The sequence below is a fragment of the Balearica regulorum genome, chromosome 2 (assembly GCF_011004875.1).
Source record: "Balearica regulorum gibbericeps isolate bBalReg1 chromosome 2, bBalReg1.pri, whole genome shotgun sequence".
NCBI lineage: Eukaryota > Metazoa > Chordata > Aves > Gruiformes > Gruidae > Balearica > Balearica regulorum.
Genome location: NC_046185.1, coordinates 148,075,421 through 148,147,509, shown reverse-complemented (window position 1 = coordinate 148,147,509; position 72,089 = coordinate 148,075,421). Strand labels below are relative to the sequence as shown.

At 43.3% G+C, this 72,089-nt stretch overlaps 2 protein-coding genes across 4 annotated transcripts in view; both read right to left on the bottom strand.

Annotated features, from left to right (window-relative positions):
* Positions 1 to 17,006: 17,006 nt before the first annotated feature.
* On the bottom strand, positions 17,007 to 56,397 carry SPAG6 (sperm associated antigen 6). Its single transcript, XM_075746353.1, has 11 exons — positions 56,288 to 56,397; positions 56,091 to 56,186; positions 45,151 to 45,317; positions 41,435 to 41,618; positions 34,575 to 34,780; positions 33,521 to 33,694; positions 30,957 to 31,109; positions 28,422 to 28,613; positions 27,125 to 27,241; positions 24,212 to 24,357; positions 17,007 to 22,025 (listed from the first exon to the last, which is right to left on the bottom strand). Exons 1-11 carry the CDS (start codon positions 56,310 to 56,312, stop codon positions 21,959 to 21,961), a joined length of 1,527 nt encoding a protein of 508 aa, XP_075602468.1. The 5' UTR covers positions 56,313 to 56,397; the 3' UTR covers positions 17,007 to 21,958.
* A 10,371-nt stretch (positions 56,398 to 66,768) lies between these two features.
* BMI1 (BMI1 proto-oncogene, polycomb ring finger) overlaps positions 66,769 to 72,089 on the bottom strand; it is a 10,514-nt gene continuing 5,193 nt past the window's right edge. For 2 of the 3 annotated variants that reach the window (XM_075746348.1, XM_075746349.1), the window contains exons 2-10: positions 71,933 to 72,066; positions 71,422 to 71,518; positions 70,627 to 70,682; positions 70,439 to 70,489; positions 70,066 to 70,174; positions 69,930 to 69,975; positions 69,305 to 69,403; positions 68,820 to 68,900; positions 68,237 to 68,717 (exon numbers count right to left, since the gene is read on the bottom strand). In XM_075746348.1, coding sequence (XP_075602463.1) covers positions 68,388 to 68,717; positions 68,820 to 68,900; positions 69,305 to 69,403; positions 69,930 to 69,975; positions 70,066 to 70,174; positions 70,439 to 70,489; positions 70,627 to 70,682; positions 71,422 to 71,518; positions 71,933 to 72,044 — 981 coding nt within the window. In that variant the 5' untranslated portion in view covers positions 72,045 to 72,066 and the 3' untranslated portion in view covers positions 68,237 to 68,387. Of the gene's footprint in view, positions 68,718 to 68,819; positions 68,901 to 69,304; positions 69,404 to 69,929; positions 69,976 to 70,065; positions 70,175 to 70,438; positions 70,490 to 70,626; positions 70,683 to 71,421; positions 71,519 to 71,932; positions 72,067 to 72,089 lie in introns of all 3 variants that reach the window. The other variant, XM_075746350.1, reaches the window with a different exon arrangement.

Sequence of the window (72,089 nt, the reverse complement as noted above, 5' to 3'; positions counted from 1 at the left end):
GAAATCAGACACCACTAGGAGGGGGGCCAGAACAAAGCCTGGAGAGATTAATAAGAGCATTATTTGCAATGTGGCACAGGGCCATGAGTCACCGTGCAGCCAGGCTGCTTCACCTTCTGGCAACAGGAACAGCCCAAGTTCTGCATCAGGCTCTTTATGCTTTTAAAAAAAAAAAAATAATAATTATAATCTTCACTTCTGCTCTTCTTTTATACAAAATCCTGATCAAATGAATGAGTGGGAGAAGGAGGAAAAACCCCCACTCAACTGGAGTGGAAGCAAAATATAAACATAAAGTTAATGTATGACTTTCATTCAGAAGAGTCTATTCTTTGCACAATTGTTTGAGGCTTTGGGGGATTAACCAATAAAGAAAAAAATTCTGCTTGTTCAGCCTGATGTTAATGTTGGTGTGGTGCTTTCATTACTGCAAAGGTTTGCTCACATCCCCCTCTAATACCTTCCATTTTCACAGCCGCAGCATGCTAGGCTGCAAACGCAGCTCTCTATGGCAAATACAACTCCATCTTCTGATGTCATGATGTGCAAATGCCTTGACTTGGAGAACACTAAATTCCATGCAGGTCAGGTTCAAAGAGCTTGAGGATAAAGAAATAGATGTAATTATTATTATTACAGTTCTATACTAAGCCCAGATAATAAGAAGATTAATTAGATTTCTTAGCTTCGACTGCATTTGACTGTAAAGTTAGAGATCAGCGACATTTTGATTAGGAAACAAGGATGATATGAATCAAGAGATTCAGAATGACTAAAGATGACATGAATCATAGTGAATCAAACGTGAACGATACGAGTTGGGCTCTGTGTTAAGGAGCTCCCTGACCACACCAAGCTCCAGCAGGAAAGCTGAGACTGGGACATCTCTGGGTGAGGAGCAGAGGGGACAGTCCTGCTGGAGATGGGGCAGCCTCTCACAGCACGCCCGACCAGGAGGAGCTCGTGAGCGGAGCTTTCTACAGACAACTGGCAGGAGTGTTCTTCTCACCAGCCCTGACCCTTACAGAGGATTTCAACCATCCAGGCATCTGCTGGAAGAGCAACACAGCATTGAGCAGGCAATCTAGGAACTTCTTACACTGTGCTAGTGATAATGCTAGTGTGCATGTGAACACTGGAGGGGCCACTCGGGGGTTACACTCTACCTGCCTTGCCAGTGGTGAATGTAGTCACAGTATCAGCTTGGACTTATCTTACATGACCATAAGTGAATTCAGGATATAGAAGAAGGCTGGGAAGGTAAGCTACAGAGTTATAACTCTGGATTTCAGAAGAAGAAACTTCAGGTGTTTTCAGGGATTTGATAAATAAAAATCCCCTGAGATGCAACCGTGCAGTGGAAACGTGCACAGAAGATCTGAATGATTTTTAAAGAGATCTTGCTGAGAGCTCAGCAAAAAACGATCCTGTCATGCAGGAAGATGGAATTTCAGCAGAAGACCTGATTGGCTGAGGGAGCATCTTCTTTATGAAACCAAATGCCAAAAGGGAGCATACAAGTGATGGACATGAGGGATGGCACCCATTTCCTGAAAGAACTGGCCAATGTGATTGTGAGACTGCTGTCTACTGTCTGTGACAACTGCAGTGACTGGGGAAGTCCCCAATGGCTGGAAAAAGTCTAATACTTCATCTATATTTAAAAAAGCAAGAAAGGAAACTGGGGAACTATCTGCTGATCAGCAGCATCTTGGTCACTAGATCAGGGAGTGTGTCCCTTGTGGGATCCACTTCCAAGGCCATAAAGGACAAGAAAGTATTTGGGAACAGTTAGTATGGATTTACTGATGATAAACTGAACTTCACCAACCAGCCTGCTTTCTAAGATGAAATCACTGAATGTGTGAAGAAGATGAAATCACTTGGTGTAATCTACCCTGACATCAGTAAGGCTTTGACACCATCTCACACTACACCATCATTTGGAAGCTCAGAGGCTAGAAAGGCAGGCTGTAAGAGGGGTTGTAAAGTGGCAGGTCATATCTGGCAGGTCACCAGCAACCAGAGGAGCACCCAAGAGGTGAGTACTGAGATCCACATTGTTCAGTATCTTCATCAGCAACCTGGATGGTGACACAGTCAGATTTGTTGATGACTTAAACTGTCTAGACTGACAAACAGCAAAGCTTCAATGCAGAGGCTCCTTGATAAACTTGAGATCTGGGCCAACAGGCACCTCCTGAGGCTCAACAAGGAAACATGGTCCGTTACAGGCTGGGAAGCAACTCACTGAAGAGTCATCCTAGTGAAAGGGAGCTGGGGATTACAGAGGGCACCAGGCTGAATGTGAGTCACCAGCATGCTCTCGTCTGAACAGGGCATGTCACGTCCTGGGCTACATTAGCAGTGCAGTGGTCAGAAAACTGTGGGAAGTTACTATCTCCCTCTACACAGCTTTGCACTCAGGTTTTGGGTCCAGCAGTACAAGACCGGTGTGCAGAAACTGGAAACGGTCCAGTGGAAGGTCACTGAGATGATCAGAGGCCTGGAGCAATGTGAGAGGGGCTGAGGAAACTGTGCTTGTTTAGTCGGATCAAGGGAAGGCTAGGGGCTGCTGGAACAGTGGTTATGCAGACAAGAGCCAAACTTGTCTTCTTAGTGCTAGAGGCTGTACGAGGGGCCAGTGGCCACAAGCTGAGGTCTGGTCATGAGAAGACACGTTCACCAGGAGGGCAATATAACCCTGAAACAGGTTGCCCAGAGAGGTTGTGAGATTTCTGCTCCTGGAGATGTTTCAAGATTTAACTGGACCATGCTGACCTCGTCCGCTGTTGATGATGGCCCCACTTCAAGCAGGGTGTTGGACTAGATGAACTCCAGAGGCCTCTTGATTCTATAATTAACTCATTGAAAAAAATAACAAAATACAATTATAAATATGATTAAGTGGATTTGTTTCCGATTTACAAGAAGGTAGCTGAATATGCACTATTTCTTATTTTTGCACTGCCCTAGAAGAAACTCTACAGTGATTCCTGAGTAATATTTCTAAAAACTCCAAGATCAGGGGAACAGTAAATAACAGGGAGGAAAGATTGTAACCCAAAGAGTCAACTTGATCATTTGCATGGGCACAGTGAAGCCATAAGCTTTCCAGCACAGCCGAAAGCAAGCTCAGACACAGGGATGAGATTTACAAGGATGAGATTTACAGCAGAAGAGATGCCATGGTGATCAGCAGAGGTTGGGGGAAGACTTGAGAGCACAGTAATTGAATCTGAATTTGCAGAGCATATTGCTGCCACAAAAGGAGCTACTATACAAAGATCGGTGCACACCAATGTCGATAAAAGGAAACGCCATGTGCGATACAGTAGGTTACGTTACCTCTGACATTGGCCTTCGTGGGCTGTTCTGCTGGCCACCTTCTGCACAGAATACGAATGAACAGGAGAGAGCCCCAGAAGGTACAAAATGTCTTATGGCGAGAGACCGAAACATTTCAATATGGTAGCTTTTCAAAGGTGAATATAATAGCGATTTCTGCACTGGTTTGAAGAGAGACGATTCCACATTTCCCAGCGGCATAGAGGCAAAACTGAGTTTTGCAGCTTCCTAGGTGAAAATAAATGAGTTTTTACAGTCATTTCGGTGTGCCTTCCTCACCTCCTGCACGCAGGCAGAGCCAGCAAGCCCTGCAAGACCATGCTGAGCCCTGCAAGCCCCTACCCCAGCGCTGGGGAAGCAAGTTCAAAGCGGGGCTGTGGGCATGGGCTGCAGGGTCGGGGTTTTCCCTCCACCGATCTGTTTTGCTGCTTCCAGCAATTTGCTGCCTGGGGCATCTGCCTGTTCTTCCCACACCCAACGCAGGCTTTGGGCTCTGCATATTTAGACGAGGAACAGCATCTCTGAAAGCTTTCCCAAAGGTTGGAAGTTGAAGCTAGATTAGTTTAAACAGGAAACAAGCCACAGTTATGTACACAACATATATATGAACTAAATAAAGGTCGTTAACTATCGAAATAAATTACTAGTGACTGGCAAGCAAATGCTATTAAATTGAGTGTATGTTTGTCCCAAAAGCTGGTGTTTTCTGCAGCTATGAGGCTTGAAACATGACTTATCCCTGGGTTGGCTAGGTGGGAGGTCAGCTAGATGATCACGCTGGGTCTTTCCGGCCTTAAATTCTGTGGCTCTGTGGAAATTATGTGTCAGAGGGTTTTTCTCGTCATAGCCAGACTGAGAGCTTGAAATCCACATGGTTACTGACAACTCCCAACTGTCAGTAAAGCTGTTTCACAGAAAGTGTTACATGACTGATGTCTCTACAACTGCACTTTTCCAAACAGATGGGGGGAAAAAAATGGCACTGGTCTCAAATCAGTCTTGATGGATTACGCAAAGGAAATTTAACACATGCTCCACATTTTGAGAAACTTCTAAATATAACATCTCCATTGAAAACAAAGTATATGACAGTGCTAAAAATACGTAAATACACAGCTATAAAACTATCTTCACATTACAGAATGAGGACCATTATTAGGAGCTGGAAAAACTACATTTTCTTGATGCAGTTTTCTTGATGCAGGAGACCCTTGTCAGGGTTGCCACACCTTGTTTAACCTCAGAGATAAGCTCTTTTTTGAAAGCTCACCGTTTTACTTCTAGAGGTTTGTTTCTGCAGAACACACGGCAAAGATAAAAATGTTCCCATTGTAACTGATGTCGTCATTGCATTTAGAAATAATAAATCCATGACATTATGGAAAAAATTAAAATAACCCAAAAGGGAAAATATGATATTTAAATTATGTTGCAGCTGGTAACATACTGTAATAAAGAATTAACCAGTGAATCTTGGTCTACACCCTGGTTTTATTTCATTATAATTAGGCAGGGGTATAATTTTATTTTACTAAAGTAGTTATACTAGTAAAACATTTACTGCATTTGCAATTTTATTCATAAAAAGGCTTGATGCATTAGTAATTTTGATGCCATCGCCAGTTCAGGAAGGAGATACAGCAATGTAGCAATAGCCCACTAGTATACCTGCATATCTACCAAGCAATTGTACTGGGTTAAATGGAGCCATGTGGTTAAAGGAACACGCTGTATAGGTGCAGATAGCTTCTTGGAAAGTTGTGATATTCTGAAGATATAAGCCTTTTACAATTACTTGTAGGAATTAATAATAGCAGAAAAAAACCTGTCTCAGAGACAGTATTAAAGGTAGAACTGAGATTTGCATGAAGAAAAAAGGCAGGGTTTTTTTTCTGAATAATTTCAAATTACACAGGTAAAACAGGCCCTGAGAAGTATAGCAAATAGGGTCTGTATAACAGAGGAATTATTTTCTCAAGAAAATTACATTTGTATTCATTTATAGCCATTTTTGTGCTCTAAATGACAAAAAGCAAATCATGTTTGTAGGTTCTTTCTTCTGCATAGAACCTGCTTGGCAGCTTCCTAATTATTATTTTTAAGGTAATTGTTAAAATAAGAAAAAGAATTGCCCATGCAATTGTCAAAAAGAATTAATATCCTTTCAGGAACAGCAGCAAAAAAATTGGACTGTAGCCTCCTACCTGGTACGGGGCCAGAGAGTTTTCTTTGGTAAGACTGTGGCGGGCAGAAGAGTCATAAAAACTATCGTAGCAGCAGACATTAGGAACTGTAGCACGGGGGGACAATTCTGTTCCACTTGTCAGTGAAGATGTACAAGATCAGCTCAGTAAAGACCAGCGTGGCTCTGTGTGAGTGGCAGAACATCCATCTCTCCACGAGAAACAGACAGAGTACCACTGTAGGGAAAGGCACTTGCAGTTCTTGCAGCAGTAGTTAGAATTATAACTGAGGGTACTGAAAAAATACTAACTAGTGCCTAAGCAGTGCTTTTTATCTTCGGTGTGTTTTGCAAACATTAATTCTGATTCAGCCCTGGCTTACACCAGCTTACGGCAGCAGCCAGATGGGGCTCAGTGCCCCACCGGGCACCTGCACCGCTGTGTGGGGACATGTATGTGGTGGGAGGTGCTGCCTGGGAAAGGAGCTTGCTCGGGCATGTGCTGAGTCAATGTATTTCTCTGGCAGCTTGTACTGGCAGAACAATTCTAGTGGCCAAAGAGTTAGTTATAACTGTCCTCCCACAACAGGATTCTTGAGGGAGGATGTTGGTACGAACACTGCTGTTCCCCGTACACACATGGCAGCTGCATCTCTAATGAATGCAGAATACTGTTCTGACTTAAGTCTTCGGTTTGTTTTTTTTTTCCCCAAGGAGGTCACTTGTATGGGGGGCAAAAGAATGCAGCTCCAACCACAGCCCGTCCACACCTCATCCAAAAGCCTGGAGGCCTCTCCACAAATTGCCATAACTTCTTCATGAACTCATCCGAACTGACAGCATGGGTAAGCCTCTGACCATACAAACAAACCCGAATACTAATGTGGCTTCACTCACTTTGGCTTGCCTTAGACTCACCTCCTCTCAGAATGGAGCCACCATACAGCTTCTGAAGGCCGTGTGAGAGTGGGGAAAATTTGCCTCTGAGAAACTCGGGGCTCCAAACTCGTCTCCTCACAGGAAAGCCACCCCTGTCAGCCAGCCAAGCCCCCTCCCGGCAGCCCCTTCGCTAGCTCGTGGGGAACGAGTTACAAAATCAGATCATCACTTAACCAATTTAACCAGTAGCCTACCCCAGGTGAAGAATGACCTTCATACGCTTCTTTCTTTCTTGTATTCTAGAACATGGATGAACCAGGCAGAAAAATGAAACAAACTGAAAATGCAATGGCAAATGCCTAATCTGCAAAATACTGTGGTACGTATGTGGCCTCCGCGCAGCAGCGCGCCTTCGTTATTGTACTGGCTGCAAGCAGGTTGGTGTGGAACAGAAACAGTCCTCAGGCACTCAAGAATGTGTGACTGCTAGTTTATTTTCTTTGTTTTGCAGTTTCAAATGCGAGCGTTCAGCCTGCCTGTCTGCTGCAAGAAGGCTCTGCAGCAGAGGAGACGCTGCTTCCCGCGCTGAGGTTTTGTACATTTTCCCTGCCTGGCATTTTCCTGTGCAGAGGGAAAACTGTGCATTTTGCTCTTTGTGTACAGAAAATACAAAGAAACTGGGAAACAGGATGGGGTTGTTTACTAACCCTCTCCACAAGCCAACATAACGGTAAAGGAAGACCGAATGCAAAATCTCCACGAGAGAGAAAACAAAGCCTGTCTCTCTTCCATCTTGAATCTCAGGGTCCTGCCAGGCAGACACGATGCTTCGCACATTTAAAGGTGCAAAGCACATAATAGGAGCTATATCATAGGGGAAGGAAATATGTCTGCATGCATTTCAGAGAAGGTAGGACTGGAAGCACAAAAAATCACAAGCACAATCCTTTCTCCACCATTTTTCTTCCATACACAGATCTGTATGTTACGAACTACCACAATGGTAGAAGGAGGTGTTGCAAAAGGGAATCAGGCGACTGATTCCAAAATTGGGATTCAAAACCACTTGCACACAGTGTAGAAGTTAGACGAGAGAAGTAATCTTTTGTACTGATGGGGCTGAATTACGAAGCTTTCATTCATGGTCATTCTGTATTTATTTCAGCTACACAAACCCTGGTTTGCTCTGGGGGGTCAGAGGAGCTGGAAAGATTTCATAATGCCACTGTGTCAGAGTTTGATGGCTGGTTTTCGTTCCAGACAACATAAAGGATGTACAGCAGCTATCAAAGTGCCAGTATCAAAGAAACAGCAGCGATGTTGCCCTTCACAATTATTTTTATTCTCAAACTTATGTGCTTTGTTACATTTTCTTAAAAAAAAAAAAAAAACAAAGAAAAAATCCCTCTCCTTCGTGGTGCTAAAATTAGCGATGCCAAGAATAGATACCAAAATCATCATCTTCCCCATTTACTTTGCTCAGATGTGAATGACGCTGCGTCAAGCGCAGAAAAGGAGTATATTAGTCTCATGGCATTGGAAAAACAAGTGTATCGCATTGCTGAAATGTCGAGTTTCCACCATGTGTTCGACAGTAGATTGTGTGCTCAGTTCCTTGCATCCATTGTAGCAGCTTACTAGAGATATGCTCTGCACTCGCCAAGAAACCGGCCTGCCCTTTGGACTGAACCATTCCAGCCCACGGTGGCTTTATCATTACCCCATTTAGGTGTGGCCTGCCCTGTCAGATGGTTGTGTACTTAAAAAATAGTTAATATTTTCTTAACAACAGAATCCTTCACCCGATTGATCTTTTTATTTTATTATCCCATAATCTTCCATCATGCACTCTTCCCGCAAAGATCTTTTTGGCTACCGTAACAGGTGAAAGGTCACACCTGGACATCATCCATCACAGCAGCATGTTCTCTGCACGGCGATTGCATGGGTGGTTGTTTGTTTTGCAGGCTGCGGTAAGCAGGTAGGAACAACTCCGGCGAGAAGGGTTGCATGCTGTCAGTGCAGGTCCCCAGATGACTTCTATCACAATTTTAAGGCTCTGCATGTCATGAAACGCCCTGACACTAAGCTTTAGTCTGTTTCACATTATACCAAATGCCCACACATAAATCTCATTCAGAGCAGTCCTCCTCAGACACAGGCTGTAACAAGTTCAGGATGCAAAGAGCTACATAACTAGGTATGATTGCTTTACATCCTAGTTATCATTTTTAAAAAAAAAAAAAAAAAAAAAAAAGGACCTTTCTTCAACTCACCAAAAACTGAGACTGGGAAGCATCGGTGATCATAAACATCTCCAAAAACTCTGGAGAGGAACAAGCTTCTAGAAATTCCTTCCCTGCAGCTGCAGCCTTGTGAAACCTGCCTGTCTCCAAAATCTTACAGCAGTAGTTGAACAACAACTGCCTGGTTTTAGACACGCTGCTGCTGCAGGCTAGACAGTGAACATGGGGTCAGTACCCAAGGGATGGGTGCAGAGAGGGAGCCAGAGGAGGAGAGGAAGGAGCCTGTGTCTATGAGTGACCCACCTAAAGAACCCCAGGTCGCTGCCTGGTTTTCTCCCTCTGCCTCGTCACCGTCTCGCGCAGTGCGGGATGCAGCATTGTGTGGGCAAGACAAGCTGAAAAGCAGTGCAGGAGGAAGGCACTAATATACCATCAAGCACTGGAAAGTAGTCAACATCCCCAGGAACAGGGAAGGCTGAAAGTAGCGGTGAGTACGGAGAAGACGCTACCAGCTTGATGAAGGTAAGAAGCGCTGTAAGAAAATGAGGAAGGAAAGTGGACAAATTAGCTGAATAAATTTTGTGGTGAAAACAGCTGGATGAACATCTCTGGAGACTGAGAAAAACCAGAAACAGAATGGAGAGATCATCATCATCTGTCCATGCTTATAATGATGACAGATATGACAGCCTGCCCAAGCCAAGCGTTCCTGTCCTGCTGCGGCACTTTCTCTTCCCAGAACAAAGCTCCTCAGCAGTCGCTTCGAGCCCAACAAAAAATTGACATCTTTTACTGCTGCCTCCTGTGCTTTTGTTTATTGTTCACTATTTCCTTTTTGCTTTTGTATTTCCTTTCTCCCCACCTTGGTGATGATCAGTAAAGAGCATTACCTGCAAAGCTGCCTTGCCTGCAGGCACAAGAAAAGGCTTCGCTGCCTTCCATCCTCTTTCCTGAGCCGGATCCTCTCAGAGTCTCCTTAGCAGCATTTGTCCCTCATCAGACGTCTTGTAAGAAATATCTGCGTTTAATAATTGGGTTAAAAACTTTTCGTTGTGGTGTTTCCCTAGCCCAAAGGGTCTGTATTTAGCTATGTTCTTCAGTTTTGCGCTCCTTTCTTCTGTTAAATCCTAATCTATATAATTTCACTGTAGAGTTACGGTCTCTCTCTCTCTCCCCCTTTACTCCAATAAACTGCCAATGCAGATACTCCTGTCACACTGTAGGGAACATCCCACCAATTACCAATTATATATCAACAGCAGGTATGAGACCTATGACAGAAATTGTATTATCCCCTAATCTCCATACATCTTTTGCAGACCATTGTATGGGAAGCCATTGGAAATGCCTTGTCCCTACGGAGAGAAGAGCGGGAAAGAATAACTGGCACCTAAGTACTCACTTCAGAAGTTGAGTAAATGTGTTTTGAAGTTAAAAAAAGAGAGTTACTAACATTTCTCTGGATGGTGGTTTCCACTCCTGAGTAAAGCTCCACTCTGCCCCTGACCACCATTCATCCTCATCCCTCAGCCTCAGGCTGTGCGGGACAGGGAGGGTACCCCAGCATGGTAAGCATCAGGCTGCCAGAGGGCTGGCAAGATGCCTTTGCAACTCCCAACCGCAAAAAGGACCTTAGAAGGGATCCTGGGAACTGCAGACCAGGAAGTTTGCCATCCATCCTCGGTAATGGCAGTAGGGTTGAAAAAAAATAAAGTCATTGTAGACAGGGATAAACATGGTCTGTTGGGATCAAGGCAGCGTGGCTTCTGCAGAGAGAAACCCTGCCTCACCAACCCACCGCAGTCCTCAGAGTGCATCAGTAAAGATGGAGAGTGGGTCCAGCAGACACAGAAGAGTCCAATTTTGAAAAATCTTTTGATCAGGTTCAACATCAAAGGTTATAAGAGAAACTAACTTGCCACAGGATGGGAGGAAAGACTCTTAGAGATAGAAAATTGGAGCAGGACATGAAGCAAAAGATAAGACTTAATAGTTACTTTTCAGGGTGGAGAACAGGCATCAGCAAGGTCTCCCCACTGTAGGATTGATGGTGGGACTGGCTTTACTCAACATTTTCCTTGAGCACCTGAAGAGGTGAGCATACAATGAAGTCTTCAGGTTTGTATGTGACACTAAGCTCTTTCAGGCAAGTAACTCTAGAAGGACTTAATAAAATTGAATGAGTGGCAATGGGTTCATAAGTAGATACTAGAAGGATCAGGCAGTCATGAACCTCTAACATTTAAAGCCAACAGTTGGGGATGCTGGGCAGCACAGAGAGGACGGGCCACATGATGTGACCAGGCTCACCTGCTCTCTGTAGGTAGCACTGCCTCCTGCCACTGTTGGAGACAGGCTCAGGGCTGGATGGACCATTGGTCTGATGCAGCAGTTAACGTCTTACATTCTTAAACATGCTTCTGCATGTTGTCCCAAGACACTTGCTAGTTTCAGTGCACACTCTGATGGGGTGAATGCCCGGCCTGGCACTAAGTCAGGGATGTAAAAACCCATGGAGTCCAATTGCTTCAGTCCCCAAGCCAGTACTGCCTGCCTCCCTCCATGTCTTCCTAGTAGCTGACCTGCTGGCAGGCAGACCTGCTAGGCACACTAAATATAAAACCCTTCAAGAACAGTTAAAGAGAGAAGGAAACAGACTGCAGATGCACTTTCTCACACGTGCACCGTCTCACTTCCTCCTTTTCCATTAGCAGCCCTTGAAGAGTAAAGGTCTGTGCAAAACCAACAAACATTTGACTGGAAATCCCTGCTTTCACCTCCTCACCTTTCCTTGGACTTCTCTGGGGTTTGGACAGCATCCTTCCAAGGTCCAGGATCACTCAGCTTCCCATTCTTCCTCTTCAGTCTGGTGGTGCAGGCATGTCCATGCCTGTGCTGCAGGAAGGCCTGTCCCGTTTAAAGGCAAGGTCTGCCGATGCTCATTCCTGCCTCTCCTCTACTCACGTCCTCAATAGACCCAGCCTCGGAGAAGGCGACTGGTAGAAGTCAGTGGCTCAGCTTGCCAGCTCCACAGCCATGCTTTTGGCAGCCAAAAATGGCCCGATTCAGTTCCAAGGCACAGTCTGCCCTCAGCCACGACAAGGATATCTTAATCCATAATCCACGCAGAAAGTCACTGTCAGAAACTCCATTAATGCAATGAAGCTGAGCCCCTGCGGGGCAGATGCCCTTCAGCTGCCGCAGCCTGGTGCGATAAGGCTCTGCCTCGCAGTGCTGGCACTGCCCTGCACAGAATCGAGGGCTGGGGGGGGAAATCGAAATCAAGAAATCATGATTTAGCAGTTTATGTAGTCTGTCAGCCCTCCGTGCTGTGTGGTTTCTGCAGTGAGAGGTAAAGGGTAAATGCTCTGTCTCTCCCAGCTCCTCCTGCTGTGGGTTACATCCCAAAGCCTTTCTGGCATACGTCCCCTTTCCCAATGCCCAGATGCACAATCTTGGAGGTTCCTGAGCTGACTTTACTCAGAGGGAGGACTGACAAGCCCAGCCTGAGGAGACACCTCTGCTACCACTTAGAGGAGCTGCATCCCGGCTCCCCCTCCCCCAGCCCCTTCACCACCACCCACACAGCAATCCATCAGCATCACCCATGGAGCATCTGGGGGCAACATGTAATTAGGAGTGATGCTGTCTGCCATTTATAGACATACCACTACAAGGAAAAGCTGGTGAAAGTAATACCCACCGACAGACATACCTTATAGCGTGCATCGAACGCTAATGGGGAAAAGCAATGGAAAGAGAAAGATGAAGGCAGTAGCTTACTCCACACAGCTTTAAAACAAAGCAGTCATTCAAATACATGCTCAGAATGATTGTGATGAGGTTTTTTGATAAAACAGTTTACTTGAATCAATAAATGAATTCTGTAAAATAAGAACACCCTGCCTTGCTGGCTAAGTGGAGCTGCATTTGCTCTGCGATCCCTTTACTGGGATACAAACCAGCAGAAATTGTGCAGACAAACACACGCAACATTTCCTACACACAGAACATCATGGGGCCAACGGTGTTTTCCTCTCCTCTTGAAGTCTTTCACTGCAAGAGATCTTCTTTGAGATTTTCCACACATCTGATACTGTGTGGCTCATCTTGAGCATGTCTACTCCTAAGTTTGGGAATGTTTCTTTTCAATAATTTTTTATTTTTAATCCCCACATTTTTTTTTAAGAATTAAAAAAAAATATTGATTGTGCTTCTCACGACACTGTAAGCATTTCATATAGAGGTCTGTGTGTTCGCTTTCAAGGCACACATCAGCCTGTTGTCACAGCAAAAACCAGCTGTTTGGGTGATGCTATAACAATTCTGCCAAGACTCAGTAACTAGCCTTGGAGAAAGGCAAAGTCAAACAAAAGGAGTGTGAACTATGACAAGCAATGTTTGGAGTGGTAATTTAGAAGGACTAAAGAAGATGTGAAAAGCAATTAGCCAAATAAACAAAACCACAGGACAAATTATTTAAATGCATCACAATCTGGAAGGAAGAACAGAGGTAGTACCTGAGGTCTGGGAAAGCATTGAGAAGGCACGAAAGCAGAGATTTTGCATCTCTCTCACAGATCTAGTCATGTAGGAGATATGTGCATCAATGAATTTGAGTTAAAGCAAATGAACTAATTAAAAAAAAAAAGAGAGAGAAACAAGATGCATGAAATCCAGAAGAAAGTGACTGAACTGCTATTTCATTCAGCAGGAGAAAGGGAAGGGAGCAAATGGACCAGCTGCCCACTCAAAGCGCAAGGACATGGCAACAGAAGACAGCAAAGACTCTTTGCTTTTGGGGCTATGGAAAATGCTCTTCTAATTAGAAAGTTTTCAAATGCATTATGAAGCAAGATCAAATCTCTCCGTTGCTTTGTTCTTTCACTTGGTTTGCTAATCCGCAGCAGTAGAACTGAAGGCAGTCAAACAGGATGGAATTTATATCGGGCTTAGAAATTGTACTCGCTGCCTACAGTTTCCCTGCAGAACGGCTTCAAATTACATCGCACTTGTGTGAAGTTGCAGAGTTTTGTCATCTAACCATTCCACCAGTGCAGAGCACATCACGGGAGCTGCGCCGCTGTCATCTGACTGCCATATGCCCGGGAACCTTCCTTCAGTGTACAGTCACCCTCAAATCAAAAGCTTTGCCTGGCTGAGGGTTTGCAGGACCAGCTCCCCAGACAAGCAGGACGGCCTGTCTGCAGCACCACTTAACTCACATCCATCTTTTATCTATTCTTCACATGTCTATCACCCCGGGATTCCAACGCACTAGCACCACATTTCATTCATCTGCAACAGATTGGAATGAACATTCAGCTGAAGTTTTATCGGCTTACTAGTGTATTTTTCCAAATTACCTTTTAGTTTTGTGGATTTTTTTCAGTTCCTTCAATAGTGTGAAAACCCCTAGCCATACCTATGATCCTGACTGGCAACGTAGCTGTGTGTAAAAGCATCTCCAGCTCTAGTCCTTTGGACTACTCAGGTTGAGGGGAAGGGGGAGGTATATCCCTCCTTCAAGTAATTTTCATTAAGATTACAGAAAATTACTTGCGGTCTCTGAGGAGTAGAAAAAAATCCAGATTTCAGATTGCTTTTGTAGTTCCGTGTCCTTCCTTTAGGTGTGCGATGATGTAGCTCTGTCTATTTTCACACAGAAGGAATCCAGCTGAGAGCACATTTTATTATAACTCCAGATGATGTTCAAGAGGATGAAAAACTCATTTTTCTCAGGTGGTCAGAGAAAAGCCCCAGTAAACTGGCATTCTTTTTTCTCTCATCTATATTATGCAGAGGAACTCACATTGTTTATAAAGCAGTTTCAAAGATGTTTTAAAAAAGAAACACATAAAATGCAAAAAAAGAGAGGATAGTCCTGGACTTTTTCACCTTTTCAATTAGTTTTTAATCTCTTAAGAACAGCCATTTAGGTCAGAGTAGTTAAACTGCTATAAAACAGCTGCTAAACCATTCTTCTATTGTAAATTAAACAGAAATTTTACCAAACATTCCCATTGCACAACTACACTAGCATAAACACAAAACCAGGATTTTAAAAAACACTTGGAGGGGGAAAGGGTAGGCCTAAAATAATGATTTATGACCTCACGGTAATTGCAGTCAATGGCAAAAATTTTAACGGATTTTGTAACTAGTAGGTCATGTCTGATATAAAAAAAATCTTACAGATAGGACATGGTCTGAAGTGCAGCTCCACACCTCAGAGAGAAAGCCAAGTTTTACACCCTTGCTGTCAGATAGGACGATGTAGCGCAGGCATAGCTATAGCTTCTGAAATGGCAGCTTCTTGAACCACTCTCATCCAAATGGTTCGTTTGCTTCTCTTTAACCAATGGAATTACCACAAGAAAATGAATTAACGTCAGCTACACATTGATCACATCAGTAAACAGTAACAACACTTAGCACTCGTAGCAGTTTTCAACTCCAAAGCACTAATGAACCCCACCCCTGGGCACCCTGAAGAGGTGCAGGCCCTCCCTGTGCCAGACCCAACTGAATGGACATGGGATGGAGGAGGGGAGAGGCACCTATAATTCTTCTCAGCCCTATGGATCTATGCTGTACTCTGCTTTTTTCCAGGGCAAGGTGGGCTCTTAACCCATGCAATTAAGGACTGACTGATTTCAGCTCCATCTCTCTGGCTGCAGTGGCACACAGCAGCACAGCCACAGGGCCTCCTCGAACCCTGCCCAGCCTCCCACTGCCAAATTTCCCTGTCTCTGTGTGCTCCAAGCCCTTGCAGGTCTTCACAGAGAAGCTGGCGTAGGGTTTGCTTTGCAGTGCCTGAAAGCAAGAAAGTTTCATATTGTTGAACAGCTTACAGAATCGCTGGAGTTATCCTCCTTTCTGTTCCCATAAACCAAGAATGCCTGCAGGAATCGTGACCCAGCGCTAGGATCAGCAGCACTGCCACTCTGTCACCGACTGACGCAACTGCCTGGCCCCAAGCCAGGAGGCAGAGACGACAAGCCCCACAACCAAACTTAGAGATGACTACAGTAAGGAGGTATTACTCATGAAAGGAGACAGGAAACTTGAAGCTTCCTTACATATTCATTTCCCAAAGCAGGTAACAACTGCAACACCAGTATCTTACTGACTCTTCTAATTCCCCCCTTGCATCTCATGCCCTGCACAGCTGGGAATTCCGCCTCCAACACAGAGCATGAGCCATTCCCCAAAAGCTCTGGAAAGATTTTCTTACCATTCCCTCATTTGAAGCACTGGTGGGGAAGAAAAAAAGAAAGTCATTTTATCACTTCTGCTTTGTTTTCAGCAAGAAGCAGAACTGTTCAGAGCACAAAGGAGTGCAGGTGATGCAGACCCAGTGCCTGATTCTCACTGCAATGGAAATTAGGTGGGTGCTGCTAACCTGAATGGAAAATAGTCCATAAAGCTGGCATTAGTGAGCAGAGGACCTGCCAATGACCTGCTCTCCTCCAGCCACCAAAGGTGCTTTACAGAGGCAAGTCTTGTGAAAGCAAAGACAGACATCATTACAATTACATTTTGGTTGACCACGCTTGCAAGTGTGTATGTATACGCATACAGGGAGGGTTGTATAAAGATCAGTGCAGACTAAAAATGGGAGCTGTTCTTTCCAAATTTTATATGTTGCTTGAGTCACAAAAAATTAACTTTGCCCAACTCAGTAAACTCCCTTCCCTCTTTGTTCATATTCACTCTTGTATATCCATCATTTTTGATCCTCTACTGATTTCCATTGTTGGGGCTTATTTTCTGTGACTTGAGAACCTGAAATTATGCTATATATCTTTGTAGCTCATTGAACTAACCAGCATTTATTTTAATTTAGTAAGGAAACATTTGGCTGAGAGTTACCAAATAAATACTGTGTCTACACCAACACAAATATACTTTGCACAAGGCTATAAACCTGTCTCAGAGGTCTAATGATATTGCAAGTCAATGAAGCTTCAGTGTTCTCATTAACATGATTCTATCAGACCTCCGTGTTGCATATTATTCATTTTTAACAATAGATTGTAATATAATTTATGGCACTGTGGGGCACCAAAGGCTGAATCTTGGTAGTAACCCAACCTTTTAGGTTGATAATGGCTTGAACACTGACCTAATATTGAAAGGTGAACATGTACAGAGGCCCTCAGACCTAATTATAAACAGGACAACGGGGATAAAACACATCACTAGTCTGTATCAGTGAAGACAAAACTTTACTTGAGAGCAAAGGGCACAGATCTTGTCACAAGATTATGAAGAGTTTTGTTGCTGGTTTTGACACAAAAAGTAATCAAGAAAGATTTTTAGTCTTTTAAAGAAAGACACTAACATACTTTCCTCCCTCAAAATTTAATTTTTGGTATAAAAGGAACAAAATATAGAATAGTTAAAGTTAATCTGGGTACCTATTCTTTAACTCAGTTTGGAGGTAAGAACTAGTAGGAACAAGTGTGTTTTTACAGAGAAAAAACAAGCCTTCAAAATCTCTGTGGAATTCTGTTAAGGCGAGGACATTAGTACACTCGCAACGTTCCCTTCCATAGGTTGCTGATGCACAATAGTGAGCACAACTGGTTTCTGCTACAGACAGCAGGTCATGGTCCTCAGCACTTCGCTGAGCACTCGGCAAGGCTCGTGATCGGACCTCTGGCTGGGGAGGGAACACAAACAACTACAAAACGTGTTTAACCCAAGTAAGAGTAACTTCTTGTGAAAGGCAGCACAATACCATTTCCTGGCTTAAAAGGCATTCTCATCATCAAAATATGCTTTAGTATTGCTTATATGTATTTTCTAATTCAATCTTTTGTACAGTATCTAGAAATACAGTACAGCGGGAATAACATAATTAGTATTTTCGCTAGCTAAATTATAGAGCTGACTGCAGAATACAGCACAGTAGCATCAATATTAATAGTTAGGTATTATACAAAAATGACATCAATAGTTTTAGTATAGTCATGAGAGACATTGTAATTTCCTCTTTCTCCAAGATCCCTTCAAATTGTGTCAGATGAGGAAACTCACAAAATCCACCAGCTTTTAGTTTAACTCAAATTGTAAAAATCAGTATCTCGAAGATGTCTTAGGTAAATTTTTGTAGGTTCTTGTACAATATTCCTTTCTGAATATGGTATTACTTATAAAGAACTTAACTTCTGCTGCATCGACCTCTCATCTGAATTTAATTTTCCCAGCACTTCTGCAAGTTAACAAAGGAGTATAACAGATACTTCACAGCTGAAGATGATGATACATAGGGATTTGTAATAATTATCCAAGACCATAAAAGCAATCCTGTGTCAGTGCAGGAAGTGGAACCACCGGCTTTGCAATCTAGTGCTACTCCATATTTCCCTTCTACCCTGGTCACATAGTGAGATCTAAAACTCTAACAACCAAGATACTGGACACCAAGCAGCCATTAGGAAAGATACTGAGGCAAGCATGCTTTCACAGATTCCTCACCTGAAGGGACAACAGCCAGCCACCCCTACATTCCCAGAAATGAGAGGACTCCAAGTTACACCAGAAGCTAAAGGCTATCCCACGGCATCCTCCATGTCTAAAACTCCCTTTTGGCCAAGCTAATTCACAACCCCCTAGACCAAATCAAGAACACTGAGGATCTACCCACGCTCCATCCACTTCCTAATTACAGTAACTTTGTGCTCTACTTCACAAAATGAGATTCGTTTCTTCCTTCACCAGTTCCATTCAGCTCCTTCAACATTTTGTTCATTTGTTAAGATGCAGATCTCCAGCAGATTGATCACTTCAGATGAGACAAAGCAATCCCTTGGTAAATCCCTCTGGAAATGCAGAACATATTACATGCACAAGAGTTGAACTCCTTCAATTTCCCCTTTTCAGATCCTCTTGGTTTCTAGTCATTCAGATAAAGAATGGGGCTTTTGTAGGCCAGTTAATCCATCCACTGAATGAAATATGGTAAAGTTTTACACATCCACATGTTCTTTCAAGGCCCCGGTTTACATCTGTAGATGTAATAATAGCTGTAGTAATGTAGACAAAAATCATGGCTCGGGCCCCCAGAGAAGATCTTTAAAGACTTGGGTTGAAAAGTCCCAATGCTGCAGTCAAAGGAACTGGCAAAATGATTTAGGGGCTGTCTCTGCGTACATTTATTTCTGCCAAAGCACTGGCTTCATTTTCTTTGTGTGTCTTAATAAGCCACCTCTGTGAGAGGGACTCTTACTTGAAATGTTTGTGTGTCCTAAGCTCAGAAGTAGGCACTGTTGAGTGGTAAGCAGAGACAAACATCCAAAGGTGGTGTCAGGCCCAAGCTGCAAAATGAGCCTGTTCTTCATCTTCTCTAGCATCACAGTCACAAACTAGCACGAAAACAGCATTTACAGAATGAATTAAAATGCAAATCTACATTTTATTCTACGAAATTGAGACAAATGGTACACGCTTGAAGCCTCCCAGAGTAGCAATTACAAACATTAATATACTTTTAGATGATGACTTAAGCCAAAGGAGAGGATGGAACAGAAAGGCTGTACATCAGAGCTTGTGAAAAAAGCAACTCTTGCCCTAGTAACATAAGCCTAAAATACAAATCAGTGATAATTCTGCTGTAAAGGGCTAGATGTGCCTTGTGCAGACGTGTACCTCCAAGGAAGCCTCCAGCCACAAGGTGCACATACAATGCAAGGAAGCAGCCTGCCCAGCAAAGGAGAGCTGAGGGGGTCTCAAAGTATGAGGGAGAGCTCTGACTTTGCACGGCCACGGCCTAACGGCATGTGGCATCGTCCAGAAAAGTCCTGTGACTAGAGGCCAAACAGCCGCTGCCCTAGGACAGAACTGCCTAGCTGGTGTAAAGATATATTTATGCTAGGTCTGATTTAGATTGTGCTCTGCACAATCAGATCGCTTTGAAGGTTTGCCTTGTGCAATCATTTCCTTTGTCAGGAATCAGAAAAAGACTGTGAAAAGACTGTGAACAAATTGTTTAGGCATTGAAATTTAACCCTGTGGAATCCTTACAGTGTAGCACAGTGTGACACAGCAGGAGCACATTTGTCAGGGGACTGAAGCCTCTTTGCTCTCGCGGCACAAAACATATACATTAGCATTGTGTGGTGTGGGTGTGCTCCCAAGCACCTGATGCAGCTATGGGCACGCAGGTATACGTCTACCCTGCCTCCTGTCTGCACTGCAACCGCATTCAGCCCTCTGCACCATTTCTGTTCCCTTAGGGAAAAGAAAAGCTTCAGATCCTTCAAGACTGTCCGGAAGCCCGTCCATTACATTTTGTTTTAGAGGTTGTACAAGATTTGATTTTTAAATATCCATAATGCATATGATAGAATTATTGAGTATTACAACAATCTTTTTAATAGACCTAATGTTTTTCCACTAGTGTCCTAGTATTAATAATGTCAGAATATAAACACCAAAAACGAAAAGGCATTTGGTAGAAGCTAATCAGTTCCAAGACTTTTCACTCTGATGTGGGCTAAGGAAAGAACCCAGCTGGTGTGGTTTCTATACCAGCATTCATGACACGAACAGTTTCCATCTCAGTTAGGCTCCGTACAAGAAGGTACTGTGCATCCCCTGCTCCTCCTGAAGAGCAGAGCCTGAGAGCACCAAGTACCTCACAGCAAGAGCACAGCCCTCTGTAGAATTAAACCTTAACACAAGATAGCCCATCAATGTTCTTGTGAACTGTTGAAAAATATGCTGACAAGAATAAAAGAAAATAGTCATTTGGAATTTGGCAGAGAAAAGCCACTCTAAATCATTTCCAACTGCAATAAGTCTTTGCTCCTGTTTTACAAGTAATAGAAGAGGCTATCCCTGTTTTATAAACTCATTCAGTTAATATGTTTAAGAAAGTAGACAAGTTTCTCTCCTGCGGGGGTTTTCAAATATTGTCTTTCCTTGTGGCTGCCAGTATTTCAACATCCTGTTCCAGAAACACTGTTTATTACTCTTTGGGAAAGAAAAAAAAAACCAACACAAAAAAACCAACACAAAAAACCCCACCATAACACAAAAAACTGCTGCATACAAGGAAAAGAAAAATGGTTTGTAGAACAAAAAATAGTAAATGGCAATTACATATTAGGGAATACTATAGGGTTGTATGCTGCTCCCTGCTGCTACAGTACACCAGAGGAGTAAGCAGAATGTAATTTCACTCCACGCAAGAAGGCAAAAATATTTCCAGGATGCTCTACAGTCAGGCAAGAGCTCACACCTCCAATAACCTCCATGTTGATGTGATCTGCAACTTCAAGACTAAGTTCCAAGTGTGTTTCAACTCAATTCTACAGCAATTTCAGCTCTTGAAGAGTAAGTACTGAGCAGCCTTAGTCCCATGTCTCCAATGGGACTCAAGTATCTTCAGGTTTCCTCTGAATGTGCTCAGAACTTTGCTAACAGTGTTCCTGCAACCACGCAATTCTCCTCTCTTCTGAGCCACACAAATATGCTGCTGAACCAAATGGAGCCGAACCTCCCAGGCTGCCTTCCATGGGCACTCCTTCCGTGTGCCCACGGAAGTTCTCAGTTCACTCTGTCCTTTCCAGGAGGAACAATGATGCATACACCAAACGGTGTATTCCTCCTTCCCCTCCACAGTGAATCCTGCCTTAATTAGGAGGACTTTTGCAGAAGATGTGTTATTTACCATGTCAGAACCACCACACTATCATATCATGCAAAATTCAGCCCTTTTATCACCATGAGATCTGATTGTTTCTTTATTTAGCAGCTACTAACATGTTTGGAGCTGCAAAATCACATCACTTTACTTTATGAGAGGTAGAACTAGGAGATATCTCAGTGCAGAATGGATTCCATAATTAGAAAAAGCACAGGGGCCAGCTTTTTCCCCCTCATCAAGCTTGGGAAGCTCTAAACAATATGCAAAGGCAAGAGGGGAAAATGGTTACAGTATTGAGAAGGCTAAAATTTGAATGAGATAATAACAAACCTTTCTTGTGGAAGGAAAAGGAAATGACTGATTCTAAAAAAGCTTCTGTGATAAATCATCACCCCTGCATGAAATTCCATGTATATATGCTGCAATATCTGGTAGTAATGTTAGAGAAAAACAAAAGGGAACAAAAACTTAGCAACAAACAAGTTTATAAAGAACACAATATAGTTTGCTGGAATTGCTGAGCACTTTCAGTAGTTCAAACAGTAGAAGGAGATTTCAGAGCTAAACAAGAGTTTCAACAGCTGTATTTGTATTACAGTCATAAAGGCATAAATGTGAAATACAGCTCTAATAAAAATTTGAAGTTTATAAAACTGGATGGTAATTTTCCAGCCTTTCCAGAAGCATCTCAGAATATCCAGGGGAATAATACCTGAAAGAGAAACATTTTGTTTGTGCATTAGACTACAAGGTATGTTCTGTGCTAAGTAATGAAGCACTATTCATATTTCTATTGATCACGAAAAAATCCTAGCATTAAACACTGGTCAAGGAATTCTACAGTTATTCCCCTACAATGTTTTAAAAGCCTGCTTTTCAACTTACATTATACTTGGAAGTCAGGTTTTCAAAAACATGTTTAGCTTCTTTTAGGGCATGTAGGTAAGTGGCTAGTTTTGAGATAAGTTCAGCAGCCATAAGCATTGTCTTTACTGAGAAATGTAGATGTTAACTTCTTTTGAAATTACGGCCTGAGTTTACACAGAACCATAGGCTGCCAGACGACAATAGCATACTGCTGTTCGTCAAACACAAGCACGCACCCCAAAGCTAACGTGAAGTCTCCATCAGTGCGAGAGACATTGATTCTGGAACAAAAAAATTATCACAATGACCTTCTGTCTCTAGTGCCAACTCAAGGACGGAGATTATCCAAAAGGTTTTCATTAGAGTAGGACTCTCTGGTGCCATTATTGTCCTGCTGTCATTCAGTTAGTTTTCCACAACAGACAAACTACATGCTTCCAACATGCAAGCATCACCAAAGCCGTATTTAGTTCTTGTTTTCCAGGTTAAGAATATTACTGTGTTACTCTAAAAACATACATCTCAGTACATTTCTGGGTTTGCAGGCATGTAAATTGTCTCTGAGCCCTGGAAGCTTTAACTATAAAGAGAGAAGAACACACTTCCATGGAATGCATGCCTAAAATGTATTCAATTAGAAATCCCCAATGTTTTCACACTGATGGAAGAGCCATTTACCTTGTTGATTTTCATTTTCTGGATGATTTCTGCATAATGTAACTCTTTTTAAAACTCCTATTTGTTCTCTGATTATAAAGCTAACTTTTCAATGCATTATTATACTCAGTCTGCAAACAGCCTAAAATAATAGGTCTCCAGGACAAACCCAGAACTGGAGTCTATCACAGCAGCTGTGCCTCGGGCAGCAGAACCAACATCAGGCAGTAGCACAAAGAGGCAAGCAGGAGATGCTCAAAGGGGCCCTTTTCTTTATTACATCCTAGCCTACATGACTAACCTTGTTTCATTTACAGGGAAAACAATAGCTGTAACAAAGAAACATTAATTATATCCAGAAAAGCGTAAGAAAATGTCCTCTTTCCCTCTGAAGTATTAGTATTTGTAGCTGCAGAATGAAGTTTCTTTATGATTTTGCTTTACTCATTTGACAGCCACTGGCTTTTCCTTGTGGAGACAAACAGGGCTTCATTTTGCGTGACTTAGTTTGTAGCTACTATTAGCTGAAGAACTCTGTTGCTATAATTAAAATTGATGATGCAGATTTTCAGAGCCTGTAGAGGGAGTGCACGAGTACTAGATCCTTTTGATGTGTTGATGGAGTGAAGGACTGGTAAATGGATATCTAGAATCTAGGAGGGCATTTCTCTCATTATTACAATTTAGGATGGTGACATTTTGACTGTAAGCTATTTAATAGTGTTTCTGTATTCATTAAGGGCAAAGTTCAACTTGGTGCAGACAGCTGGTGTATGGTCCTTTTATATAACACTTAAGCCTCATGATGAGGCTGGGGGAGGAAGGGCAGCTGTGGGCAGAGCAACTGTGCAGGAGAGCCTCTGGACCCGCTGTACATCAGAGGAAGTTTCAAAGGAGCCTCTGAATACACTAGTTCAGACAGACTCTTAGGGAAGTCAAGGATGCATGCAAAGATTCACCAGTACCTGTAGTTTGGAGCCTGAGTAATCCATAAATAAGTTACCGAGAAAAACTAAACTTCCCACAGACATTCATTAATATGACAGCAGTTGTGCTGAAGCCTCAGAGTTTGCCTGGGTAGTGCAGGACTGACTTTTCTTCCCCACTTTCCTGCAAGAGCCTGATTATTTGCCCTTTGTTTACAGACAAAGAAATTTGATCCCCAAAACAATCAGAAAAGAGAAAGTGTTCAAAAGTATGTGTCCAACAGTCGCATTACCACTGGGGCAGTTAACCAAATGTTATGCTGTTCTATTAAAAAAAAAATTCATGTAGAAGTTAAATTAATATTTTAAATCCTTGCTTTGTGTTGTTCCTGTGAAAAACATCTAACAATGTTATAAGTATGAATTTTTTAATTTTCATTTTCCTTACCTTACTATTTCCTCTGGATAGCAATTGTTAATAGTGTTGATATATTCCTGAAGAAGTGACCCAGATTCTGCTTTTATTTCTTGAACCTTTTTAAGTCCACCAGTTGTTACAAAGAGACGGCGTGCTTTACTGTCATGTGGTAACACCTACACACAGAAAAGTACATTAAAAAAAAAGAACATTTTCTTTTATGTTACTAGGCTCAAATACCGCTTACCTGTTTTTAATTCAGAGAACAGATAAAATGGAACACATCAGAGGTACAACATCTGTAATGACTACTGTATTTTAACACCCAGTTGTACAGGAGAAAAATCATAAACCAGCCCTTTATGGTTATAACATAATTTAACATGTACTTTAATACATAACACATATAAAAATATTGAATTGAATATTTATCTTTCTGTAAATAATATTTCTTGAATTATTCCTACAGAGACAATATGATTGTGGAGATTAAATAGATAATAAAACCAGAACACTAACATGGAATAACAACAGCATCTGTTCCACTTAAACCAAGTTATTCAGGTCTTTAATGTCAATTCCCACAGTTTAATTGTAAAGCAGAATTTTATATCATTATAATGATCTAGTATAGATTAGTGCATGAAAACAATACTGAGAATTGTTGCAAGTGAACAATGCAGCCTTGAAGCATTACATGCTAATATTAAATTCCTAGATATTAAAATCCTACAACGCACTGTGTAGCCATGGAAGCCTTTTACAAACACACACACACGCACAAAGCAAAAATGTGAAGTTTCTGCAGCCAAAGGGGATGAGAAGCAGAAATGATCAGACAATACATTCTGCGCTCCCTGAGTGATGCCAATATGCAGCTCTGTCCAGAGGACGGGAGGGAGGGAGGGAGGGAGGTGGGGGCTGGGCCAGGCGAGGGAGAATGACAGCATGTAGTCCATAGGCCCACGGGGCTGCAATAATATTAAAAAAAATAAATAAAAAAGGGCCGGGGGGGGGGGGGGAGAGAGAGAGAGAGATAATGCAAGACATCAGCTGCATCTACAACAAAACCAGATGGGTTTAAAACCAACTCTAAGAGTTACACACTATGGGGGCAAAAGCATTTTGTAAGCCTTCACACTGGTCAGACAAATCAAGCCACAAATCTGACAGTATCTCAGTGTAAATCAAAAGCCTTGAAGGAGGAAGGGATTGCCTAAAAGGAAGAAGGAAAAGAAGGATGACATGTCTGCCATGCATATAGGCAAAGAGCCTTCATTTCTCAGGTCCTTCTAGGATGTACAAAATCAACAGACAGGTAAAAAAAAAAACGGGAGCACAGAGACTTCTCCCTGTTATATGCTCCATGGAAGTGTCAGGAACAACTGTGATTGTTTCATTGTGGGAACAGAAAAGACGTCTGTTTCCACATATCTCCCACACCAAGAACTGCCAAGGAGGAACTAGCAAGGAGACAGGATGTGGCCCTTTCCCTGCCTTCCTCCTCCCCTCTGTGACTCCCAGGCTGGATAAGACAGCAGAAAACACTCTTGGAGGAGGCCCTGAAGACAGACAGCACCTCTGAGACACAGTCCCTTCCCCCAGTCCAAACTGAGACAGCACAGAATTGCACAGACCCTGAAAACAATAAAGCTAAAATGACACAGTCCAGCACCAAGAACGGATAGCATCCCACTCTGAAGCACAGCTCGGAAATAAGGCTTTTACTGTGCTATAAATAAGCCCACAGAAGTAAGACACCGCAGCTCTAAGAATAGGAAATTCCCAAGCTATGGTATGGAGAGAAAAATGCTTTTACTGCAAAGAACTTAATTTTAAATGTATACTTCAGAAGAGCAAATGCCAGACAAGTATAGTTTGTTTAATACAATGTAGAAGAAGAAGAAAAATGAAACAAAACATCAGCCGATACAAAGGGTACAAACCCACTCAACAGCAAACAACACTCAAATCTATACACTGGGCAACCAATTACTATGCACCCAGCTCTCTAATAGCTCCAGTCAGCAGATAGAAGCAAAAGGCACTGGATTCTGTGCAAATCTCTAATCTCTGTACAGACTTAACAAGAAAGGACAAACCTAAGTGTGGCAATGTAATCAGGAATCTGCACCACAAACAGTAGTGTGTCCAGATCTGTCATAATCAGAACTGAATATCAAGAGTCTTTTACGCAGGCATTTCCAGAAAGAACATCTCATCAAGAGAGCCTGGTCCCCCCTGCTAACCGATTACACCACAGAGTGTTGCACAACATAAAGTCTCTAGTTGAGCAGGATTCCCAACAGCTGGTGAATATTGCAGACACCAGAAATCTCCTGATTAGTTAGCAATTACTTAAATAATTTGAAATATTTTGATTAAAGTGGATCACTTTTTACATGCCGTGCTCAAATCAACAATGTAATTAACAACAGTTTCAAATTTTGAGAGGGATGAGAAAAGATTTGGGATTTTTACACTTTCTTAATCAAGACTGAAAATTAATGAGGATAAAAGTGGTGAAGCCTTTATACTCTAGATTATTGTAAAATACCTGACTTAAGTCACTCCTGTACAGACAGCTTGTACTTTATCTAAAACAGATGTGACTGGGATTTATGTGATACATTAGCTCAGTAAAAATATTTGCACATGAGTTAATATTCCACTTAATCTCAAGAGGCAAGAAAGAAAAAAACACCTTGCTTATAAGCAACTGTTTTCCCAGTCTTAGGATGAATTATGGGAGGTTACAGATGAAACAGTATCCAGCTTTATCAGACAAAAGAACGGGATGCTCCAAACTGCTTCTGCAGGGGATGCTTGAGGATCCTGAGAAAACAACTGAGACCTTTCGAGACTTCATCTTTGGAAAGACAGCCTCCTTGCTAAATGGAAAATAATTAACATACTACTCATCAAGCAGACCCCTTTTCTTACCTTACTAAACTGCCCAACGATATGTTTCACAATATTGGGAGGGGCATCATGCAGCAATGGTTCAAGTGCTGGAAGATATGTGCATTTCTGAAGGATGTTCTTTAAGGCTTTTTTAGTCTATTGAAATGCAAAATAAAATTTCTTTAGTAAGACATCAATGAAAACAACAAAACTTCATGTTATATATCACTGAAGTCTGATCAAAAAAGCAAATTGATCAGAATTCTGAAAGAGCATTTTCTGAGTAAAAACTATGGTATCTATCAGGTCACTTAATGAGGAATCAATTTTCTACTTAGATTTATTAAACCTCAAAAGCTACGGTGCATCATATTCTTATTATGTTATCTACAGTCAAAGTAATGGCAATTTTCCTTTGACTACAATGGAAGCAGGAATAGACCCTTTAAGTAAATTGAAGTACTGCAATATAATAAGAAAGCTAAATCAAAACACATTTTAAAAGATTGTATTTTAGAAGTGGCTTACTAGGAGAGTCTGCTGGTCTGGGATAGCAAAGTGCACAACCGTCCAGGCAAGGAGGGAAAGAGAAACAGTTGTACATCAGTGCTTGGTTTCTGAAAAGAGACTCCATGCTGACTGCCATAGGCAGTAATGACCTTCTTGGGTAGGATTATAGGTAATTGACCTTGATAGTTTGGTGACCACAGCAAATGACTATACAAAAGTTATTTTACAGATCCAGAACGTTATACATTCAGTGGAATGTACAGAAGTGTAGTACAACATGGGAGCCCGTATCCTGCCATATTATACTCTTCAGTTGGTTTGCTTACTGTCGCTCAAAAATACCCCCTACCAAACTGCAACTCTACTAGCTCCTACACAAGGAAGGCCCTAAACATGAACAGCTGCATGTTTTCAAGAGCAGAGCTTTGGGTATTTGTTACACTTTTATTATAATAATAAAATTTTTAAGCAAATCTACTACAAGGACTATAATATTTTGTTCAAGAGCTTATTAAAAAAAGTAGACAATTAGAAATTAGTTACAAGAAATTATAGCATTTATGGGTGTATGCAACTCTGATCTAAACTGGGAAGAAAATGAGGAACTACACTGCTATGGCTGTACCATACGATTTGGTATGCACCCTATGCACACTCATTACGACCACCAGCCAGTCCTAACAAATGACACACAGCCTTCGGGTGCCCTACACCCAGGAGATCTGTGACTCGATGAACATCAACAAAAGCACATACCATTTAGTAGGTTTTATACCTGTTGATTACAATAAATATCTCATACTGCAGATACAACAAATATACTTGCTTTCATTTGAAGATCCTCTGAACTGCGTGTGTCCATATACATAGCAAGCAGTGTGGGTAGCACGTTTGCTACTGCCACAGCACGTGCATGCTCAGGAGTATGTCTTCCAACCTGTCCCAAGGCCCAAGCAGCTGCTGCCTTAATATGATCTTCATGTTCTTCTATCAAGCAGGCACATAGTGGTGGTATTCCCTGCAGCATTAATCAAAAGGGAAGGACAACTTGAAACTGATACAGATTGTTAGAAAATGTTTCTTTATTTACACTCTTCTTCTAAAATAAGCTGTAAGAGAATGCATGCTAGTGGTGTCATATTTTTACAACATCATGACTAGCAAGAATTTTGAATAAATCTTAATAAATCTAGTTAAAGAAAGAGAGAAAAAAACAGATTCAATGTTCTAAGTCAGAAGGCAGTTTGAGCTAACACACAAATTTAAGGGATAAAAGGAATACATGACACAATTCAGAGCCGTACTAAGAGTAAAGGCTTCAGTTTTATCAGACTGAAAATAAAAGAATTTGAGTGTTTATGAATCTATGAAAGCAGTTTAAGACCAGAAAGGCTCAATCATTGAGTCTTTTCTTTTTTATTCACAGCACTAAATTTCAATTTATCAACCTCTTCTTGAGTCCAGTAGTTCCTGTTTGATTCATCCAATCACTTCCAGAAAGGTTTCAACTCTTGATTTGAAGACTGCAAGAGATGGAGAATACCTCACTCACATCCAGCTGTTAATGAAGTTCTTCTGGTTCAGGGTCACAGTCTTTACCCTTTCTCCACAGGATTATGGAACTACTTAGTAGCTGGTATTTTATGCCAAGATACTTCAATAGGAATCATTTCATGCTACTTTAGGTAAGGCAAGACTACTAGACCTCTAACTGGAAAACCTTTTTCTCCATCCCATGGATCATTTTTTAGTCTTTTCTCCACACTCTTAGGGTTTTTTTTCAAGATCCTTTTCAAATGCAGACAACAGAACTGTATGCACAAGTACTACAGATAGATTAACTTCTCTTTTCCAATAATGCTTCATCTTCCACTCTTTAATACTGCAGGGAACTGAATTGTCTTTTTTCTTTTTTTTTTTTGCCCCTGCACTGCAGCAGAAGACCACAATGAAGTGTTTGTCCAGTATGACGCCAAAAATCATTTTTCAAAATTCATCCTTTCCAGGATATAGTGCATGGAACAGAGTTATCACTTTACATCATAACATTGTAGATGTGTAACTTCATGTAGTTATGCCACAGTGCATTTCTTTCAAATGGTTCCGGTTTACCAAGCCATATTCTCAGCACTATGTACCATTCCACAAGCCTAGTTTCCCCTGAAGTGGTTTTTTTTTTTTTTGTAATGGGTTTTGGGTTTATTTGTGTTTCTTTTGTAGATCATTCATTAAACATGTAATTTCATGAGAGTTTGCACAGATCCCTACAAAATCTCCCACTGTGCTCCCATTCAGTTATGGTAGTAACCATTATTACTCCGAAAAAATTCATCACTTAGGTGATTCCTCATGAATTTAATCCTGGATTCATCCCACTTAAAGTCAAGCACTCAACAGCAGGAGCATCCTGCCACTCTAAGCATCCCTGAAAATGGAGAGACAGCGACACATCCAGAGAAGAAGGGCCTCCAGAGAAGGCAAGGGAAAAGTGTGTCTTTAGTTTTCAAATGCAGAAGAGCATTTTTTTTGATCACTCCTACCTTCCCTGCATACTTATTGCTGTGATGGTGTAGCACTTCCCATTTTTTAACTTGCATTCCTACTAGAAGACATTTCTGTTCGTCTCTTTTAATTGTTTCATTGTTTCCACTCATATAGTATATTTTAAATGACTGTCATAGTGTGAAAATGGGCCAACAATGCTCAGTGAAATTACTTCCTTTCTCCTGTCATTAGTTAGCATGCACAGCAGAATATTATGTCAGGCACTAATTTCACCTATTGTGAATATTGCAAATTCTCTCCCTTCTATATTATTGCCCAGTATAACTTATTTAAACCTGAAAATGCATAGCTTATCTCATTTGAAACGTCACTTGCACAACTGAATCGAACCATGCTACATTAGAAACTGAGGTCTTTTCAAGTCTGAAGATTTCTGTTGCAAGACTACTCTAGCAGTCCTAGCAGAGTCATGCCAGTGCAATGAAGAACGTGCCATTGAATTGTTTCAGAAAGGGTTTTGATGTAGCCACAAATATTCATTTTAAGAGGAAACAGACCATAGAAATTCACTGACTTATTTTCTGTACCCATGCAATTGCAACACAGAAAAATCATGTACTGTAATACAAATGGATGTTCACAAACTAATGCAGGATATTTTATAAAAGGTTCAACTTCATAAAGACACACTTTGATCAGGTTACCACATCACTTCAGCCACAGCAAGCAGCAATATCAGGAGAAAGTGCAAGTATATAATTTTGTCACAAAATACATTCTCTGCCTACATTAATTTGTATCTCTTTCTCAGAATACCACTGAAGAATTATAGGAATACAACAAAGTGATAGCTAACCTTGGAGACAATCACTGCCATTGACAGGTTCTCCGAGTGAGCTGCTACGTAACCAAGCACCATGATGCCAGGCAGCCTGACAGTCCCTCTGCAGCTGCCAATACAATCAATCACAGCAGCGACTCCACCTGCATTTACTATAAGCTGCGAAAGCTGAAAAGATAAACGGAAGAGATTAGATACTGTGAAGTATCAACAGGCATAAAGCACTACATTAGAAAACCCTTTAAATGTATTGCTCCTGATTTACAAAACAAAGCTGGCATGAGAGCAATGTATCACAGACTGTTGGGCACTAAGTGCAGCATGAAGTTCTCAGGAATTAAGGTGTTTTGCTACTCTGTTTTTGATTGAATTTACTGCAAGGAAATCAGGACTCTGATTTCTTGATGCTGTATAGCATTGAATGACATATTCTCAACTCCATTAGTATACACCACAGAATCATGCAAATGACAGCCCAATACATGAATGCCCTTGAAGATGCACCTGCTGAGCCAGATATTCTTTCCTACTGATGCCCACTCATTCTCAAGCCAACATCGTATGTTTTTTGCAGGGACAGAGGGAAAGGCCCACTCCTCCTCTCACCTGCATTCCAGATAACCTCTGAGGCATAAAAGCCTTTGTGGATCCCCCTACCGAGGCATGAAGCCGAAGTCAAAACCGACTTGGACTACACCATTCTGCCATGTTAGCGGATTCTGAGGGAGGTGTCCAGAGAACACACTGGATGGGCAATGGAATTTGCCCCAGAATGCCAAATGATATAGCCTTGCTTATAAATGATAATCATGTCCACAGTCTATGATGCTTGCTGTGCATATCAACTAAGCAACATTTCTTTCCAAAAGGTATCACTTCTCACATCACTTGCGGGACAGCAGTAGTGTATGTATGATATCAGCAATGGACAGAATTTAAAATAACTTCATATTATGGTTATTTTCTTCCATCTTGTTAGGTATATCACATTTTTCCCAAAGATGCCAAAGCAAAAGAAACACATTCTTAAAAGTCAAAATCAAATGAACAAAAATGAGGCATGTGGATTTCCAATCCAGTTGATTTATATAAACATAAAATCCACTGTTGCCTTAGAGCCTTTAAAAGGGGATTATTTTTTTCATGGAGCAGCTAGATGAAATTTAAACTTATTACTTAGGAAAAGCTGTTCACATTATTATGAACTGCAGCCAGTGACGGCCAAGCCTTATGTCTGGGCACAGCCACGTACAGAGCTCCTGCGCAGACATGCTCCCTGGTGCTGTGACCCTCAGGCCCTGCTGCAAGTCCCCCACATCCTGAATTTTCTTGCATATGCAGATAGAGAGCTGAGATCCAAAAGCCACAATGCTCATGTGACTGCCTCAGCCATTTCCTTTAGAAATATCATTTGCCAGTCTGTCTCAGCTGCAATGTGTGTTGCTTGAACAGAGTTGCTCAGAGATGGACAGAGATGACAGTCACTCTAAAGTCAAACGTGGACTGTGACTTCCCACTGGGAGTCACCCAGATACTTCCTACCACTCCTTTGGGGAGCTGCCAGAAAGGCCAGTTCCCCTTGCACAGAGGACCCTGTGCGGGCAGCTCTTCTGACTTTACCCACAGTCTTGTGAGTTTGGCCTCTGGCTTCCGACTCTAGTGCCCCTCTTTGATAACGATAATTTCTTCACTTTTTGAGAAAGTGAAGCTGCATTGCTTATGAGGTGCACAGAGAAAGCAGGAAACGCGACAAGACTGCAACCTTTAATCACCACCAGCTTAAAGACTAGCAGGCTGAAGGCACAGCACAATATTCCTGTTCAAACACTTCTCAATTGTTGAGCTGGTATCATGATTTTGAAATGGCTGCACTCAGCAATAGTGTGGTCCACAAATCCATTGCTTGTATTTCATTCGAGAGTCATATTTAGAGCCTTTTAATTATCTCTATAGTCTAACAGATTAATATAGTTATAATTATTTGTTTTTCCTATTTATTTTGTATTGATTTTGCCAAATATTCCCACCGTCCTGTATCAATTATTGGCAAAAACCCTACAAATGCTGAGACTCAAATTACAAACTCAAGCTAATAAAAGAAACTACTGTCAGTTTAATAATAACTAAGAGAACTTTTGACCTTCATTGTCATTGGAAAAATAATTAAAATGTGATCCCAGCACCCCAGAAGATTTTTTTAAAAAGACACACACCATCTATTATTGTTATAGGATGATCTTGTCATTTATTAGCTGGTATCATGACTTCTGCGAGGCTTTTCTCATGATATTTTTAATATCTGGGACTGACAATACTGTCAGCCTAAACTCCTTCTCAGCAAAGACATCTTATGGAATGAAGTAGCTAGGTATATATTACATGATTCCCAGTTTCCTAACCCAATTCATATTCAATACACATCTCATAATATCAGCAAGCATTTCCATATTTCTCCAATGAACATGCCAAACAGCTATTTGCCCTCCCTTTCAAAAAGCAAATGACAGAATAATCCTGTATTTTATTTAAAGTGTAAAATCTAATGATATGACCTTGTATTTGCATTTTCAAGGTTTTACCTCAGGCGTATGCTTTGCTATCTCTCTAATTAAAGTTGCACCATTTTTCTTGACATATTCATCTGAGTCCTTCAGGCATGTGAGCACAACTGGGAAAATTTCTGCTTCAACCACCAACTCTGCAAGATCCACTGAATGCTTTGCTATTTGGCTTAGAGCTGACAGCACCTGACGCTAGTAAATAAAAATTGTTATAAAATCAATAGTATACAAACATCCCACAACACACACTCCTCCTGCACACAAAAATCTATTGCATCAAGGAAAACAAAGCAGGATAGAGAAAACAATTACAGCTATTTTACAATTCACTGAGTCAATTCATGCACGAATATAATGGCACAGAACATTCGCTGGCTCCTGAATAAAAGTTTCTCCTTTGTTTTATCCCATTTGAGCTTGCTATGTATTAAAAAGAAAAAAAATACATATACCATTTAAAACTGTAATTTAAAATTTAGTGAAAGCTATAGAAAGTATCTGTATTTGCATAAGTTTGGTCTGTCAGACCTTATGTTAAAGAATTTTTATCTATTTGTTGGAAGTGGCATTTTTATGTCATCTTCTGTTTCTGTTAGAGTAAGACAGAAAAATTATATTAAACAAATTTTTTTCAATTAAACTCTCATAATTAAACCTTCAACAACAGCTATTCACATCAGATAGTACATTCTAAAATACAATAATACATTTAATATTAACTGGTTTATTGTATAATCTTAAGTATGCAAAACCTTTTTGTAACTGAATTGTGCAAATTTTATCTATGAAAAAAATTTGCTGCATTCTTTATATACTATATAATTCTAAACAAAATACATACTATTCACTTTAAAGATTAGTTTAGCTGTTCCTCACACAGTAGCAGTTTTTATTCACAGATTTAGCTGCTGGATATGTTCAGAACTCTTTGTCACTAACTATGTAGTTACATTTTGTTAACGCCCCAAACAAGAGCTTGCTAAATAAATATGCACATCAGTGTCTTTGGTTCAATATCAAGTAATGACTGGTATAATGGAGACTAAAAAAAAAAAATAATTTTTAAATGTACCTTCAGTTTAGCATCAGGGTTCAGGATCATCTGAGCTAAGTGAGCGATAGCTCCTGCATCCACTACTGTCTGTGCTAACTCTGGAGAATGCTTTGAAATATCACTGAGAGTTGAAGCAGCAATCCTTTTCAAAGCAATTTCTGGCTCCTGGATACAGAGCACTAAAAGAGGAACAGCTCCTGCATCCACCACAGCTTGTGACAGTTCTGTAGGTCCAAGGAAAGTAATTAAGTGAGTATGGGTGACTGACCCTTGTGCAAGCCATTTTTCACCCTGACAGATACAGCAAAGGAAAAAGGGGAGGGTGTAGTTCACTGTCTCGACATCTGCATTTCAAATCAGCCCTCCTGGTTTCATAAACCGTGTGGACCAATCCACAACTGAAAAGAATGCAGGTCAATAGATGGACCCCCATTTACATGCACACATTTGAGGTAGATTAGGCTGAAATGGTTTGTTATTCTGTTTTCTTTTTCTTTTTTTAAAGTAAGCAGATGTCAGCTGTTTAAACCCTGGCTATTCTACACTGATCAATAGGAAAGCATTTTATGCATGGCTAACAACAACACAGAAAGCCAAAGTACCAAAATTTTACCAACCACCTAATTAGAGAGCATTTTACCCTCTTTAAATGATAAGCAGATATTAGCATAGATCAAATGCCAAAAACAGAAAAACAAAAAACATACATAAAAGATTTATCTTACATAAAAGATTAGAAAAATGGAACTTGCTGATCAAAACTAGGTTTTGCTACCATACATAGGACAGGACAGAATTTATACTTTAATGACATGAGAATGTTACCATATACAATTACACAAATGAGAAATATCATCAGTGGGATATTGTGTGTCTGAGATTAGTACAATATCCTTAACTAACTGCACCTTAAATGAAAAAGAAAAAAAAATAAAAATTGAGCATATGATTAGCTGACATGGACAAAAATTACACTATTAGAAATTCATTAGTGCTCTCTGTGTATGCAGCTTTAATCACAGCCCTAAAATAAGAATTACCGGATATCAGAAGCAAAATTCATACTATAACCAAGCTGCGCTATTTTAAAATAGTGTTGAAAAAGTGGTAAAAATCATGGGGGATTCAAGAATCTATTAGGTTCTTAGTACAGTTGTGCTATACCTTATTATGCATATCCATTATTATCTTTAACATTTATCTTGACTTACAGTACCATGGCAACATATGGCTGTTGTATTTCAAGACTCTAACTTAGCTTTTGATTTATAGTCCATTCATAAAGAGATTTTCATACTAAGAAAAATATAGCATACTTCATTAAATATACATAGACTAATACAGTTTTTCATTAAATCTGTAAGTCATGTCATCATTACGTTGTTAATATCCAAACAATGTTCCTGACCGATTTGTTTTCAATTAGTGAGTTATAGCCACACACTCCAATACATGTGATAAGTCAAATATTTACACTCTATGTTATTTTAGGATATAATATTTTAAAGAAAGTATAAATATTACCTCACAAAATTATAATAAATAATGCAGTCATTAAACTAATACGAAATTAACCCTTCAACGTTCACTTTTCAAATACCTGTTTGACTGAAAATGTAGAGTGTGCATCCTCCAAATACACACAAAATGTAAGATTTCAACAAAACCCAAACATCTTCAGTTTTACAAATCTGAAATGAAGTTTACCTGAAACATATCTGAAAACAAACCTAAAAACTAGCTAGTCAATGTAAGTGGTATACGCTACACTCAGCTTTTCATGGAAAAAAGCCATACTTGGTTACTTGAAATTGTACTTTGATGCTGTACGCTGACCAGGTGGAATACATCATGAACTACTGACCAACAGTCCAGATTAATCCATCCGACTGTGCATCAGAAACAACTTCAGAGTAACCAACTCAATTGCCTACAGTCTGCTAGGAGATGCTAATATCAGGAAAATCATGTCAAGAGGGACAGGATACTACCAGAAGAATGGGCTTCTTTGATGCCTTATAAGCTGAAATCATGAAGTTCAAGTAAGGAGAGAAAGAGCAATACTTTAAGGTTACAGCTATGCCCAGGCATGCAAAAGTAACTATAAAAGTTATTTTAAACAAGCAAACTAAATCTAATTCAATTTAGATCAGCTCTTGCTGTTAGAAGTCTGATATCATCTAAATACTGATGGTTACTGTTGGTCATGGTTAATTAAAATGGTTGTTCTTCCAGTGGTGTTTATAAGGTTCACGGCTAATAACTTACCACATGGAGGGCTGGACCATGTGTCAAAAGACAGACAAGCAGTAAACGGACTGTCAGAAAAACAGGAAAGCTGAGGCAGGGACAAAAGAAAATACAGATCTTCCCATCACATTCCCCTGCAAACTCAGCCCAAAACTGCAATTCTAAGTATTAATGATTCTATAATAAATGTAATTATTTTTTGCTCTGAAAGAGGCTCAGTTAACCTTCCCACTTGGTAGAACATCTTTAATTCAGACTATACACCAAAGGATTCACAAAACTTTGCTATCCAGTTATAAAACACAGACAGAGGTGAAAAAAATGAAGGCTGAGAAAGAGTTAAAGGAGAAAATACCGTTGTCAAGAAGAAATTTTTTAAAACAAATATTCAGTCAAAGATATTAAAAGAGCAGGAACAAATTACAGAAAGTTTTCTGAACACTATGCCAAGACTTCTATTATAAGGGCAAAGACGAGATCAATAGCTGAAGAGGAGAAAGACAGCAGAGAAAAACTAATTTATGAACCTCATTTAATTCCACAGGAAGTTATGAAAACTCTGGGCTTGGAACTTCAGTTTGGGGTACAACTCAAGAAACCTCCCCAACTACAGGATGATAAAGTAGGACTTCTCCTTACGTGAGTGAAAGTAGATGTTACCCTACGTATGCTCAGAGACAAGAGAACTAAGACTCAGAACCCACCATAAATTAATTGCTTTTGTCCAGAACAATAAGAGGAAGATTTTAGCAAATGGAGATACTGCAGACATGAAGGCAGAGTGACATGAAGGTAGAAGAAACACTGATAAAGAAAGACTTTGGAGCTTAAGATGTCACTGGTTCAACTAGAAGTTGTACTAGAGTTGTACTGATTTGTCTCAATACAAAAGTCCTCATCAGAGACGAAGAAATTAATTCAAAGTAAGTTGAGGCCTAGTTAGGAATTTATGTGATTAGGAAGAGTGGAAAATGAACAAAGTGAGTCAATAAGATCATGACTACACACCCACTAAAATCAATGGGAAGTCTCACAGGATTCATCTAGACTGGTTTAAGGTGTTACCAAAAAAAAAAAATCCATACTAATGTTAACATGTTGACAATAAACAGTACGGATAAAAAAAAGATTAGGAAGATAAGATGAAGGTGAGAGAGTGAATGTGCAGGTACTTCCCAGACAAGGAAAATCAGCTCTGAACAGATGCCATATTCACATAGTGGAGCAGCAGCAAAACCTTTGCTTGGAAGCAAATGCAAGCTTCAGTCCAGACCAGGACTCTCAGACCCTGCTGTAGTGGCAGGTGTATCCACAGGAAATAACAGGTTTTGACCAAAACAACCACTACTGTTGTATTTTTCTGAGGACTGTGTGATCATCTAGTGGCTACATAGGAAGACTCTAATCCCCACTAGTCCAAAGGCTGCACTTCAAAGTCACAGGTTTATGCAGACTGCTACAACCGCAGTGCTAAAGATTCCACTGGAGCCAGTAGGAAAACCTTTCATCAGGAGAAGGTAGGAGGTCATTAATTACTTGGCAAGCTTAGATCCTGGAATAAGACAAAGTTACTGCTAGACTCAAATCATTGAGGAGCTGAGCAACCTGGTCTAACCTTGTAGCTGACCCTGCTTTGAGGAGGAAGCTGGACTAGAGACCTCCCAAGGTCCCTTCCAAGCTGAGCTATCCTATGATCCTAAGAGTACCACTGTATGAGAGAAAATGAACATAACTCTGCTCTCAGCAATATGCTTGAGTATTGTTTATTTTTGTTTTCCTACCAATTTACAATATGCTGAAGCAGGTAAAAGACAATTAATAAATTACACCTTTTATGTAGGCAAAGCAAATGGAAAGCTAAGTTATTTGCATATCTCAAACATAAGAATTTTGCATTTTAAAAGTAAAGGAATATGGTATAAGTAAAAATTTACAAAATACTTTTCATGGCTCTGATGGTATTTTTATAGTACTTGAAACACTTTACACTTCTTTTCAAACACAAATAGTAGAAATAATGAATGGCGAAATTACAGCACACTGGTCTGTATACTTTGGAGTAAGATCAGCATCTGAAATTCAACTCGAAAGGATCTTCAAGAAACAGCAGAACTGCAAGAGCTGTTCCTCAATTTTGGAATCCGACCAGGTAAATCTCACGAGACATCTGTCTTGACCTAAAATCTCACAGGCCTTCTGGAGACATCTGTTCACAGAACAACTGCATTTTAAGAGATTGTTGTATGAAGACAGTAGGGAACTTGCTAACCAGAGAATGTTTTCATCGGGGGGAAAAAAAAAAAAGTCTTGATTTCTCAAAATGTAAGTCTTTTCATGGGAACATACACCACAGTTCCTAGAAAGCAGCTTTACCAGGTCATGGATGGAATTTCTGATTAAAAGCAGAGATCTTCCCATTACAGTTATCACCGAATGCTGGGAGCCTTTGCTTCCATTCAGCGAGACAGAGGTTCACATCCTGCCTCAGACAGATCAGGACTTTAATCTGTCTCCCACCTACATCCCAGACATATGTCCTAATTATTGAACTTTTCTTGCTGGGGCAAATAAGCCTCCCTACCCCCCAGTCTTTTCAGGAGAGAAAAAAAAGTCTTGTCTTAATGTTGTCCCAGTTTGGAACTGAAACAGTTTTTGAAACTGAAAAACCTTTCGTGGGTGGAGAAAACCATTTCACAGTCAATTCTATTTTTAGCGTTTAAGTTGCAATGTGTGTCCACAGTCAGTCAATGACAGAAAATCATAACTGCCAAATTTTGTCAACACAAGCATGTGAGTCTAATCCAGAGTTTCTTGAACAGTAAACACCAGATGTTGATAAGAACAGGTCCATCTATCTTTGTATCCCATCTCCAACAATATCCTGTTGCAAAGGCATGCTTGTGGGAGTGTAAAAAACATACCATGCACAGAGTGATCTTTCTTCAGTATAACTCCTCTACTTTCAGTAATCATTTTAGAGACTTCCTGTGACTGTGTTATAGAGGAAGGTAAATCCCCCAAATTGGCCATAGCTGGGCAGAGGAAGGACAATTTTTTTTCAGGTTACTTTCTGAGTTTGCTTTGGCTTTGTTTTTTTTATAACTGATTACATCTACTGATCTCTCCATGTCCTGATGCTTGAGGCTTGGTAGCACTCACAATTTCAACATAATTTCTGAAAATGCTGTTCTTATTGCTGGTGTAAATTGACACGAAACATGCACCCACTCACTGTCAGTGAATAAATAATTCATAACCATGGAATAAAAATTTGTACAAGGAATTTGTTGTCTTCAATATCCCCACATCACCTCCATCTTTCCAGACAATGCCATCGCAGAGTGAACTGGATCACCCTAAAGATCAGCCAGCATTCATGCAGTGAATAGCATGAAGAGCAATTGAAGTGAGTCAATATTGATTTACTGACATAACAAAACTACAGAAATGTTTATGTTAAGAGTAACACAGACACACGCTTACACTACACACATGTATACAAAGGAACACTTTCAAATGACACTTAAACAAATATCTTTCAGATAGAAGCAACAATTATTTTCCACCAAGGGTGGGATTCAGACCCAGTGACCAAAAGATAAAAGATCCTTAGCACACAGAAGTGCCCCAAGAATTAATTTGTTCCCCAGAAAAAGCAGTCTGTTAGGAAGGTGCTGACAACTTTGGAGTCTCTCCCAGTAAGTTAACTCTCACTTCAAGTGCAAAGGGGAAATCCCCCATGCCTTCCACAATCCAACACTCTGTATCAATTAAAAAAGGAAAGAAGAAAATAACTTCCAAATTCAGTCTATGTACATTTTAGAGCCAAAACCAAACATAAATGCATGAGTTAATGTTATGATCCTAGAATAAGTTTAACTTTAAACAATATGAACACAAGCCATTTCTCCCACCCCTTCCAGCCAGCAGTTTCTTCCCTCAGTTCTTTGATTCAGAGCTCTAAACTTTTACTTGAACTATATAAATAGCTGGTAAAAGAATTATCAACCACGTGGATCAGCTTTTAAATAGGAACATGACACTGCCAATGAGTTATACAACTGCTTGTGAGACAGCAGTGAACTGCTTGATATCGGATTCCTAGGATCTATTCCTGACTCTCAGAGAAGAGTGTGGTCTACAGGCTAATGGTAATATAGTCAGTGCAATGAATTTGGCACATTTCTCCTGCAGGCACAGCTGTAAGCTGAATGAAACTTGGCTCTGCCTAGGCTTCTCCACTTTACTATGTATATAAAATAAGAACTCATGTCAAGCAAAAGAAACTGTTCCACAGTAACAGTCACACAATACCTAAAGATTCTGAAATTTCTCCATGAAGGAGAGTAAAGCAGTGTCCTTTCCTGGCCAGAGGCCCAATGCATCTCCTCTTCGGGCACTTCTCACCGCCAGGCACTGCTGGTGTCAGATACGCCAGTTTCCCACAAAAGGTACAGCATTGTCAGATTGGTATAGGGGTTAGGGTAGGGTTTTATTCCAAATTTAAATTTTTATAACAGTAAAGAAGCAAAAGCATCTTGTTCTATTTATGAACATTACAATAATGTAATTTATTATAACTCTTACATAGGATTAAGCTGAAAGATAACACACGTGAAACCAGTTACCTGAATTGTGTCGGGCAATATACCCAATTGCCCAACATGCAGCTTCTTTGACTCCAGGGTCAAAATCTTCCAAGCAAATCACAAGCATTTCCAGGGCTCCACACTGAACTATTGCCTGAGCTAGCTGTGGAGAATGTTTACCAACTGCTCTTAGTACAAATGCAGCTGCTTTCTTGTAGAAACGCTATACAAATCAGGAAAAAAAAAAAAAGCTTTTACTAACGTTAAGTAGTTCAAAGCATAATACAGTACAGACATGCATAAATTAAACTTTTTTAGTAGCAGCAGTATCTCATCCAGATCCAAATCAGGACCACCAGACATCACACAATGAACCTTACCGTCCTTCTTTGAGACAGCTCGTGATCTAAAATTTGCAGTAAGTGCATAAACAAACAGAAAAAATGAGAGGGCTAAGAGGATATGAGGAAAAGATAATAGTCTAGATAAGTCTGTTTGTTTAAGTGAGTAGTGAATGATAAGAGCTGCAAAAACAATAGCTCTTAACATATTTAACCAGATTACACAGGTTATGCAGGGCAAGCTCCTAAAATAATTCTACCCATCTGTGACACTTGCAAGGTTTCACAATTTCTAATGCATACACCCTCACAATATCTCTATAAGAAAACATTGTTTACATTTACAAACAGGAAACAGAGGCACAGAGAACTAGATCCAACAAAAAGGGTTTAGGATCTGAACCCTGAAATACCTAAATACTGCCTAAGCCCAAGGCTAAGATCCTGAAAACCCATCCCACTAAGCACCCAACACTGGCTGCTGACCCTCGGTTTTGAGCAGGCAGCCTGCAATTCTACTCCTGTGTGTCCAGAAACAGCTTGCTTTTGACGCGACTAAGTAGCTTGGCATCTCTGTTACAAGTTCAAGCAAAATCCAAGCACTTGTCTCAGTTCTACCCACCTCCCTCAGCGCTGGACCAAATACGTTTGGAGCGTATATATATAACGTATGATGCTGTGCACATCATGGGGTTCCATGTAAACTACAGTGGTGGTTGTGGTTTCTTCTAAAAGCAGAGTTGAAGTCTTTCCCCCAAAAGTCACATTCAGTCTCCTCCTGCAGTTTCACAGCTATCATTGGGATGTGGAAGCTGAAGATTAAATTTCTTTCCCTGCTTTACAGTTTCAAAATCCAGACCCCATACTCTGGCCAGACAACTGTGTTGGGAGAGACAGTTCGACTCCCTCATGAAGCCACTGTGCAGCAGTAAGTACAAGATTCATTGGGACACAAATAGTCTACTGCTATGTCCATGCATGCAGAGCATCCTTCCCAGCCTGGCAGGTGACAGATCAGCCCTACAGACTAGCTCTAGAGGGCTTGCGCTCTGTGTGCCCGCTGGCTTTAATCTCATTCCAAGATGCTTGCTAATCCCCTGCTCTGCACAGGCAGCCTGGGCACTTCGCAGTGCTCGATTCCTACTGTCAAGGTACCCAAACCTTGAACAATACAAAGCCCACATCCCTTTTGGATCAAGTCCAGAGTAACAAAGAACCACGTGAGCACTTCTGTGCATCCTGTGAGGTGCCTTTAAAAGTCTGATCTAAAGCACTAAGGTATGGCAACAGAGGAGTATCTGCAATGGCTCCACAGGAAGTAAAAGGACCCAGGCCCACTCCCCAGCCCTGCAGGGAAGTGACACAGCATGCTACATCCAGCCACCTAAACGCCTCTTCCCTCAAAGCACAATGACCTCATCTATACTACAGGAAACTGTCCCTGCCTCATGCTATCCCCTAAACCGTGTCCAGGCATTGCTGAGTAGTTTGATGGTTGGCATTGGCTAAAACCACATCAGAGAGCGCGTTAACAGTTAAAGAGCACGGTCATCTTCCAGGGCTCAAACACATCCTCCGACCCTGCTTAGTTTACCAGTACTGATATAATTCCTTCATGCCAAAAATCCAGTCTTTTAAGTTAAGGCCTACAAGCAGGTACATTAAACATAATTCACAAGCAAAGCATTAAACATCATTTAGGGGGAAGAGAAGTTAAGGGAAACAGTACAGACAAATGGTCAAATCCCTAGCTAATGCAAGTTACTCTAAGTTTTGCCAAACTCAATGGAGCTATAGTTGTTTACACCATTCTACGTCTGTACAAATATGGATATGTTATTTCTGTTAAGTAATTATGCTCCTGGCAAAGAAAAACACTTCTTTGTTTTTATTATTCAAAACACATTTATTTACAAACTGTATGCCCAGGCACACTCAGAAAACACTGTAAAACTGTATTTTGCTCAGTTTAATTGACAAAACATTGATCTGGGATGTGACCCTGTAACTGTTCTCCATAAATCAGTAGAATCAGTGTTTACTGTGTGCTCAAAGAATCTCCTCCTTAAATATAGATGTTGACACACGAAGAGTGAGTGGAATGGAAGTGTATCTGGGTTGGGGGGTTTTTGCCTATGGGAAGTAACAAACTGCATGCATTGCTAAACTCTGCATGAACTGGATAATGAGTTTCCTTCACTTGCCCTCAGTCACCAAAGCATAGTAGGCTTTCCATGACCTCACACTAATCTTGCTGCTGCCCCAAGTGATTCTGAATTACAGCCATCTCGATGTAACGACAGCACAGGCAGTAACATGGAAGAGATAAATCAGGGTACTCAAGCTAATTTAGTAAGGGCTTTGAGTTATAGCAGGGGGTGGTTTCCAACTCAAAAACAGAAGATAAAAAGTTTTGTTCCCCTTCTTCCCTTAAAAATAGAAATAAAATAACCAAAATGGTTATAAATTTGTCTAACTAAAACCTTAACTTTCTTTCCATACTATACCAGTATCTTGACATCAAGGTTTTTCTTTGGCTTCGTTGTGCATACAATTAATCTTTAAAAAAACCCACAGTGAGTACTTACATTTATGTTTTCTTCAAAAGACTGAAAATATAGTTTTCCGAACTACATTTTATTGAAATCCTACTTCTCCTAAACTTAATAACTCAAAAATGTAACCTAAGTATGGCTGTGATATCAATGCACTTAACTATCAGCTGTCTCTTTCTAGTTATTAGGAACCTTATTTGAAAGTATTTCTGTTAATCTAGGTTAGGATCACTGGAAAATCAAAGCTGGAATATATGCAAAACCTGAAGAAAAATGGCAAGAAGGGGAAAAAAGAGACCACCAGATTTATTTGTATTGCAATAGTAACAACACTTTTTTGTTGGTGGCTTTTTTTGACAAATACAAAGATGAAAACCTTTCAGTGTATTTTCCCGTGGTTTGATATTTCTCATGCTACAGATTTCTAAAAGACTATGTTTGGAGATATTAAGTATTTCATTACAGGAGTTCAGGTTTTTATATGTATTTTACAAGTGTTTGGTATTATCAACAAATCTAGTCAATTATCACTACAGCTTTCAAATGGTCTCATTTTTAAAGAGGGACCTTTCATAAAGCATCACTCAACATTTCAAAAACACAGCAGTGCCATGAATAGATTTTTTTTATAGTGCACTAAAAGGTAAGATGATATTTTAAAGTCAAGCTTATTTAAAGTCAAACTTAGGCACACAGTACACATTGATCTCTCAGGAGTTCAAGCATACACGCTGTCTCTGACTTAGTACATTTATTGCAGTATTTAAATAACAGCAGATAGCTGATACAGAAAGATTTCCCTTTCCCAGTGCAACAGTTAAAAAAACCCCGATTACTTAAGAAAACAATGATGCCTTACATTCTGCTCAGACAATGAACACACGAGCTGTGGAAGAATGTCTCCCTTCACGACTGCCTCTGCCAGGTCATCGTTATAATTGGCAAGTCTCCCAAGAGCCAAAGCAGCAGTCTGTTGAATAGTTGGGACGACATCCAGCAAGAGAGGTCTCAGCAAAGACATTACACCTGAGTTACATCAGGAAGAGAAAAGTCCATTTGGTAAGCAGAAACTTTTCTAAATATTTGCCTTTATTCATAAAAACCTATTAAATTACTCTTCCAAGATAACAAGAACTTGTAGGAAATCCAGGTGTTCCACTGAAATGAAGTCGGTACTTGGATAGCACTGCTGATGCATAACAATGTTTCTGCCCATTTTTCACAGGTACAAAACACTTCTGAAATATAAGAGAGTCACATGTAGAAATAAGCTACATTCAAACATCGATAAAATACATGTGTTAAAGCATACACAAGAAAATAAGGTATATTCAAACATATATAAAATGCACACATTAAAGTATGCACAGGAAACTCCAATCTGGAGGTCCTGGTGAGCTGACATTGGCATGTCACTCATTCAGCATGCCAGCAGAACCTCTGTGTTGAATTACATCAAATTACATTCCATCTATTATAAGCAATGATTGATTTGGGGACCAATATCCATAATATATTACACTCCAGATAGAAGAGTTGAAGATTTTCTTATGTTATTATTTACAAGGTGTTTTCACTGATGAGTCCAAAGCGTATAAGTTAAATGTGAAAGAATACAAAAGTCCATTCTCCAAGGTGGTGTTACAATACATATTGAAATTATAGGCAAGGCAAGCGGTTGTGACATGAACCATTAGCAGTTACAGCCTATGAAAGTCCTTACATGGATAAACATCTGAATAAAAATAGCAAGCGGGAGGAATAAACTTCCCATTCTTGCAATAGGAAGGAGGAGGTCACAGTGCAGTTCTGCAGGCCTCCGTGCCGGGACACGTGCCATTCGGTATTCATCTATGATCTGGAACAGCATGAACAGGGAGGTGAGACTTTGCTGGTGGCTCAAAGTTATTCAAGGTAGTACCAGTGAGGGAAACTGTAAGGAACTAGAGACTGAATGACTGGATAACAAAATGGCAAGTGAAATGGAACACACACGTCTGGGGAAGCTAATCCCAACCTTGCATGTGCAGTGATGGACCCCAAACAGATCATATCACCCAGGAGAAAGGTCTCAATGTTAGAACAGACACTTCCACAGAGATACCAGCTCACTGCGCAGTAGCAGAGAAGAAACTTTACCCACAGAAGTATACAGAGTGATCAGGATTATTTGGAAAGGAATAGAGACCAAAGCAGAGACCATCACTATGCTACTGTATAAATCTATTGTACATTTAATACCCTCCTCTAGAACAGAACTGGAAAAGGTTCAGTGAAAGGCAACAAGGATGACTAAAGATGACCACTCTACATGTGGAAGCTCTTCCTACATTTAAACTAAGACTCTTCAACAGGGATATAAATGAGATTCACATGGTTACATTAAAAAAAAAAATAAATAGGATTTGTAAGGTCTGGGAAGGGAAAATTACTTGTATTGCAATTCTTCGAAAGCGCTGTCCCTTTACCAGCCAGCTGCATGAATTAATACTTCTGAGCTTTATAGCTCAGCCAGAAAGCAATGTTCTCTGAAGATGCATTAGTACTACAACAGAGTACCAAACACTCAGAGCTACAGTCAGAAATCTCCATATCAGCTGTCTCAGTTCTTTCCACTACATTTTTTTTTCTAACAAAGATAAAAATTTAGCTGGGTGACTGTGGAAGAAAGCAGGACTTCCCTTCTCAAGGGCTCGTGTGGTTATAAGCAGTGAAAAAAGGTCGTTTGGTGAGACAGTCCCACAACGGTGGGATCGCTGCCTAGTGGCAGATGACACTCAGGTGCTGAACAGGCACACCATGACAAGGAAAAGCTGAGGGCCTTAGAGCAAGGAATAGTCCAAAGGGATGGAGGATATAACAAGTTACACCCATAGCGTACTTCTGTATAGAAGGGCACTCTGAAAAGGAAAAAAAAAAAAAAAGTTGAGCAGCAGTGTAATTCTCACAGATAAGATTTTTAAATTAAAACCAAATTTCTCCTAGCAAGAAGAAAATAGCCTAATAATCTATACATGGCTCTGAAAGAGGGGGAGGTAAAACTAACCATGGAGGCCATGCTGACCACTAATGAATTTCTTCTGGGAAGGTCAATACTCCAGACAGAAGCTGCACTGCCATGCAGTATGCAGCCTCCCAGGATGTTCACAAGTCAAAATAACACAAGTCTGGGGGGCACACAGTAAAAGGAGAAAAGTGAAATGAAATTGTGATGTCTAATTAAACTACAGAAGCACTAAAAATGGCTTTGTAACATGCATTAATTGAACATGTGCACATAACACCTATGGAAATAGATCTGTAGTATAGCTGGGGCCTGCCTGGACTTCTGTCAAAGCCACTATGAGCTGAAAGAGGTGCGTACCAACAGACAAAAGCTAGATCTTCCAGTATTGCAAGATCAACGTGAATTCATTTAGCACTTTGCAGAAATCACTACTCCAGAATATGGTCATTATACTGGCATCTTCTCACAAACTCTCCCAAATAGCAGGTATAGTCTCATTAGCAAATTATGCTTCATATCAAAATGCATTAAGTACTTTATATGACAAATTAAAAGTAAAAACTGATAAACAAGTGAGTTGGGGCTAACCCCATATATCATCTATAGTGAGGTATCTTCTAGCAAGTCACCTGCATGCTCTATGGGAGAGCATTTTCTTGTCCTTCCCTCTAACATCAGTTGCATGGTCAAACAGCTGCTGAAGTTCCTAAGGGGACCTCATGCTGTTCTGACTCTACACCGAAGGTATTTCAGTAAAGCAGGAACAGTTAGAAGTAGTACATTTGTATTTAGTGTACAGATATTACATCTGAGCCCTTAGAGTTGCAATAATATAAAACCAAGATTATTTAATAAAGAGAAACAAGAAAAAAAAAGTTTTATTGATATAAAAGATACTGTTGGGGGGGGGGGAGAGTGCCTCAGTGTGCAATGTCCTGACCCTCAAACAGTCAAGAACCTGATGAGTAGAACATTCAAGCAGGATATGGCAGACAGTTCAATTCTGGTGATGGTCTCAAAATCCAGTGAAATTTAAACAGACTAGAATTACTTTACCCAGGAGCTAGGTCCACATGACATGTTTCTGGCCTGCATGGCATACCTAGACACCACAAAATGTAAAACCACATTTAAGAAAGTTTACCTATGCATATACTTTGAGTTGTCCCAAATATGAGATTTATAGAATTTATGTTTTCCAGATTAGGTGATACAGATTTCACTTTCAGAACAGGCTAAAAAGTCTTCAGCTTGAAAATGCCTCCAAGCAGCATACCGCCCCATGACCACTACCATTTCATTGTAGTATAAACTATGTAAAGCTTGGTGATAACATTTAAGTGTCAGCACAAAACATTCTGCCGCAAACTATTTTAGCTGATGAAACTGAAGGTGAGGAAAGAGATGAAAAGTGAAGTGAGAGTTACTGTTTGAAGACACAAGATGCTAAAAGCGGGTTGAAGAGACAGTGAATAGATGGAAAAGGTTTAGAAACAATAGAAACTGTGCTGATCCTCAAGGAAAATATATTTTCACAAAGTGATGTCTGCATGTGAGAAAAGACTGAACAAATAATTATCATGACAAGAGCTTTGGTGGAACAAGAAAAAGAAAAATCAATTCCTGTTGCTGTACAAGCCTTATATTGACATCAAATTAACTGAGAATTGACAGAAGTGCACAGGCATAATCTAGGTCTATACATTGAACATAATTAAAAGCTTCTACCTCTACTTCCCACCTTCTCTAAAACCAGGGGTTTTTTTCCTCTGCATCGAGATGCCATCCATCTTCTCTGACTTCTCTGCAAGTCCAACTGCTGGAGTTTTCACCATTGTCATGATTTTTACATCTTCAGCAAACTGACTATTTCTCTCTCTGCAGCACTTAGAAAAAATACCCCAATTAATTCTGAGAGTGTGAAAACAGCTACATAGAGATGATATGGTTTTCACTAAAACATCTATAAGAAAACCAAGATGTCCACCTTTCCTTCTATGACTTTTGAAGATAGCGCTGGAAAGGACAGATGTGCCCGACACAGGAGGAGGCTTTCCTGTCCAACCCAGCTCTTTCTGCCAGAGATAGCTGTATTTGGTGAGCTCCTCTATTTAAACTCTTCATTTCTTTTGACTGTCCTGTCTACAGCAAAGTCTACCCCTCTTCTCCAAAGAGGTCCAAGCCAGAATTCCTATCAGCATTTTGAATTACATTCAAATTTATTTAACATTATCTTAAGGCAGGAAAATAGGCAAGAACCTTCCAACAACTTCCTTTTACCTCTACCATTCACTCAAGTGAACAGGGCCATACAGAGCAGGGAGCAGCAGCAGTGTCTTGCTGATGAAAACTTCAGAACTCTTTGGTGGTCTTCTATATAAGTCTCTTGTGACAGAAGTAGGAAATTTATTAACTCTAATTCAAAGGCAGCAACACAGAAAGTAAACTCCAAAATGAGGCATTTAGACCATTGGACTAGATTTGTTTTGGAAGAGTTCCCACTAGCAACTCAGAGAAACAAAGAATTACTGCCAAATATTCTCTCTTGCATCACAGAGTCTTGACTGACCTTGCGCAAGGAATGATTCCCCTTTCTATCATCAGTTTCCCACTCAGAGTTGTTTCAAAGAATGACACACTTTAGAACCTGAATCACCTTTATACACACTTCTCAAGTGGAGCTGTTGTGCATGGGCCTGACACACTTTCTTTCAGCAACAAAGTACTGGCTGCTGCCTATCTGGGAGGGGGGGGGGAACAAACACAGGACAGCAGCAGGTTCCAAGTTTATTTTCATTCCAAGTTTCTGTAGCCAGACAGACAGTCACTATTCTGGAGATAGCAATCTTCATTTGGTTGTTTTGATTTCTTGAGGAAAACCACCTGGAAGTCAGGCAGAATCCCTCTACCCCCCTTCTGCCCCCATCAAACCCTGGTCAAACTTCAATAGTCACAAGTCAGAGAAACATCACTCTGCATTTCAAATTCTCTCTGTTTCTGCACCCGAACATGACCACTCCTACCCTACTGTCCTTCCCTAAAACCAAAATTTATTTCCATCTTAAAATGTAAATGTGGAAAAAAAGTCATTCTACACTAGCATTGTCTCTGGACACTCTCTTATCCTAAAGATGCTGTCCTAATTTCTACTTTGGATCAAATATAACATTGTCTTTTCTTCTTTGTGTGCTACCTGTTACACTAAGAACATTCACCAAGCTACTGTTAGCACTCAAACATTCATCATACCACCTTGATTCTTCAGGGCTCCTGACATCAAATTCAGTGGATTTAACAAGGAAATAAAATGGAAATTTATTTTTGCCTCACCCAGCTCCCTATTGTCAACTATCCCTTCCTAGAAGCAGCATAGTAATGAGATTTAAGTGGCAGACCTAAACCAAACTTCCCAGAATAGTGAGAGGGAGAACTTTCACACTCACTCCTCTTGACATGGCCTCTTCCAGAGATGACGCGGTACACACCTCTCAAGCACATACTCCTCAAGTGTGACTCACCCTGAGAAAGGACTCCTCACTGCGACGGTTCCATGCACAACTACAATCCTTCAAATATCAAAGGGAACATAAACACAGTTTGGAAACAGAACCTCTGGGTAATCAAGTAATTCGTAGAGCAGTTACCAAATGGTGTGGGATATAATGCAGATTCAGTTTGACAGCAGGGCTGGAGATTTCTGAAGGATTGAGGAACAGTAAGCTTCTCCTCCTTAAAAGCTGATCTGGCTGATAATTTTCCAGACCCTGTTTCTGTATTAATGGAGCAGAACTACTCCTGCTTCAAGAGGACTGAGTTTCTGAAAATGCCCCTCACGGGGCTAGTTAGTGGCCACCACTCAATGCTTCACAGACATACAAAAACCAAGGTGGTCACAAGGAGCTGCTTCTTTTTCATGGCCACTTGTTAAGATGAGATTGAAGTTCCTAACAAACTCTGGCTTTGAAATTTTAGTCACAAATCTCCAAACAGGCCAGGAGGGTGAGAAGAGGAGGAATCCTGGAGCAGGTGATCTTTCAGTTGACTGAGTTACAGGAAAAAGGCAGTCCTCCAGCTTCAGCCACCTTTACTTTCTCCTTCTCTGTCATCTCACTGGTACTTTCCTTAACACACAGCCTCCTTATTCCCTTCATCAGGCACCGCCACATCATCAAGCCTTGGGGAAAGCCACTCTCCTCACTCGACCTACTACAACTCCAAAGATTTTTATCCAAAGATACAAACCTTTTGCCTTTCATGCCACATTGCATACTTCTTTCCCACTTCTCCTCCCACTAAAGCTCAGCAAAGCTTTTAACTCAAAATAAAAATAATTTTTTAAAAAGTGCATCCTGCACAAGAGAGGGTGCATAAACTCAAGTGCTGAAACTGACTATATGGGGGCACTGGAGTCTGTCCATGCACATCCACCTGCAAGGTCCAGACAGGGCAAGAACACAGATGCTTTAAGGGAGCAGCTCCTTTGCTGCATGGCTGACTCAACAGTCATCCTCCCTAAACACCCTACACTCCCAGCAGACTTCCTACAAAGCACTGTGCTATCAGATCACACTCTTTAAAATACAGAACTACATCCTGAAATCCCTTCCCCGAGTTCGATCCTCCTTACACAGGGCTAAGTGTCCAACTGTCATATTCAAAATAGATACTTTTAAAATATGTACACTAGGGAGAGAAGTTGAGAAAAGCATGGGCAAAACAACTCAGTGTCATTGGATGAAGGAAATAAGTTTGATCAGCCTTTTCTCAAAAATAAAGTCTCCTGAAACCACTCCAAAGATTTGGAAATACAGCTTTTAAAACCTGTCGCTAGTAGAATAACTCTGGAGCCAGGAGAGAACTAATGCTCACGACATCATTGTTTACCCGCATAAGAAAAAACCACGAAGTAGGGGAAAAATCCATCATGTCACAAGAGTTTGTGATGGAGCCCTAGAATGACACAGACAAGTCCTGCCCCCAAGCCTCTTGCCAACATGATTGTGAGGAACAGATACAGGAGAAGATGCCCACAAGTAAAAGAGGAGGAGAAGACTTGGTCCTGGAGCACAGCTTGTATGCTGGAGTGGAAAGCCTCAGAAGTAGCTTGATACCAGGCAGAATGGAAAGGAGACTTGGGTGTAGGGTTGTGGGCTGATGGAGTGGGAGGACAGTCAGAAGAGATTCACTGGGAAAGGATCTTCCTTTTCACAGACATCTTGGAACTCTGCAGACTGGCCAGCAAGTAGGTAAGCCAGAGGAACAGAAGTTGAAGTTACCTGCCAGAGATGATAGAAACACCCCAACAGCAACGAGAAGGGAACCCAGGTGTGCAGGGTCCCAGCGCGCGGAGTCCCATGGCAACACACAGGCTGCTAGACCACACAGCTTCAAATTCATTTTACCGTGTTCCAGACTCAGCTTTCCCTATGACTTCCACAGTCATCATAGTTAAGAATCTGATCAGCCTCAAGAAAGGGGTTAAAGAGCTGATCTTGTAGTATCTGTAAAGTCAAAGGCTAAATTGCTAGACTAAACTGTGTCTTAATCTCAATAATATCCTTAAATAACTTACAAATTAAAAGCAATGATCCCATCACCACAAGTTCTAAAGCAAAATAAATAAAAAATTAATTCACACTATGAGAAAATACAAAAATGAATACCCAGAAATAATTCAAGCCTTATTCTGATACATTTATTAATGCTGAATTGTAAATGCCTCTTTAAAAAAAAAAAAAAAAATTTAAAAACCCACTATTTCAAAGGGTCTGTTTATTTACAGAGTGGGTGCACTTCACAAGGCAGGTGAAGAAAGAAGAATTAGGCCCTCAGTGACTACCACTCTCAGAAACATACTGGAACCAGCTCAGCTTTTATCCTAAATTTTCTGAAAGACAGAAAGCTGCCTAGATCTCAGTGCAAGAAAAAGAGCTCAAGTTCATCTGCCGTTACAATTGAAAATGGTCTTTCTAGGATTTTGAATTTTGGAAGGACAAGGGGGTGTGGGGCTTAATAATGCATTCCAGCACCAACCTTCATGAACTGTAGCTGCCAAATGAATAGATTTATTTTTAAAGAATATGTTTAAAACCATTACTATCAAAGCAGGTTCTCCCATTAGTCAGCAGCGCTCCAGAAGTCAGATTTGATAAATTAATTATCTGTCATTGTTCCAAGTATATATTTACTAAATGGAAAAAGTTTAGGAGTTTTGAAGGAGATTTTTTTTTTTCCAAGTATCCATTAATTAAACATTCAAAGGACAAATCCTGCAATTATTATTCATGGCTGTATTTAATCATAATGAATAACCTCATCAAAGCCAACCACAGAGTTGGAAAACACACAGGAATGAGTTCTGACAAAGGAATTTCTCTGATCATTCCTTGTACTTCCCTGCCACCAGAAAGCTGCTGAGCTTCCAGGCTCTAATCCCCCAGGACATTCCTGACCAGGAGAGAGCCAGCACCCTGTCAAAGTGTCAAAGTCCAGGGCCAGATTCCAGTTCCCTGGCTATAACCACCTTTGGGATCTCTGCTCAGTGGGAAAGGCAGCTCCACAGCTCACTGAGATACAGAAGCCTCAGAAGAGACATGCTCTGGAAAAGGTGGGTTTCCTGTTGGTCCTCTCTGCCCTTCTTTCCAGCTTGCCAGTTCCCACCAGTTTTCCTTGAGGTAACTCATAGGAGTCTGCACAATAATGGTACCTTAAGGCTTCTCAACAGCCAGGTCAGCGTAAGAAACTCCCACCTTTGATCCTGGCTGCTTGCTCCCCTCCATGCTGCAGTGTGGCATCTCCTAATTTGCAACAGTACCATTGCTTGTACCTGGTTTAATACCACAGAAATGGGGCTTAAAGTGTAGTAAAGAATTTTTTTTTAAACATACTTCCATCTTTCTTTAAAAGAGGACCAAATAACATTGTATTGGGGGGGGGGGGGGGTGTTTAAAAAACAATCAAAAACCAATCACATTTCATTTAGGAGGAGGTTTTAAAACCCGTGTCACGCACATCCAGAAAAGGTCAAAACTAACAGCTATCATTTTAATTATCTACCTATGAATTAGTTTTAAAGGCACAGGTTGGGGAAGAGGGTAGAAGATTTGTGGGCCTCAGCCACTCAAATAAATTGTAATAGGAAACACTGTATTTGCAGACATCCCCTTCTTTTCTAGCATCTGAAAAACTAAAGCCTATGGAAAAGCAGCTTAGTACCAGAATGAGCCAAGAAGGAGGATAACCTACACAAAGGCACATTTCCATGTTACTACTCCAGAGTCTGATTTTAAAGTTAAGCTTCAGATCAACACTGGCTGTGCACAGAAGTTTCAGGCCTCTGAGCTGATTTCTTCTGCACAAGCAACAAATCATTTCTGAGGTAAAGCTACCAATCAGATTACATCAGATAATTATTTTAAGAAGAAATACAATGTAATTAAAGTTAGCTTAGCACTTTGTTTGCTTCCTTAAAATAGAAACTTTCTCCATTTTTAAAAACACTGAACTGTTAGAAGCCTGCCTAAATGGGATCTTTCTCTGTGAGCAGCTAAAACCGGAACTGTAAATGGACACAGAGAGACCTCTTCTTACAAATAAGACATAAGTTATTCCTGTGGCCAAGATGTCGCTTTGGTAAATGGAGATCATTTGTATAAACTAAAGCAGTGGCATTTACTCACTGAAAGATGGAAGGAAAAAAAAAAAAAAATCAAGCAGCACAGCAAGGCAATACAAAAGGCCTGATGTCAGTGTGTCAGTCCCATAATCAAAGCAAACGTTTCTTTAACAAGAATTTAAGTGATAGATTTTCAGCAAAACTGTTTCAGTTGACAGTTGTAAATACAACAACCAAAAGTCAAAAGTATTTAAGTGATTGGTTTATTTTTTGTTTGTTTGTTCCCATTGTATCTCAGAAAAGACTGACAGATTTACTAGATTTAGGAAATAAGTATTAAAAACGAAGTCAAGGCAAACCAAAACATAATGAATTCATGAATACCGTATGGTAAACCAACTACCAATTTATAGCACTTTTTCAATCTGCCTTACAGGTAATCAATTACTGAGCACTTCTTTTTCCTCTTTTAAGCTCAGGAACTTTGGCCAAGCAGAGTGGGTCTGCCAGATGCCAGCAGCACAACAGCTGGTGCAAGTGCTCCCGCAGCTCCCGTATCTAAAAATGCTCAATTTAGTTCACGACATCCCACGACAGCAATATAACAAAAGCGAATCCCTCCTAAACTGAGCAAATCTGCTGGCAAAAAGTACCGAAGAATTCAGGAACAACTTGTAAAGCTAGTATAAAAGTAGTTCTTTCGAAAGTGGGTTTTTCTTGGCAAGTCGGCGCTGGCTTCACGGGGAATTCCATTTTCTATACTTTACATAAAGCTGTATCAGAAGCACAAGGAAGTAAATAAAGTGGGTTATACTGAGAAAGTTTCCCTGAAGTAAAAATAAGTTATGAGATCACAGCCAGGGACATCTACCTCAAAGCACACACAGAAATAACCCCGCAGACAGTCGGGCAACCCGCGCGCGCAGCCGACCAGCCCAATTAACTGTCCCACCGCGCCGCAGGGGACTGGCCCAGCCCGGCCTCGCACCGCGGGACCAGGCCAAATCCTACGGCGGGGCGGGGGCGGGGGGGGGCAGGAAATCCTTGGAAACTAAGCGGCCAACCTGGGGCGGGGAAGAAAAACAGGGAAGCGGCCCGGCAGCCCCGCGGCCCGGCCCAGCACCGCGCTCCCCCGCGGGACCCCGGCCCCGGCGGCTCTCGCGTGGCGGAGGCGTACCTGCCTTTTGGAGGGTCTCGATGTTCTGCGGCCGGGCGGCGAGCTCGGCCACCGCCTGCACGAACTGCGTCCGGGCGCGCTGGTACTGCTCGAACACTGCGGGCGGCAGCGCCGGGAGCACGGGGTTAGCGGCTGGGGCACACGGGTTAGCGGCCGCCCCGCCGGCCCCGGCCCCGGTCCCCGCCGCCCCGGCCTACCTTGTAGAACCTGCCTCTGGCTCATGGCGGCGGCGCGGCAGGCTGCGCGCCCGCGCAGGGCCGCACTGTGTACCCGTCGCCCCGGCAACCGGGCGGAAGCCGCGCCGCGGTGGGGCGGGGCCGCGCCGACACCGCCCGTGACGTCAGCGCGCCCGTCGGCCGCGCGCCGCCCCGCGCAGCCCGGGGCCCCGCACGCCCGCGGGGACGGGCGGTGTGTGTCGGCGGGGGCCGTGCGCGGGCGGCGGGGCCATACAGCCCCGGCAGGCTGTGCCCGGGTGGCGGCATATTGCACACGTGTGTTAGATCTATAGGTACAGGTGGGGGTATAGGCGCCCGTAGGGATGCGCGGGGGCGTGCGGACCGACAGGTCTGAGGAGAGAGGACTTCACGCCTCTGTAGCGCATCTATACCACAAATCCTTACCCAGCGGCGTGGAGGGGTGTGCGTGGCTGTATGCCAACACCAAGATACACAAGAGCGTGTGCGGGCAGCTGCGTGCGCTCACCTCTCTCCGGGGAGCTGTCGTCCTCGGGAGCGCCGGGGCAGGATGGGCACGGGCGGGGGGACGGGCAGCGCCCGCGGGACGGTGCCGGGCTCAGCGCGGGGACTTGCCCGGGCCACAGCGGTGGCTCGTCCCCCGCGGGCGGCCGCAGCTGTCCCTCCGCGTCCCGCGCAGCGCGGCGCAGGCGGGCTCGGGCGTCGGGGCTGACATTTGGGCGCCGGAGGGAGGTGGCTTCACGGGCCGCGCGAAGGGGGTCCCGCCTGCCCCGGCCGCCCTCCGCAGAAAGCCGCTCCCCGGCTCTCGGGACTCGGCGCTGCGCGGGCGCGGGCGCGGGAGCGGGCGCGGTGCTGAGCGGGTTGCGCTGCGCCCGCCGCGGCCGGAGAGCTGCCTCATCCCGCTCCGCTGCTGCGCAACTTGCCAGGCACCCAGCGGGCGGGGAGGGAGGGAGAGCCCCGCAGCCCCGGCTGAGTCCCACGCATCGGCCGCAGCTCCTCCGCGGTCCCCCTGCCCGGCTCCCGCTCCCACTCCGCTCCTGGATGGGGGAGAAATAAAAAAGGAAGAAAAAAGAGAAATAAGGGCAGCCGCAGCGCTCCCGGAGCTGCCCCCACCGCGCCTTTATCCTTCGGGGAGGAGGTTGCTTTGATTTTAAATTTTTTTCTCTCTTTTATTTTTTTATTAAATTTTTTGCCACCACTGCGATTCCTCCTCGGGGATCTCCCCTATTGCCTTACACCGCCGCGCCGGCCCACGCCGGGGTTTTTCGCGCCGCACGCAGAATAAACTCCCCCCGCGCAGGGCCACGGAGCCCCCGCCCACCCACAACCGCGGAGCGCTGCGGCTCTTCGGTGGTGCGGGCAGCGCGGGCGCGCAGGGGCGATGCCGGGGGCTACAGCCACCGCCTCTGCCGGGAGCCACGGGGGAAGTGCGGCGGGACAAGCCCCGTCCCCGCGGGAGGGGAAGGCTTTGCTCCCTCCGTACACCCGCGCAGAGTTAATGATGAGCCCCAGCGCACCCACCCGCGCAGTGCCGGCAGCTGCCTGCACCGCTCAGAGGCGGGCGGCTGGGGGACAGCGCAGGAAGGGGCTCGGGGGGGGACGCGGTCCGGCAGCAGCCTTCTGACTTTGCCAAGCACAGGTGCTAGTTGTTCCTGTGCTCCATAACAATATCTTTTTTTATTTTTTTTTTTTTTTCAACATCTGGCAGATACAGCTAGGCACTGCCTTCTACTTTTCCCATCTTGGTGTCTCCGGCTCTAAGGACTATTTACGAATAATTCTCTTCATAAACGGTCGGCCAAGGCATGGTGGCATCTCTGAGAAAACACAACCTTGGAGGTCTTACAGCAACTAGTACAAACGGTGGGACTGCAAAATAAAATCAGGGCTGTCAGGATTGGAATGGAAATAGACTCTACATCTCCTCCAGTACCTTTCGAGGGCGATTCCCAAGGCGCGGGATATTTGTGAACGAAGTTACTAGTTAGCTCTGCTATCGATCAGGCTGCTCCAAGTGAAATTCTGATCCACAGCAGAAAACCAGAGTCAAATCATTCAATAAAAAATTGTCCCTTTCTGCGGCCACCCTCTAACGCACAGTAGCTTCAGGATTTCGTGGGCTGGTATTTTGTTTTGCAAAGCTCTAAATGTACAAAATCAGATGACTGACATTATGCAAGCATATTATTTGATAGGTAGTATAAACTTTTGTCTCATACCTTGAAGTTGAAAGGCTGAAGTTACTTCAGCCGCATTTTAAAAGTTTGAAAAAGTGTAAGAAAGAGGTCCAATTTTAATAAATCATCTCTGGCTTTGCTCAACTGAGAAGAGGTAGGCTAACGTAAACAATATCGTGGTCTAAAATGAGCCACGTGTTTCCAGGAGTATTTAATGCGAAAAAAAATCTCTCTTTAAGCAAACAAACAAAACAGACGATGTGCTGTTCTTTACAAATAAATGAGACAAATTAAATCAGATTGGTGAGAAGGTCGTTTGCCACAGAAAATATTTTGGGAAATTATCACCATGTGTACTTGAGAAGGGAACAGCTGTTAAACACATTTCTTTATACTTATTTCTGTTCTTAAGTTAAATAAAAAAAATAAACAAACGGTGATGAATTGCTTCCAGAGTTTTGGGGTTTTTAAAAAGCAGATGTGTCGATTACAGATAAATTGATTTATCTGTCTAATTAAGTCTAATGTTCGGATAAGTGAAACAACAAAGCGCACCCTGAGTACCTCCAAAACTTGCTGTTACATTTCGTTGCTTGATAGTGAGAGTCTGTTCACATGGTTAATGATAATAATGAGGAATAAACACCATGCAAATGCGGTCTACGGAAATGTCACCGGTTCTCACAAAAGTGCTGAAGACGGAAAATCATTTATGGAAATGACGTAGTTGTGAGACTTCATTGCCTGCTGCTGGGGTGCTCATTAGTAGGAAACCTGTATCCTTAGGCGGGTGGTGTTAGTAACGACTGCGTCACTGCACACGTCAGCTTAAAAAGTAAACCAGAGACCAGGGGAATGGGCAACAATAACACAAATTAATAACGTGCATTCGCTTTCTGGTGGGTGTTCTTCACTATCAGCCTTTGATTCACTCGGAAATACGCCCGTAACGGGGCGGGGAAGCACCATTTTCCCCCAGCCGGTGAAGGGCGAAGCTGCTTCTGGAGGTTTTTTGGGGGGCTGAGGAGTGCCAGGGGGTCTTCCCGCGGGTTTTCCCGGCTTGGTCCCGTCCCCGCGGGTGCGAGGCAACAGGTGGCTCAGCCTCCGCAGGGGAGCAGCCGAGTGCTCCGCAGGTGCCCCCCGGGCTGGGAGGGCGCTGGGTGGAAGGTCCAGGGCCGGGCTCGCTGCCCCTCGACGGCTCACGCCCCGCGGAGCTGCCGCTGGCCAAGCCGTGGCTGCTCCTCTACGGCTTGAAACTGCGCGGCGCTTATGAAGAGGTGAGGTCTTCAAGCGTCTTGGTGTGACGGCTTCCCCACCGGTTGCGGGATGCGTCCTGGGTCATCCCGCCGGGGCTGCGGGCCAGCCGAGCTGGAGCCAGAGCCGCCCTCCGGCCGCCCCCCTATCCCCCCACCCGGTAACCCCCCGCGCCCCTCGGTACCGCGCTGGCTCGCCCGATCTGTCTCTGGAGGGTCTCCTCCGCTTGCCACACGCCTGGCAAATTGTTCCAGGCTTTGAGCAGATATTTACAGGATTACAGAAATTAGGATTTTTAATCCCGTGCTTGCACGACTGAGCGCGTTTGGTGGGAAGAGGAACGCGCAAAGTACTCCGCTCGCTCCCGCGGATCGGAGTTGGAAGCGCTGGGCTTTTGCAAGCGCGGAGTTTAAGCGTGGAAAGGTTAGTGGGAGTGAATGGGATGTAGGGAACTGAAGTGCTCTCGAAGAGAGTGTACTGAGTGAGGGATCTCCATCTCCATGTATAGCCTCCACTAATATACAATATGTGAATCCTTGAATAGTTTAATTTTCAAATTTAAGTTGGGTTTTGCTATTACCTGATTTTAGCAAAAACTCTGTCAGAGGCAGCGTAGCAGTGGAGAGTCCCTTCTCTTTTTCCCTGAACTTTGGCTCGGGGCTCCAGCAACTTACAACATTCTGGGGTCCCCTCTCCGGATTTTTGGTAGAGAGTTTAGTTTGTGAGACTTTCCTATAGAGTAAATTAGTTCTGTGAGGCGAAGGCAAAAACGTCGAGGCACTTCAAACGCGCTAGAAAGAAGACTTCTCCTTTTTCTTCACCTAAGAGGACGACGCAGGCATTTGAGCGGACATTTAGAACCGTAAACATGTAAGCGGTATAGATTTGGCTAGTGGAGACTGATGCGTCGCCATTGCACTAGGCAAGGACAGGACAAAAATTATAAAGGGTAAATAAACTGGAAAAGGGCGAAACATTTCAGGCTGACTTGCAGGATGGGACCAGGAAATATTAGCTGGTAGGGCTGAACCCTTTTGACCACGTGCATATGGTTACACCTCTGGTTTCCTGCGGAACCGTCGGCGCTTGTGCAGTGCCATTTAAAAAAAAAAAAAAAAAAAAAAAAAAGACAAGTATTTTTGGGACGTTCCAAAATTGAAAGCCGGAGCTTAATTTATTCTGGGGACTTGAAAGGAACGAGGTCTTCCTTTGTGTGTGTTGCTCCGGGGGAGGGTGTGTGTCGGCTTGGCGCTGAACGCTGCCGGCATCTACATATGTAAACCCAGCAGCGCTTCACCCCCCCCATGCCGGTAGGATTGCGGGCGCTGGCAGCTCACAACAATGCTGCCAGACAATGCGAAATACGCGGAGCCTGCGCGGCTGCGGCGGCGGGGGGCTGACCAGTATTTAGCTCTCCATCTGGAAGGACCAAATTTGCGCGGTGCCCGGAGGAGCCCTCCGCTCTCCCCGCGGCCGCCGCGTCCTCCTGCCCCATCATTGTCCCTGCCTGCTGTGGTTAGAGGGGTGGGGACACGACGATATCCCGGTCTGCTGAAGAAGGTGTAACGAGAGGCACCAGCAGCAGCAAAGGCTGCAAATCGCTGTCGTGTGGTTGCTATTAGCAACAAATCAGCTGAACAGCCTGCAAACCCCGAGCACCTAGGGCGGAGGTGGCAAGGAAAACGCCGGGTCTGGGGAGCCTGGGGCTGGTGGGCGCTTTCCCGAGGGGATCTCCCGTGCAGCCCCGGGTTGCCTCCCCGGAGGGCTGCCGAGGAGGGGCAGGGCAAGGGGAGATTCTGCTGCCACCGCCGCGCACTGCGCTCCGGGAGAGGGGGAAAGGCAACCCACTTAAAAGAGACAAAATGGCAGCTCGTGGCTTGCAGGCATCTCTCTCGGCGCTGAGCGCCTGCCTCGCCTCCGCCGGTCCCCCATGCTGCCAGCTCCTCCGTGCCCGGGGGCTCTCCCTGCGCGGCCGCCTGCCCGGGGGGCAGCGCCCCAGCCCGGGGAGCAGCAGCGAGGTGTTTCCCTCGGGGCTCCAGCCGCAGCCCTTCGCCCTCCGCAACCAGCCCACCCAGCCTGGAAATCAAACTCCCATCCCTCCGGATGGGACACGTCCCGACCGGCTGCACCGGCACACCCGGTGTCCGGGCGGAGCCGCGGCTCCGCGCCCCGCGCTGCCCAGCTCCGGTAAGAGGTCTGCCGGCGCCGTGAACCCGCGGAGGGTGTGCGCAGGATCCACACCCCGCGCAGCGACAGCTGCCTCGCAGGGGCATCACTCATTCAGCACCCCGGCGCCTTGGCCATGCCAACACCTTCCCTTCCAGCACCGTTTTCGCGTTGCTTTTTTGGTTTTTTGGAGGTTTGGGTGTACGGTTTGGTTTTGTTGTTTGGGGTTTTGGTTGTTGGGGTTGGTGTTTTTCATCTTCCATTTAAGTTTTTGGGGTTGTGTATGCGGGGCTGATCTGGGGCGATTTTTTTTTTAATATTTCTTTCTTTTTTTTTTTTTTTTAAAGAGTCAGCCCATTTCGAAGGCCTCTACCAGCCGCAGGATCTTTGACACGATGTTATGTCACAGATCAGAAAGTGCCTCGTCGAGCAGGCACCTCTCGAGCATCCCCAGCACATGCGGAGGGAGGAGTGAGAAATGCCAGTGCTGGCAGAGGTGCCCGGGAGCTCTGCGCTCAGCGGAGGCCCCGGGATGCGGGGCGGCGCCTCCCGGCCTCGGCCTCCTCCACCGAGGATGCGGCATGCGAGAGACACCGGCGGCGCGGAGCCCGGCGGCGGGCGCGGAGGGGGAAGGGCTGCTGGCTGCCTCTGCTATTGGAAAAGTGCCTCCCTGCCACCGGGGAGAGCTCACCCGGCCGCTCCCTGGGGAATATCCCCCCGCCGCTCCGTTGAGAGCATCGGCGCGGGGAGCGGGGAAAGCGTCTGCCTTTCCCTGGCGATGAGGAACATACAGCCCTTTGTCTCTCTAGACGAGGTGCGATATTCAGCTGCGTGCCATGAAAACACAGGCGCCAAACGGCTGCCGGGGCCCTCTCCCTTCTCTGGGGGAGGTCGGGGCGCCCCGGGGCTCCGCTGTGCCCAGGGGAGGGCTGGGGCCGGCCGGCATCGCAGCGACGCCGGGTCCCTGCGGCAGGGCGGACAAGGACACGGGACCGCGGCGCCCCGCAGCTGGCCCGGGAATGCCAGAAAGTCACCTCCTGGTGCCCCCTTCCCTGTGCACACATCCCCAAATGTCCGAGCTCGCTGGAGCACCCTGAGGGCAGGACGGGGGGAGGAAAGGCAAATGGGGGCGCAGGGCGATGCGGGGGCTGCGGCTCCGTCGCTACGCCTCGGCGGAGCGCGGCTGCGGCCGGGTGTACTGCCTGCCGGGCGTGCCCGCCTCCCCCGGCCCGGCCCGGCCCGGCCCGACCCGACCCGGCGGCGAAGCGGGGCACCGCATCCCGCAGCGGCCGCCCGCGGAAGGCCAGCGGAAGCGGAGCGGGCAGTGCTCCGTGGGGGCGCCGGGCGGGGCGGCGCGGAGCGGCGCGGAGCGGAGCGCCCTGGGGGGTCCTCGCGCACCGCCCCCCGCGCGCCCCGTTCGAATCTGGCAGCGCGCGGGGGAAGTTCCGCGGGCGCGAGGCGGAAGAGCTGCGCAGGCGCAAGATGGCCTCTGCCCGGGCGGCGGCGGGGGGCGCGGAGCCGGCCCGGCCCGCCCGATGCCGGGGTAGCCGGCGGGGGCAGCCGGCGGGGGGGCCGGGCCTCGTCCGTGGCACCGGCCGGGCCGAGCGCCACATTTCCGCGCCAGCCGGGGAGCCACGTCCCCGCCGGCGGAGGCGGCGCGGAGCGCAGTCGTACCGCAGCTCCCCGCTGGCCTTCCGCGGCCCGAGGGGAGGCGGCGGGACGGCCGGGACGCCCGCGGGCTCCTCGCACCCCTGAGGCGGTGCCCGCCTTCGGCACCACCGCTCACGGCCTTTCCGCGGCCGCCGCTGTGCTGCCCGGCGCGCCCGCTGCTCCGCGGCAGCGACCGGGGATGGAAGTGCCTCTGTCTGCCACCCCCGGCAGGGAAAACCTCCGTTTGCCACGGGAATTACGTGTCCTTCGCGCTTTACCCGTTACCGACCCTTTTTTTTTTTTTTTTTTTTTTTTTTTAAAACCACATCATCACTGTTAAATAAATGCAAATATCCCATCCCCAAAGATGGTGAGACCGAAAGTTGCCCCGGTCCCCACCAGGCTTCAGCAGTTTTTCTGTTGTCCCGGTGGGACTCCTCTGTTAGTCGTGGGGAAAGGGAGTGAAGGAGCCAGAGCTGGAAAAAATCCTTGCTGCCAGAATCCTTGCGATTCTTGAATTAATAAAGCACAAAGCATCCGTGGCTTGGAGCTCTCGGAGCGGGGCAACGACTTTGAACTGAGGGAAGCGGAGATCCGCAGCCCTTCGGAGGGGAGAGTAAGTTCTTCTCAAGGCATTCTCCTGGCAGGAGACGGGCAGAAAACATGAAAAAGAAACTGTTTATAGTAAAATAAAGGAAATCCGTTTCAAGTACCCAGAGTAGAAGTCAGAACGTTAAAAATTAACAGCGGAAACAGGAAACACTTATCTGAGTAAACATTGTCTCAGAATTTCACCATATTAAAATCGGGAGGGCGCAAGGTGCTCGCCGCCGCCGCAGCCACCCGCCTCCCGCTGCGGTACCTGGCGGCGGGGGCCGCTGCCGCCGCCCGCCCCGCGCCGGGGCTGGAAACCGGAGCCAGGCACGGCGAGACAACCCGATCTTCGCGAACTGGTTTGGTGGCAAAGATCGGAACTGCAGGAGTTCCTGCGTCGTGAGAGATGAAGAGTCCAGAAGTGATGTTTGGAAGGCAGGAGCACAGGTCTCTGCCGGCGGGGGCGAACGGACGGGCGGTCCGGGGCCGCGGTGAAGAAGAAAAGAGGCGCAGGGGGTAGCGGAGGTGGAACGGCGGAGGCTTCGCCCCGGTACCGGCCGTGGTAGGACTTGTTTTAGCCGCGCTTTGAAAATCCCCAGCGAAACGTGTGAATCCTTGGGCAGCTGTACGGCGGAGGAGGTGACAAGCGGTACGTCCTCGGCAGCCCTGGGGGGGGGAAAGGACCGAAAGCATCCCTTCAGCTGGAAGGACGCCTGCCGCCTGCTTTGCCTCTGCCTTCGGGTTTCAGCGTCCCCTTTCATTATGAGAAAATCGGAGAACGTCGCCTCTTGAGTGGAGTTCCCCGTAGCTCCCTCCGGTGCTGCCCGGGCCCCCGGCGCCGCGGCGGGAGCCGCTTTGCGCTCTCCTGCCCTGCCCACGGGACGTTACCGATTTTCGGGAGTTTCTCGGCGGTGCCCGCCCGCCGGCATCGGCCTGCTGAAATGCAGCGGCGCAGGTTGTTTTGAGCAATGCTCGATTCTGGAGGACAAACAGTTCGGCTTAGAGAGCTCGTCATGCTCCTTCTCTTTCTCTTTCTGCATATTTCTGCATTCCTTCTCCCTGTTTCTGCCCGTCTTCCTCAGAATCCTGTGGAGCTCTTTATGCTCCCTCTCCCTCGCTTTCCCCGGGGCTGGATCGTTACCGCCTATCCCCCGTTCCGGCCGGGCACAAAAGCGCTGCTTGGAGCTGCAGGCAGCTGAACCAGGGCGGAAAATTTGGTCGGAGGCAGACAGAAAAACATCATTTTCCAGCGGCCACACACTGCCCCTGCCTCTACCTTTGATCAGATTGCTTGTTGAACAAGCTCAGAAAAAAGCAGCAGACTTCGGCTTTATCCCTCGATCCATATAAATGCAACGTCGGATAATGAAAAGATTCTTCTTAAACATACCGAGCTGAGATTTCTTTCCAAACAGGGAGGATTCCCGTACATTTGTAAGGAAACCCGTTGGCTATGTAGCTGCAAAGAAAAATATTGCGAAACAGGGGAGGTTGACACAGCAGCTTCGCAAGTAGAACGTCAAGATGCTATCTTTAATCGTCCTCCCAGTTGTGCTTAGCGATATATACGCATCGCAGTGCCATCTGCCTAGGGCCAGCAGCAAAACAAAAGTTTCACATGGCAGCACAAACATCCTCGGCGGCTTCTGCAGCTCGGCAAGAGAGCTACTGAAAACGTTTGTTCTTTTTCAGGCGTGAGATGTCAAATTGGGAGATGTCGAAAGTGCTGTGAGAGCTTAGTAAACCTCGAAGGGAATTATCCAGCTCCTGTTTCTTTGCTCTGTGTTTCACGGACACTCTACAAAGACCGACAATAGTTCCGTTTTGATGCTAGAAGTTGTCGTTATCAGTTTACTTCCAGTAAATAAGCGCATTTTGATCAGCGTGCAAACGTACAACCCTCTGCTACCGGTTCAGTGCTGGGCTTTGCGTAAATTAATTCAACCAGTACAGTGTTATTAACTCATATAGTCGAGGGAATCGTGCCAAGATAAGACACTCCGTCGCACGGAGAGGTATCTTTACATTAAAACGTATTTTAGAAAGTAATCCAGAGCAGCGCAGGCGAGACCTGGCACTCGCCATCACAGAAATCCTGTTCTTCCCTTCCCAGCCAGCCCAGTTTAACAGTTTGCACAGATAGGAGGTAAAACCTGTGGCTGACTGGGAGGTGAGAGTACACCATTTGCTTATTTGCAAGAATAATTCGAGACAAATAAAGAACAGCAGATTTTTTTCGAGGCAGGCAACCAAAACAAATCATGGCAATTTCTAAGCATTTGTGTGTGTGTGTGTGTGTGATTTTAGTACTATACTGTTCTGTTCACTAAAACCTTTTGTACACCCAGAAAGACTTCCAATGAGAGCAAGCTGTCTTTTAACACCACATTATCAACAGAGGTCATTTGCTATTTTTCAATGGATTATCCCTTTTATTTGTTTATTTCTTTGATCAGCTATAAATGAAAGTTATTCGTGTATATAAAACTGAAGTTTTTACTGTTGAAATTGAACTGTACATGTTTACTACAGGAAAAAATATCAACTCTTGTTTAACAAGACATTATACATCAATAAGCAATAACCTTGTGGAGGATTTGCAATCACCTGGTCTATAAAAACAAGCAGGACAAATAACAGCAATTTATATGCAAAAGTAATGATTTAATGACTATAAGCAAGACAAAGCAATAGAATTGTGCTTCTTTTGCAGACTGGAGACAATGAAATGTTTAACTACAATTTTCCCGTACAAACATGAAACAATATCCATATAGAATAAACACCCTCACAAATGTATAACTGATGGGTGATGAACACACACGAAGTTCGACCAAAGCAAAGCACAAACTGAAAAGTGTTCTGGGCTGTTCATATTTTATGGTGGTAAAGTTCCTTCTGCTGAAAAAAAATAATACCCTTGGAAGCCTCTAATAAAATGCACCTATTTGCAGGCCATTAGAGGAGGCATTCTCCACAATTTATTGGAAATATTAAAGTACCTGTTAAATTTTAATGAAGTTAGTACTGTACCATATACATATATATTAAAACAAATTTAGATAAAATGCCTTCATCCAGCGACGTGCTGGTTCCTTAAAATTTATACCAAATAGTTTATGGCTTCTATAATGATTCCATGTGCTTTTAAAAACACAGTCCCACCACACCAAAAAATAAAAAAAAGTAATGAAACAGGTCAGACTTCCATGTCCCGTAACTTCTTTTTTTTTTTTTTTTTTTTTTTTTCTTTTTCTTCACTGCATCACTTTAACATTTGGTAAAGTAAAAATATATCACTTGGAAAAAGAGACAAAGCCAGTAAAATCCTTTTAAGATTGCCAATTGCCTCCAGGTTATCAGAGACTCGAATGTGCTTTCCCAATACTGTAGCTCTCACACGCAAAGTGTTTCTTGCAGTATGAGCAAAGCTCAAACAGGCGGCATCTGCAAGGGTCGAACCAGTAAATTTAACAACCATATCATGAGTGCATGAAACACAATATTTTCTTTATAGTATTTATAAATATATCATACAATACTGTTTCCTGTTATGTCATATACCAATATGGCATTGTACAATAAGCATAATGCCATCTGATTCTTACAAAAGCGAATCATTTAAACAAGTCAGTAAATAAAACGGTAATACCCGCTTTTAGGCATACAGATTGTAAAACTGAAGTTTACTTTTCTTTTGATCGGTTCTGCGCAGCAACAGAGAAGTAAAAGATGCAACATAAGAATCAAAATGGCTAATACGCAAAAATTGTTATTCACAGTGACATGGCTACATATATGCATTATTCTATGCATATTCTTTCCGTTTTGTTGGATTTCAAGATGAAAAAGCACTTGCTTTCTACAGGTTCACAAAACAGCATAAGAACAATAACAATCGAAGAGAACACGGTGGAGGAGTTAGTCTGGATTAACAAACTACTTCCCGGGATTTGTATCGACTTCTGGAGATTTCCGAGTCCAGATGATGGGGACGGAAACAACTCCGCATCACTCAGAACAGGTGAAGGTGTAACTTTTGTTTGTTTCCCAGTCCTCTGAAAACAATTTACATTTCAATCTTGCGTTTCCATTAACGTCCATCCTGAATGTCACCTAGTCCGCCTTTTATAGCCAAGTTCAGTGTCACTACAAAAGAAAGCAATTTGGACGATAGTCACATGGATTAGCATCTATAAAGCTGTAATGGCATGGAGAGATCTATATAAAGGAGGGGCGGGGGCGGTAGCCTGGTTGGCACATCAACCAGATGAAGTGGCCGAGGAGCCATTTATCGATGTTTTCCGTGCTCTGTTGGTAAAGGAGGACTGGTGGTTACTGCTGGGGCTGCTGCTGGTGCCGTTCATGGTGCTGGAGATGTGGGGGAACTGGGGGTGAGGAGACTGGACCGGCGTGCTCGGGCTGGGCAAACAGGAGGAGGTGGAGGGGATGCCTCCCGCCGGGCTGCTCGCCTTGTCGCTCCCAGAGTCACTTTCCAGCTCCCCGCTGTTATTCAAGCCTTCCCTCTGGTGACTGATCTTCATCCTCTTGCAAGTAGGTCGGACCCGGTATTTCAGGGGGAGAGGCCCGTTCTGCAAGGCAAGGGGGAGATCCTGGTAAGCGCCCTCCCCGGGCCAGGGCCAGGACCCGCACCCCCCGCTCCCCCGGGGGGGAGGCACGCTGAGGATACTCACCCGCCTCCAGGTATAGATGTAGGCAATATCCATTAGGGTGTAGTAGTCCTTCAGAGGCTCCTCTTCATACATCACGTCAATCTGTTCAGGATATGAATCCTTGCATTAAGGAGCATCCAGGCATTTACCCCTAGCCTATGTTTGCTCTGAGGTGAAGGTAACCCTGCTGCCATATTTAAAAAAATGCTATACGAAACCCAGCAGGGAATAGGGAATTTTCGTATCTATTAGGTATGCTTTAAATACATTAAGGAGCAATTTCATGATACCTCGATATTTACAGCATTAAAAAAATTACAGAGTGTCACCAAACTCTCTGGATAGATATTTAAAAAATAATCTTCATAACCCCATCAACGTATTGTACGCACCAGTTAGCACTTGCTGGAACTGGCTGCAATGACAAAATGAGTGCTAACTAGCATTAGCAGGTTTAGAATAGCAAGACCGATTTTTTAAAAACCCCACTCTTTCCCTGCAAGTACCTGGAAAGTGTTAGGTATATCCATTTTACTCCGCAGGAACTTTCTTAGATGCATCACTGTCATTGCTGCTGGGCAGCGTAAGTATCTTTTGTCATTCACCTGATGGCATAGTAAAGAAAATCAGTCTACTGAGAACAAGCAATTATTTCCACCAAAGTTTTATTCTAACATTTTACGTTAACTTTTAAAATCTACTATTAAATTATGAATTATAACAATTTCTGCTGCATTGTAAGGGACAACAGAAATAAATGGTAAAATACAGTTTCAGAATAAGAAATTAAAAATGCAACTAATTTTATAGATAATTTTTATCTTTTTAGAATATATATGTATTGCATACTGATTTTTAAATTTAATTAATAAATAATTTATTGCAGAATCTGACAAAAAAAAATCAGATTCAGCTTTAAAAGTAACACTGCAGGTATTTTTTATTTTAAAAAATTGTTTACATGTACAGCTGCATGAAGACGTTTGACCTCTTCTGTACTTAGCACTGTAGTAGGAGGTCTGCTTTTCTTGTTCTAGATACACACACCTATGCGTTTTTTTCAGCCACAAACCTGCCCCGAAGATGTTTGTGTGTGTTATGTCTCCTCTAGAGTAAGGAAAAGTTATTTACCTCTTCCTTTGATTTTTCTTTCTCCTTATTTCCTTTTCGTTCCAGTCTGTGAGAAGAAATGAAACAATTACAACAAATAATAAATATAGCTGCTATCAGTCAGGTAAACATAAAATATTGCCATTCTGGAACTTGCCTATTCTGGTCAAAGAATTCAATGGATAAGCTTATTATCTCGTCGTCTGTTATAATTCTTTTGTCTTCGTCAGCCACTTCTCCCCTGTCTTCATTAGAGCCATTGGCAGCTGCGCAGAAATTTCCACAATAATTTACATTTTGAAATTCAAATCAGGAAGAATGGCAATTCTCAGTAACAAGAAAAAAAATCATCTCCATAGTAAGATTATGAATTAAAGCTACCTAACTGTTAAAACAATAAACTTCTATTATACTGAATTTACTACTTAAAATTTTGTCCTGGTAATACATAATTTGTAAATTAAAAAGGAAACAGTAAAGCACCTAGGTCAATGCTACATTTATTAAAGTTGCGAACGAGAAGCTTTTACCATCAGCCGACGGATGAGCAGCATAGAAATCCCTTCTTCTTTTCATTTCATCTAGATGGAAAAGCATATATTTTTCTTTTAGTATATACTGTGTAACTCCTGGTATGGATGTAGGATAGCAGTTCTGGGTTTGTTTTTCTACTCTTCAGAAAAAAAGAAAACAACCCCACAACAATTTAACTACTTACTTTTGAAAAGGCCTGGTACTAGCTTGTATACAATATCTTGGAGAGTTTTATCTGACCTGAAAAAAGAACAACCCCAAAACATAAAATTAAGCAGATGAAGAGATATTTTAATCCGAGCGGCAGGTCCTCATTTATAATCTTTCACAACAATGAGGCATCTTCTACAAAGTGGGAGGCTAGTCATAAAAAGGTAACTTAGAAGACCTTGTAATCGTACTAACGCTGCTCTAAATACCGCTATAAACCAAAACTTATCTGCGCTACCACAGCTGAAAAATAATTCTCTCAGACTGAAAGAAGGCCTTAAAAGCTACGTGTCCTCCCTAGAAAATAAAGAGAGCAAAGAGTAACACTTGACAAGAAAAATATTTCTGAAAGGAGAAGGCTTTTGCCTCTTAGCTTGGAAAGTCTCAGCAAGAGTGTTCATGACTAGGAGCTACGGCTGTGAAGCAAGTCTGGGAGATACAGAAGTGGAGGTAAAAACTGTCAGGATGGTACACATGAGAGTGGGGGAGAGGGAAGAGGCACTGCATCAGTGGTTGGCATATGCAAAAAAACCCCCAAAACCCAAAAAACAAAACAAAAAAACTTTCTGTCTCACATCCAGAGAAATCTTCAATTTCAATCAATGACAAAACTTGAAAGAGAGAGCATACACATGAGTTAGCTTGTAAATTGACAAGTCCTTTCAGATTTAAATCGCAGGCGAAGAGATAACATCGACACGACTACTGCTGGTCTCCCCATATAAAGTAAAATAAGAGATGCAGGGTGCGCATTGCATCTTTCTCCTACCTTATATTCAAAAGCGGTCGAGTTTTGTGAACTTGGACATCACAGATAGGACAATACTTGCTGGTCTCCAAGTAACGCACGATACAGGTCTTACAGACTGTAAGTCAAACACGAAAGCCTTTTAGTAATGGTCGTAGGTGACGCTCAGATATGCATAGATCGAGGTGCGATTTTGTAAACTATGCAAGCTAGAGCGAATCGTCCATTGTCAGGAGCGCGCTGCTTAAGCTAAACAAATACCCAAATAAGCTGCAATTACCATGAAAAGGAGACGCTTAGAGTACATATATTATTACTTTAACAAAGACCGTAGGGCCGTCGTCAGAAAAACTGCACCGCGGCCGGGCCACCTATTTCCCAGCCCGTCGGGGAGGCGGAGGGGCGGCGGTCCCGAGCACCTCGGGGGGGGGTTCGGACCGGGGTTGGGTGGGGGTTTTTTTTGTGTTCCCGGGATGCCGGGAAAGGTGGGAAGCGGCGGGGGAAACAACGCGGAGCGCCCGGTAGTACTTACAGGAGTGGAGGCACTCTATGATGGTTGTTGCATCAATGAAGTACCCGCCACAGAGCACGCACATGAGATGGGGGTTTAGCTCGGTTATTTTGATTCTGGTTGTTCGGTGCATTTTGGCGTGGCGAGGGGCGGCTCTGAAAGACACACACAGAGGACC

Excerpts from the sequence above, each read along its gene's own strand:
- SPAG6 (XM_075746353.1), bottom strand. The coding sequence starts at position 56,312 with ATGAGCCAGAGGCAGGTTCTACAAG. Across the intron at positions 41,619-45,150 it reads GTTCATTGTCTGAGCAGAAT|CGTTTCTACAAGAAAGCAGC; the intron begins GTAAGGCATCAT and ends TGATTTGTATAG. Across the intron at positions 27,242-28,421 it reads CAGAGGATCTTCAAATGAAA|ACTAAAAAAGCCTTAAAGAA; the intron begins GCAAGTATATTT and ends GCATTTCAATAG.